The sequence below is a fragment of the Stegostoma tigrinum genome, chromosome 9 (genome assembly GCF_030684315.1).
Source record: "Stegostoma tigrinum isolate sSteTig4 chromosome 9, sSteTig4.hap1, whole genome shotgun sequence".
Classification (NCBI taxonomy): domain Eukaryota; kingdom Metazoa; phylum Chordata; class Chondrichthyes; order Orectolobiformes; family Stegostomatidae; genus Stegostoma; species Stegostoma tigrinum.
The window spans coordinates 61,334,491-61,406,579 of record NC_081362.1 but is presented as its reverse complement, the minus strand read 5'-3'; positions in this window follow the sequence as shown (position 1 = coordinate 61,406,579).

Below are 72,089 nucleotides of genomic sequence, written 5' to 3'. Positions count from 1 at the left end.
TGTCCAAATCATGAATGCATAATGTGAGTAGTTATAGTCACAGCACTCACCCTTGTGGAACTTCACGAGTGACTGGCTACCACCCTGAAAAAGATCAGTTTATCCATACACTCTGCCTTCTGCCATTTCTTGAAATTATGTGAAGTGAATTGAATTGGCTGAAGACTGACAGTTGTAACGCTGGCCACACTCAGAGGAGGCTGTGATGGATCATCAGCTTGGTACTTTTGGTTGAGGAATGTTGCAAATGCTTCCACTTTTTCTTTTGCATTTATATGTGGCGCTCTGCCATCATTTGTGGTCTATTTGAATGGTCTGTGAAACAGCTCTCACAATTTGGCACAAATTGATTCTGTTTTTCTTCCTTATTTGTTCTTGGGATGTAGGCTTCACAGGCTAGGCCAACATTTATTTTCCAGGCCTAGTTGACGAGAGAACAGTTAAGGGTCAATCACATTGCAGTGGGGCTGGAGTCAAATGTAGGCCAGCCATAGTCTGGATGGCAGATTTCCTTCCATAAAGGACATTAGTGAACCAGATGGGAGTTGAACTTATTCACTGAGCACATTAGCCTGAGGTTCTTGAATGATAGTCAGTGACTCTATGGCTGCACCATTGCTGCTGGTAAGGAGGACTTTGTAGGGTTGAAAGATCTGAGTTCACCATTGTTATATCTAGCATGTAGATTGTTGTCAAGTTTCATTCTTTTTTAGAGGCCTTTCAGTGGTTTGACATAACTGAATAGCTTGTGCGACCATTTAGGAGTCAACACATTGCTGTTGGTCTGGAGTCACATGTAGACCCTAATGACAGTCTTCCTTCCCTAAAGGGCATTAGAGAATCAGATAGATTTTGTTTTATTACAATTAATGATGGTTCCATAGTCATCAATAGACTTTATTCCAGAAATTTTAAAGATTCAAATCCCATCGTCTACCACGATTCAATTCAAGCTGGTTCTGTGAAAGATTACCTTGGGCCTCTGGACTACTCCAATGACCACATCACTAAACCATTTCCTTCCCATAATGCGTTGCTTTTAACCCACTTCATTGATTAGTTTAGCGATGTAATAAAACACATTATGTCATGAAGCAGGCATTTCTGTGCATTCAGCTTGTAAACACACAGAAAAGTAACAGGCAGTAAGAGTTGCAACATCATAAACACAGTGTAGAGTCTTTAAAGGTGCATTCTCTTAAAGACAACGTACACAGAATACACAGATCCATCTTGAAGTAGTTTGCTTTTCATGTTACACTTTTAGCAGGAAACAAAGGTGAATATTATATCATGTGATCTGGACAAAATGGCAAATCATCTTCCAAATAAGGCAGTGCAAGTAATGTAATTACAGTCTAAATTCAATATCACCTTGTGTGGTGGCTTTTTCACATTTTAAAGTCACTTATCAGTGAACATCTTTTGTGTTTGGAGGTAGACCATCAAAGTCAATGGCTTCTGTTTACATTTGTGAAGCATCCATTGAATTCTGTGATAATGGGAACTGCAGATGCTGGAGAATCCAAGATAACAAAGTGTGGGGCTGGATGAACACAGCAGGCCCAGCAGCATCTCAGGAGCACAAAAGTTGACGTTTCGGGCCTAGACCCTTCATAGTCTGGATGAAACAAAATCCATCTGATTCTCTAATGCCCTTTAGGGAAGGAAGACTGTCATTAGGGTCTACATGTGACTCCAGACCAACAGCAATGTGTTGACTCCTAAATGGTCGCACAAGCTATTCAGTTATGTCAAACCACTGAAAGGCCTCTAAAAAAGAATGAAACTTGACAGCAATCTACATGCTAGATATAACAACGGTGAACTCAGATCTTTCAACCCTACAAAGTCCTCCTTACCAGCAGCAATGGTGCAGCCATAGAGTCACTGACTATCATTCAAGAACCTCAGGCTAATGTGCTCAGTGAATAAGTTCAACTCCCATCTGGTTCACTAATGTCCTTTATGGAAGGAAATCTGCCATCCAGACTATGGCTGGCCTACATCAGATGAAGGGTCTAGGCCCGAAACGTCAGCTTTTGTGCTCCTGAGATGCTGCTTGGCCTGCTGTGTTCATCCAGCTCCATACTTTGTTATCCATTGAATTCTGATGTGTCTTTCATGCTTGGGAATGTCCTTTTGTCTCCTTATGAGATGAAGGAGCATGATTGAATCTACAAAAGAAGACAACTCCCTCAGTATGCATTTTGAATTGTCCATTTTTAAAAATGAAACCTGCAGAATATAGCTTTTATGTCTCAATGTTTCATGGCACATGTTACATAATCCATCTAGAGCGACTGACAGAACATGAGCCACATCAAACAATCTGTCATACTGTCATGTATCCAGCTATGCTTGCAAGTGGTAATATCTTCATTACGTTCCCTATGGAAAGGAGACATTAGCTGTGTTGATGCAGAATACACAAGCTGACAGATGGCATGTGCATGAGCACAGGGGTTACTTACATTAACCCCACAGCTTGTATGAACACAAAGGGTTTATATTAAATTAATGTACAGTGGCTATCTGACAAAGACCTAACGTTATACATAGGAATGGCTATTATCCAAGAACAGCAGTAATGATTTCAATCTGCACTAAGCCGCAGCATTTTCAGATGGAAAAGAAATTGTGATAGGATGATTGATGGAATTGAAGGCCAGCTTCTATATCCATGGTTGGCGATCCCACCTAGCAACAGAGAAACACCTCAAGTTGAAGCAGTTCTACAGATGCCATTTTCACCTCCATTGAAAAATGTGACAAACAGCTTTAGCACAATGGAATTGTGTGCACATTGTTACGCACAATGCTTGGAGTGTTGTATCCCAGCAGGAATTTTCTCTTCAAATCAGGCTTGAGAGAAAACAGAAAATGTGTTCTGGAGTGAGGAGTAATTACCTTCGACTGCCTTTCAATTTCAACAAAGTTCTTCCTCATTTGCAGCCTGCTGTAACAGTAATAGGCTACAGCCGCATTTTAAGAGCTGCTGCTCCCCACTTCAGGGGTTTAATCCAGGTCAAGTGTGCCACAGGTCAATGTTCCTAGGCAAACTTTTCATGTTTACAGTAATCCATTTCTATGGGGGACAGACATCCTTTGCAAATATTGAACTTCAATTATCTGAGAGGGAGTGGGTTGGTTTATAAGAGATTGAATCGACTGGAACTGTACTCATTGGAATTTAGAAGAATCATTGCAATTCACTTACTGACAGTGGATCGGTGAAACATTAAAACCACAGATGTAAATTATGGACAAAAGCAATCATTACAAAATGATTTTTCACCAATATAGATTTAAATACTTTTTATGAACATTTTCCTATTTCATTTCATTTCCCAACTCCAACCATCATAAACCATTCTCTCTGAACCTGGTGTAAGGTCCCTTGTAGCTCCCTGAGCTAGTGCAAATCTGAGGGTGAGATCAATAATGGGGTCATCTACACCATTTCTTCTGTTCTCAGGCTTCATCCATGTCTCCAGATAACATCTCTTCTGAGCAAACTCAATGAAATAAGCAAAACAAGGTGGAGTGACTCACATTCATCATCTCCTTTAATTTTGGGGCTCATTTATATTGCTGGTTTTATGACAGTAGGTAGATATTTTCCAATCAACCTGTGCAAAGATGTTATTGAACACCTCTGGAGTGAGTGGGACTTGGATCTGGGTTACCTGGTTAAGAGGTAGGGACAGTATCACTGCACCACATGAGCCTACTTATAATGCTGTACTGCTGATGAGGTCTCTAATTCACTACAATTATAATTATTGTCAGCATTTTACTACCTTGGTGGGGCTGTGCTCTGTGCAACATTAGAAATCTAGATTAATGTATTTGAGTTTTGCAACATTGTCCCTGTAGCTGCTTTTAAATAATTTATTGGCCGTCAAATTCACTATTTTTCATACTGAAGGGATACAGACCAATGATTGTCTCATATAGGCGTAATATTACAATAGAGATTGTGGTGTAAGCTGTTCCTTAAAACCTACGTGCAAAGCATGAGGAATCTGGTGGGCCAAACTTTTCCAAGACCTCTGCCATTCTGGTATCTGCAATGGACCTCCAAAAGCCAGACGAAAGCACCATCATATTTGTAATCTGTGCTCCTACAAACACACAATATTTTACATGAAGTATTTTGTGTTTAGCATCTCTGAACAACTATGAAGTATTGGTCCTTTACACAATCTAATGTTTAGTGTAGAAATTTAGTTGAAATTCAATATCCTTCAACTCTTCTTTTTAATTTCCTCACATGTGAACATTTCATATGAGTGTTGAAAATGAGATCTGCAATGGCACCTTAAAACATTAAAGTAAAAATCGCCAAGGGTGCAACTTATGTTAGTAATTGCATTCCAGGTAATAAACTAAGACAAAATAGAAACTGAAAGAACTGCAGATGCTGTAAATCAGAAATGAAAACAGAAATTGCTGGAAAAGCTCAGCAGGTCTGGCAGCATCTGTGAAGAGAAATCAACGTTAATGTTTCAGGGCGGGTAAACTTTTAAATTTAACTCTGAGTTCTCTTCATAGAAGCTGCCTGGCCTGCTGAGCCTGTCTGGCAATTTCTGTTTTTGCTGCTAATACACTAAGACAGCACCTTGGTTGTGGACAATTTGAAGCCGTTTAAAAAACATTGTCAAAAAAATATTGTTAAGTAGAACGTTGGTGTTAGCTGCATTTAGAGGGCAATAAAATACTTTGAAGCTGTTTCATCTGAGGGTCAGTTAATACTCCAGCGCTGCTACAGGTCTCACTCTGAGCAATCCAATCTAAGGGTGACTAATATATTGCACATTGCTTAGGGGAAGGTAGAAAAAATATTTATTCTCTTCGGGCATTTTAAAAAATGGTTCCTAAGCATATAACTTCAGTTTATAAAGTATATTCTACAAATCCATGCCATGACTAATGAACCAAAGGATACGAAGAACTATAAATAGCAGTAACCACTACACAAGCTGCAGTTGTCCTATAAGTACAGATGTAACCAATATACAAGCAATAGCATGTACTATAAATACTATAATGACTACATTACATTGCATTATGATAGCAGTCCACTACTATTATAGCTTTGCAAGGAATCTTCTCCACAAAGCAGTGGGTTAAGCAAACCAAAACCATATGATCATCATGTAACCAGTCGGCCTTGAATGAGAGATTATGGGTATATCCTACAAGCACGCCTATGACATGCTGCAAGTTTCAACTGTCAAACTAATGTGAACTTAAATTACAATGAGATCAGCAAATGTGATGGATCTCAAGGACACACTGTTTAATATGCTTTTAGGATCTCACATTCAGGTAGAACATTTTCTTCTGTCTCACAATCTAAATATGAAATGTTTGAATTTGGTGTATCCTTAATCCTGAAACCTCGCACATATAAATCAATCAAAATTACACTCTAACTTGAAGTTCAGCTAGCTGAGGCTGGGTCACAAGACTTTGTTTTGAATACATATCTAAAGATATTTCTGGAAAGTAAAGTTGTCAAACTAGATACTGTTTTATATTTGATATAATATAGAAACAGTTTTCTGCAAGCCTTTGATATTTTCGTAAACATCGTTTTCAAATTACTTCTGTTTTCGTTTCTTGAACTTTGCCAAAATTGGAATGTATTATAATAATGCAAAACACATCCCCAGAGCCCCCAAGAGAGCCATTTTGGAACTCCGGGGGTGCTCAAGAATGCAAATGTCAGGAAATGTTAAAGCAAAAGTCTGCAGTGTTCTGTGAAAACATTATAAATACAGTAACTGAAAATCATATTAGGTACGTCCCTTTTGAATACAGATAAAATGATTTTCATGTACAAGATTTTTGAAAAATGAATTGTTTCGACCGCAGCACAATTGAGTGTATAAAGCTACAATAATATTCTCTGTCAGTGATAGCTAGGAATGAAAGGATGCAACATTAAAATTGAAAAGACTCAATACCTGGGCATTCGTGGAGACAGACAACTAATGTACAACCTGCGTGATATTCTCCAAAGATATCTGCTATCAGGTGTGTTCCTGTACTGGCTCAATTGTGTCGGTGCCACCAAGACATTACATAGGCCAACCAGCAGTTCTGAAGTTGAAATTCGGTGTGTAGAAATGCAGATGCTGGCAATGTTTACTTCTCAACTCTTGACAAAATGAGGTATGAACAAAAAAGCTGAGCCCTGTGGCAGCAACATTTAAAGTACCAGGTACTCTGCCTAAAAATAAGCTCCATTTATGTTACCTTTTCAATTGGACCATGCCTAAAAGTAGTCTAGCAGGTCTTTGGGCGAGCCTTGGTGCATTTGCCTGAGCTATGCCACATCTTCCCATGGATAGCGAATAACTGGGTGATCTGTGTGCATAGAGATTGCTACAGCTAGGGGACGGCAGTGGCAATATCTCTGCTCTGCAGCATGGCAGGGAGATACAAGAAGGGCTGAGGCGAGAGAGACGTCCATGACATATCCTTTGTAAAGTTTAAGCCAGGCTCCCGTGTGCTTCTTGACATTAACAGGAGGCTGATTGACCAAACAGGCAGTGTACCCCGAATATTAGCAAACATGTGCTCTCCTGCATTCTGTCTTATTTCAGGGCCCCATTCACCAGCAATTCAAACCCTCCAGTGAGGTGGCAAATAAATCCTCCTTTATACTTGGTCTAGTTAAGTTCTACTTGTTTTCAATAACTCAATATGTTTTGATCCCAACGCTATATTTGTGTCCAAGGGCAATGTGCATTACCCTTCTCTGAGGAGATTATTGTGTATGGCAGATAACGTTAGAAATAAAAGCAAGATTAGGCCTTTAAACCCAGTCCATCATTCAAAAAAGATCACAGCTAGCCTACTTCAATACCATTTTCCAGCACTATCCTTATTATTTATAATGTTTTTAGTTTGTAGAAGTCCCTCAATCTCAGTCGTGAACTTACTTAACATTTGCACCTCTAGCAGCTGAGAATTTCAAAGACAGAGTAACAGGATGGTTTTGTCTGTGGTATTCTGTTGCTCTCTCTTTTCCTCCAAGGGTTCCTGTGCCTGAGCAGGCTGCAGTTCTTGGGTATCTAAAATCAGGGATCAGAAAGGGATGGTTGGAGGAGGGGAAGGGACTGAGTTGGGAAGCAAAGATGTTCATGGTCACACCATTAACAGCTTGCTTAAAATGCCAGATTACTGAGTGAGAATGCTCTTGAAGTTGGGAAGTAACACAAAGGAGGAACATATTGTCATCTGAGATAACAAGGTGTAGAGCTGGATGAACACAGCAGGCCAAGCAGCATCAAATGAGCAGGAAGGCTGACATTTTGGGCAGAGACCCTTCTTCTGAAGAAGAGCCTAGGCCCAAAATATCAGACTGCCTGCTCATCTGATGCTGCTTGGCCTGGTGTGTTCATCCAGCTCTACACCTTGTTATCTCAGATTCTCCAGCATCTGCAGCTCTTACTATGTCTAAAACATATTGTCATCTGCAATGTTCTCAATGATTTTGAAAAATATAGACCATATGATTTGGGGACATCTCCTCTGTGTGGTGTAGTAGATGTGAAATGTCTTAGTTCCCTGTTGGAACTGTTTACTTCTCCAGTCCCTCTCTCTGTCCTGCATGAGAGAGAGCAAATGTCAGTGACCATGCAGCACTGTGCTTGCGTGGTATCTTTCCACAATTGAATTGCCGTTGCTACGTGGAGACAATGAGAGGAGAGTGTGAGCTTGTCAGCTTTGGTAGGTATATGACAATGAGTGGGACTATTAAGATGATAGATATGAGCCTTGACTGCCAGAGAGTGCTGCTGGTTGGCTGACAGGGTGACATTGCATTGAACAGGGTGAGGGGCTTCTGTCTGGTGGGTAGGAGGTGTCATGTCATATCATTACATACATTGACGTTGATCTTCCAAATGTGATCACCAGGCCTCCTGAGCCTACTGCTTGCTAAATACAGACTCCACATTATTTTAAAATTCATTAACAGGATGCAGGATGAGAACATCACTGGTTAGGTACCATTTATTGTTTATTTCAAATTAGTCAGAGAGCAGTTCAGAGTCAACCATATTGTAATGGATCTGGAGTTACACGTAGGCCAGACCAGGTAAGGTTGGTTGACTGGCAGGGTGACATTACGTCGAACAGGGTGAGAGGCTGCTGTCTGGTGGATAGGAGGTGTCATGTCAGTTTGACCTTCCTAACCATTTCAGACTCAAAAGGGAATTTGTGTAATTTAGATAAATGCAATTTGATTGTGCAGGCAAAATTAAAATATGGAATATACCATTTGGCAAGGCTAAAATGCTGAGTTAATGAATAATATAAAGCTTTATTAAATATAATGAAACACGTATCTGGTAAGCAAAGATTACTTAAGTGCCAAACAAAATAAACACAGAAGTTATGCTTTCCAGAAATGCCAAACAGACTCACATTGAATCCAGATCCAAACTCAATGGACAGGAAAGCCCCTTCCCTCTTCAGCCAATACATCTCCAGGTTTTCACATATGTAGAGAAAATCCTTAACTGTCCTTGAAAATACTGTACCTGGACAGAAGTCCCTGTCTAATTGTCCCTGAAACCTAACCCTTGGCAGGAAATTTCTTCCTTCTTTGATATAAAAATCCTCAAAATTTACTCTCACAGAAAGGCTCTGATTATCTGCACTGCAAAAAAATTATATTGCTTTTATATTAATCTAGACTCCTGCTGATGTGGACCAGGCTGTCACTATCCTCAGTGATCCAGGCAATGTCCACCCATTTGCACTAAACATAGCATTTAAAATCCTTATTATGAAGTCCTTAATATAAATATATTGTTAAAATTCAATTTGTTAATAATGTGGTGATGGTTCGTTTAAGTGATCTTTCCTATCTCTGTAAATTGCCTTAAAACATAATAAAAGGGGCATCTTTGGGCTATCTGATCTCTGCACATTGATATATGTCTATATTTATTGATGCATGGGCAATGATTAGAACTTGTAGGTGTTTTGATGTGCTGCATTTCGGAAGTAGTTTGTCTCCAACAATGTAGATAAACTTCATTCTATAATATGGATATTAAGATGGATTAATACCAACTTAAAAACATTCAGCCTTTATTTAATACAGATTATTAACCACATATCATTTAATTATAGTATAATCAAAGTGCTTCTTTCAATTAATCATTGGATTTTGGTTGATAGCTCAGTGTCAGTTTTTGGAGGCTGTTAAGTTTGTCATAAGTATGGTCATACGAAATTGACGTTCATTCTTTTATTTTCACAAGACTAGAAGAATACACATGCTTATAAAAGCCTGTAACAGCGGCCAGCTAAATCAGATCTAGAATCAAAAAGACAGGCCCTCTTATTGTAGGTGGATGATGTAAAGAGCTTGCAGCAGACCATTGGAGTACGAGTAAGCTATAATGGTAGTGCATCAGGCGATGCCATAATCATTTAGCTGAAATGGGTACATGGATTTTGTGTATTAGCTACTTTCACCTGAACAGGCACATGCAGGATGTGATTGCAGTCTCAAGTCAGAAATGAAGTCTGTTGAATTTCTAATCCAACATGTTTGGATAACTCAGTGATCGGTCAAATGTTATGGGTCAAAGATGCTAATTTTAAATTACAGCAATTTATTTGTATATGATTGTCATTTTCTTCATTTAAGTAGAATACAGAACAAAGAGCCCACTGCACAGGAGTGGGCCCTTCAGCTCTCCATGTCTGCCCCAACTATAGTGCCATTCTAAACTAATCCCATCTATCTGCACACGGTTAGTCTCCCTCTATTCCCTGCCTGTTCACAAATCTGTCTAAATGCTACTGAAACAAAATAGCTATTCTATCTGCTTCTACCACCTCTCCAGGCAGTGTGTTCCAGGCACTCAGCATCTTCTGTGGAAAAAAAACTTGCCTTGTACATCTCCTTTAAACTTGCCCTCTCGCCTTAAACTTATGCTGCCTAGTATTTGACTTTTCCATCTTGGGGGAAAAAAGATTCCAATTATTCACCCTTCCTGCGCACTCATAACTTTACATCCTTCTATCCAGTCACCCCTCAGCTTCTGAAGCTCTCATGCAAACAATCCAAGTCTGTCCAACCTCTCCTGATAATAGGTAATACATTCCAATCCAGATGACATCCCAGTAAAAACACAGTGTGAAGTGCAGGAACACAGTAGGCCTGGCAGCATTAGAGAAGCTGCAAAGTTGACGTTTTGGAAAGAAGGGTCCATCCCGACCTGAAATGTCAACTTCCCTGCTCCTCTGATGCTGCCTGGCCTGCTATGTTCCTCCAGCTCCATGCTGTGTTATCTCTGACTCCAGCATCTGCAGTTCTTGCTATCTCAGAACATCCCAGTAAACCTCTTTATAACCCTTTCCAAAGCCTCCACATCATTCCTATAGTGTGGCAACCAGAAATGCACAGAATATGCCAAATATGGCCTAACTGAGGTTTTATGCAGCTGCAACATGCCTTGCTAAATTTTATACTCAATGCCCCAAACCAGTGAAGGCAAGCACGCTGTATGCCTTCTTTACCACCTTATTCACTTGTGTTGCCTCTTTCAGGGAGCTATTGACATGCATCCCAAGATCCCTGTGTATACAATGCTCCTCACAGTCCTTCATTTATTGTATACGTTCCTCTTCTAATTTATCTCCAAAAATCATCACCTCACATTTGTCCAGAATAAGCAGGTAAGGCAGCACAGTGGCTCAGTGGTGAACACTCCTACCTTACTAGGTGCTCGGGTTCGATCCCAGCCTCGAGCGACTGTCTATGTGAAATTCACACATTCTCCCCATGTCTGTGTGGGCTTCCCTCCCACTGTCCAAAAAAATGAATAGGTTAGGTGGATTGGCCATGCTAAATTGCTGATAGAATGTAAGGTGTGCAGGTAGATTAGCTCTGGTAAATGCGGGATTATGGGGATGGAGTGGGTCTGGGTAGGATGCTGTTCAGAGGGTTGGTGTTAAGTCAATGGGCCAAATAGCCTCTATCTGCCCTATAGGAATTTGATGAAACTGCATCTGCCAATACTCTGCCCAACTATCCACAACATTACCTATTTTTGAGTCATCTGCAAACTTACCATTCAGACTATCTAAATTTTCATCCAAGTCACTTATATAAATTACAAATGATAGGGGTTCTTTGCCAACCCCATGCACCATGATTTGTACCATAGGACAGGCAGGCCCTGCATCTGCCTTCATTGGAATGGGAATCGAACCCTGCGCTGGTGTCTCTAATCTGATCCACATCGGCATGCAGGGTACTTTTTTAACTAATCAATCTGCTCTCCAGGAGACCTCAACTGCCCGTTCTTGACACTGCTGCAGATACTGTCACCTCTCTGATCTCTCCCGGCGCCTTGGGAACATGCCCAGGCAGGGTCCACTTGCACACAGAGATGAGACGCTGCTGTGAGCCGAGAGACCAAGCTGACACACTGGCATGATCCTCTGAGAGACTAGGCTGAGAAACGCCACGAGCTGCTGAAAGGCCAGGCTGACAAACCGCCAAGAGACCAAACTAAGACCCTGCCATGAGCCACAGAGAGACCAGGCCAACATACTGCCGTGAGACCAGGCCGAGACCTGTCTCTGTAGATGGGCCTGGAGATCCACCTGGAGATCTCTGAGTTCCACTGTGGCCCTTTGCTGCAACCCAGCGACAGTAGTTTCTGCTAAACTGGCTCCTATCAGGGCTGCTGGCACCTCAAGTACTACTTTTGAGGAACCAGCATGTGCCCTGGATGCTTTTCCACAATGAGCTCAAGCAGTTCTCCTCCCCTGTGCTCATCATCTTCAACTTTGAGCTGCTGCAGCTCATGGATGGGGACCTCCTGATCGAGAACAGCAGCTGGGGCTTTGGCACCATTTAGCCCAACTGTGAGGTCCGCTTCAGATATCTATGATTGCTATTTTATAGCCATGGATAAAAATTACACAAGAAAACACAGGGCTACAAAACTCTCAATTATTTTAATCAACAAGAACTAGATGAAATAAAGCGTTATGTGCTGCTTTGCAGAGAAAATACTCATGTGGTGTTTTTAATGAGCAATAATTTGTTATTAAAATCGATATGCTTTTCATTCACTGTAAATATGGAAGTCAACATTCAACAGCACATTCAGTTGCGAAATGCTCTTATGAACTAACCAATAGGAGTACACTATGCCCATTGGTTGCCACGTTGTGAACTCTGAGATCAACAATGCTCAGTGGAATAAGGCACTCTTAATCACCACAGCAACTTACCAATTAGCCAAAGTGCACAGTGCCAATGGGATGTGAATGTCACTGGTTAGGGCAGCATCTGTTGCCCTTCCTGAGTTGCCGAGGGGGCATTTAAGGGTTAAACACATTATTGTGGTTCTGGAGTCACAGTAGCCTAGACCAAGTAAGGACAACAGATTTCTTTCCCTTTTCTCCTGAACCTGTTTTTGACTTGTCAATGGAGTTGGGCTGGTTGTGGAAGGGAGAGTCTCTTTGGAGCTGGCAATAGACCACGGAACCTTAGTTGCAGTTTATGTGCTTTTTTATACATGTTGTATCCTGAAGCTCTGCATAATCATGATATAAACTCTGATTGTTTGCTGTCAAGTGGCTGACAGGAATGTCTTAGGTACTAAAATACCCAGTTACAAAAAACTTACGTACAAAGTAGTAAGAGAAACAGATAAAAAGTTAAGCATTACTCCATAGAATAAGTAGAAAAATAAATAAGGTAATAGTTAATATTAAAGTTTTCCTTAATTTAAACTAGGAAAATAGAGGAATAATTTAAGTAGTTCAGCTGTCTTTGATGAGTTCTCCAATAGCCGGAGCAATACAATGGACACTTTGTTGGTCTGTTTTACATGAGGTAAGAATACATCAGTCAAAACTCTCCATCAGCTCAATGCATTTAGTTTCTGTGCTAGCTATGCATTCTTTGAAGGCATAACATTCAACTTCATTGTGAAGGACATGAGAACCCATGTGTGCCATTAAGGTCACTGTGTAATTGATTACTTCTCTTCAGCTTCACTGGAGAAAGGATGGTTGAGGTAAATCTGGTGGCTGTCCTGGCACAGCTGAAGAAACAGCTGCAAGAAGTAATGGAGGGAACTTCTCCTATAGGCCCGACACAAAAAGTAGGCAACAGCCTCCAGAGGGAGAAGAACCATAGAGTCATACAGCACAGAAACAGACCCTTCGGGCTAACACATCCATGCCAACCAAATATTCTACATGAATCTAGCATTTCGCCCATATCCCTCTAAATCTTTCCTATCTGTATAGCCATCCAGATCCCTTTTAAATGTGGTAATTGTACCAGCCTCCACCACTTTCCTGACAGCTTGTTCCATAAATGCACCACCCTCTGAGTGAAAAGGTTGCCCTTTAAATCCCTTTTAAATCTTTCCCCTCTTACCTTAAACCTATACACTCTAGTTTTGGACTCCCCTCCCCCAGGGAAAAGACTTTGACCCTTTCCATGCCCCTCATGGTTTTATAAACTTCTATAAGGTCACCCCTTCGATACTCCAGAGAATATAGCCCCAGTCTGTTCATCCTCTCCCTCTAGCTCCAACCTTCCATCCCTGGCAACACACTTGTAAAATCTTTTCTGAACCCTTTCAAGTTTCATAACATCTTTGTACTGCAGAGAGATCAAAATTGGACACAGTATTCAAAAAATGGCCTCACCAATGTCCTGTACTACTGCAACATAACCTCCTAACTCCTATACTCAATGCACTGACCAATAAAGGCAAGCTTACCAAATGCCCTTTTCACTATCCTATCCACCTGCAACTCCACCTTCAAGGAACTATGAATATCACCACTAGGTCACTTTGTTCAGCAACATTCCCCAGGACCTTACCATTATGTGTATAAGTCCTGCCCTGATGCACCTTACCAAAAAGCACCACCTCACATTTATCTAAATTAACCTCAATCTGCCATCCCTCAGTCCATTTGCCCATCTAATCAAGGTCCTGTTGTATTCTGAGATAATCTTCTTCACCTTCCACTACACCACCAATTTTGCTGTCATGTGCAAACATACTAACCATTTTATCTGTATTCACATTCAAATCATTTATATAAATGACAAAAAGCAGTGGACACAACACTGATTCTTGTGGTATATCGCTGGTCTCAGGATTCCAGTCCAAAATTCCAAAACTCCACCATTACCCTCTGTCACCTACCTTTGAACCAATTTTGAGAAGAAGCAGGAAAAAATACAAAGATACTTTTGCTGATAAAGTAGTAACCCTTGCCCAAGTGTCTAATTTGAAATTAATTGGATGATTAGTAACCTTTATGATCCCTGTTATATCTGGTCAACAAGTGATCGATTACCCATAAAAGAGGTTGATTCACACCTGTGTATATCATCATTTAAAGATATATGTTTCAAAGAAGGTATGTCTTGGTATTCAGGGATTTCTTTCAAAGATATTCGCTGTAAGGTGTTAACCTCATTTGTACAACGATTGTTGATTCTGTAGTTCAGCAGTTGTTTATGACTCTTGCATGTTCACTGAAAATGTTCCACTTACAAGAGTTACATTGGTGTAATAAAGTTGGTTAAAGCTGACATTTTATACATGTTCTAAAATTCACATCTGGAAGAGTGAGTTCTAGCATCAAGGAATTTAACACTATGTTGTTTTGGTCTGCTATGCGATGTTTGGGTGTTTTTGTCCCTTAGAACATTGACAAAGCCTGGTAATCTTCTTCATTATCAGATTGGCTAGCTTTTGGTTTTCATCATTTCCTTGTGCTGTTTTCAGATTTCAGCTGCTGGCACTTTGCGCACAATGTCTTTCCAGTGTGAGATGCCCTTTTGATTATAAGATATATAAGGCAAATGTATCGGAAATTATGTTGAAAATCCTATCTTAAATCAGTTCTATCATAAATGATCATTATCACAAAATTCTGACAACGTATAAGCATCATTGATAAAGTTATCAATATGCACTCCTAGAAGATGCAGCCTTATAATAAAATCTGCTCTCTCCATTATATACTTTTATGCTTAATTTAAAAAATTGTCAAATGCTCTAGCAATATTATCAAAGGTGTCTGTCTCTTCTCTTCCATTTTGTGGTTTCAAAACATGCTCTGCTACTTGTCTTACAGAATAGAGAAATATGATCATTTGTTCTTCCGTGTGTTTCTTCTGTAATTCTGAAGTAATTCTGTATTTTGTGTATTGCCTTTACCAGACAGCCCAACAGAATTCCTTTTGTAGTATTTGTAATCTGCAATCAGCCTGGAGATGTAGTACCAATCAGTTCGTAGCAGTGTCAGAAGGCTGTCAGTTGAAGTTCACTCTAAGGACTTGTGAACACACTTGGAGGCTGGCACTCCAGTGCAGCATCATGGGACATTTACACTGTTACAGCGGCTGGATTTTGGATGAGATAGTAACATGAGCCTCTATGCTCTCTTGGGTGGATATAAAAGACCTCACAACATGAGTTTGGAGGAAGGCAGGGTTTTAGCCCTGTGCCCTAGCCAAATACTTCAAACTTCAATTAACTTGATAGACAAAAGATTATATGCTCATTATCACATATTGGTCAGAGAGAGGTAGATTGCTGTGTGCAAATTGGCTACATGTTTCCAACATTCGAGTAGTGACTGCACTTCAATTGGCGGTAAAGTGTCCTGGAAGTTTCTGAGGTGCTGAAAGGCACGTGAAGATGAAAGTCTTGTGAAAATTATTCTTGCCCTCTATTTTGGGTATGTGCTGAGAAGCGCTATATTGCAATCCATAGAATTAAAATTAAAATTATCCTTTATTATCACATTTACTCAATGAGTGCAGTGAAAAGTTTATACATTGTCACTTACAGCGCCAACTTAGTTACAAAGTTTCTCGGAACAGCTTCTTTAGTAACATCTTAGACAAATGAAAAATAAAGTTCCTACTATCCTAGAGAAATAAAATATCCAGCATTGTGGAAATAAAAATTCAGAACAATAGACCACACTGGCACCTGGCTTCCAGTCCGCACCAGATCCTGGTTCCAGGCTGCACCAAGCTTCACCTTGAGGGTCATGAGGCTGGTGATCGCTTCAGACTGCCACTCTGGGCCAAGGATGCCACACTGGGCTGAGAGGACAACAGGCCGGATGCTGCTGTGCCAGGTTGGGTGGATGCTATAGGAGGACGCTGCGTCAGGCCAGGAGTCACCGGAGGCCGGGAATCATTGGAAGCTGTGGGAGAAGAAGTAAAAAAGCACCAAGAGGAAAAAAGGAGAATAACGGGAGGAATGGAGGAGCTTCAGCTGGAGCATCCTACTCTGCCGCCATTTTGTTATTTCAAGGCTGTATAACAGATAACACTATACATTAATGAAGTCTTTCAAAAATGCCAAGCCAGCAGCCAGGCTAATGTGGCACTACAAATAAACTAGTTATAAATGCTTCATAAAGGGATTAATCATGTCATTTGATGTAAACAAATAAAAGGAACGTCACAGGATTGTTACAGTGTGCAAGTAGGCCCTTCTGCCTAACAAGCCCATACTGACCCTCAGACATCCCAGCTAGACCCAACCCCCTATAACCCACCTAATCTAAACATTCCGCAACACTGTGGGCAATTTAGCATAGCCAATCCACCTAGCTCACATATCTTTGGACTGTAAGGAGGAAGCTGGAACATAAGGACGAAACCCACGCAGACATGGAGAACGTACAAACTCCACACATACAGTCACCCGAGGATGGAATTGAGCCCGTCTCCCTGGTGCTGTGAGGCAGCAGTACTATCCACTGAGCCACCATGCCAGCCTGATAAGTTCACGTACATTGGTGCATAGGAACAGGAGTAGGTCATTCAGCCCCTTGAACCTGTTATAGAGTCATTGAATCATCCAGCATGGAAACAGACCCTTTGGTCCACCTAGTCCACACCAGCCTAAACTAGCCCCACCTGCCTGTGCTTGGCCCTTATCCCTCCAAGACTTCAGAAATAATGGGAACTGCAGATGCTGGAGGATCCAAAATAACAAAGTGTGGAGCTGGATGAACACAGGCCAAGCAGCATCTCAGGAGCACAAAAGCTGATGTTTCAGGCCTAGACCCTTCATCAGAGAGAGCTGATGAAGGGACTAGGCCCGAAATGTCAGCTTTTGTGCTCCTCTGATGCTGCTTGGCCTGCTGTGTTCATCCAGCTCCACACTTTGTTATCTCCCTCCAAGCCTTTCCTATTTGTATACTTATCCACATGTCTTTTAAATATTGGAACTATACTTGCATCTTCCACTTTCTCTGGCAGTTCATTCCACAAACAAACCACTCTCTGTGCAAAACCGTTACCCCTAATGCCCTTTTTAAATCTTTCTCCTCTCACCTTAAAAAACGTCCTTCAGTTTTGAACTCCCCTACCTTAAGGAAAAGACCTCTGCTTTTCATCTTATCTATGTCTCTCATGCGTTTATAAGTCTCTATAAAGTCACCCCTCAACCCCATTAACTCCAGTTAAAAAATCCCTGCCTATCCAGCCTATTTTTATAGCTCAGATTGTCAATTCCTGGTGTCAACCTGGTAAGTCTTTTTTGAACACTCTCCAGTTTAATGACATCCTTCTTATAGCAGGGCAACTAGAACTGCTCACAATACCCCAGAAGAGGCTTCATCAATGTCCTGTACAGGTGCAACATGACGTACCAACTCCTATGCTCAAAGGTTTGAACAATGCAGGCAAGCATCTTCTTTGTCTTCTAAACATGTTCTTAACCGCTCTGTCTACCTGTGATGCAAATTTCAAGGTATTATGCACATGAACCCCTAGGTCTCTCGGTTCCACAACACCAGCCAGGAACCTAGCATTAGTTGTATAAGGCCTGCCTTGTTTGTTTTACCAAAATGCAATACCTCACATTTATCCAAATAAAACTCTGTCTGCCACTTCTCAGCCCATTGACGTAATTGATCACAATCTCTTTGTAAACTTAAAAACCTTCTTCACTGTCGACTGTACCACCGGTCTTATACCATCAAGCCAATTTTGTTTCCAGTTGGCAAGGTCACTTTGAATCACATGTGATCCACAATAAATAATTAGTCTATCATATGGAACCTTATCAAAAGCTTTACTAAAGTCCAAACGAACATGTCTACTGTACTGCCCTCATCAATCTTTTTGATTACTTCCTCAAAAAACTCAATCAAGTTTATGAGACATGCTTTCCTCCACACAAAACTGCACGGACTAGCCCTAAACATTTCTTGCCTCTCTAAATGCACGTAATTCTTATCTTTCAGGATCTCATCCAACAACTTACCCACCATCAAAGTCAGAATCACAGGTCTATAGTGCCCACATTTCTCCTTACAGCCGTTCTGAAATAAAAACATAACCTTAGTCACTGTCCAGTTCTCTGACACCTCATTTGTGGTTATTGATGGATTGGCTAGTTAATAGAAGACAGAGTGTTGGGATATGGGAACATTATTGGGAAGTAATCTGCAGCTCAGAGAGTGTCTCAGGGATCACTACTGTTACCACAATTATTTAGAATATATAGTAATGACTTTTTTGAGGACAATGAATATTCTGTAACCAAGTTTGCAGATGCCACAAAAGTAGGTAAGAAGAGAAATGGTGAGGATGGCACAACAAGTCTACAGAGGGATACAGACAGGTTCCGTGCGTGGACAAAATTTGGCAGATGGAATATAATGTGGCAAAGTGTAAGATTATGCATTTTGGCAGGAAGAGCAGAAGGTGTGAATATTATTTAAATGGAGAAAGTTAATAGAAAGCTACAGCACAGAGGGATTTGGGAATCTTTGTGCATAAATCACAAAAGCTAGCATCCAAGTTCAGAGATATTGGGGAAGGCAAATGTACTGTTACCCCGTTATTTCTCAGTGAATGGAGCATAGAAGTAGGGAAGTCTTGCTAAAACGAAACAAGGCACTAATTAAATTACAACTGGAATATTGTGAACAGTTTTGTGTCTCTTATCTAAAGAAAGATATACTGCCATCGGGGCAGTCTAAAGAAGGTTTAATAAGTTTACCTGGGTATGGAAGGACTGTTTTATGCAGAGGCATTAATAGGTGTACTCAGTTTAGAAGAATGAGAGGTAATGTTATTGAAACATACAAGATTCCTCGGGGATCTGACAGGGTAGATCTGACTGAATGGTACAGCAGACTTGATGGGAAGAATGGCCTACTTCTGCTCCTTTGACTTATAGTGTTATAGTCTGGAAGATGGTTTGTCTTGGAATTCCCCAGCGGCCAGTATTGGGCCCACTTGCTTTTCCTGTTTTGCATAAATAATTTCAATCTTAGTTAGGAGGGGACAACGTTGAAGTTTTCAGGTAACACAATGCCCAGGAGAATCTGCCATCTGTCATGACGTACATGGAATAGTGTAGGTTAGAGATAATGGGAACTGCAGATGCTGGAGATTCCAAGATAATAAAATGTGAGGCTGGATGAACACAGCAGGCCAAGCAGCATCTCAGGAGCACAAAAGCTGACGTTTCGGGCCTAGACCCTTCATCAGAGAGGGGGATGGGGGGAGGGAACTGGAATAAATAGGGAGAGAGGGGGAGGCGGACCGAAGATGGAGAGTAAAGAAGATAGGTGGAGAGAGTGTAGGTGGGGAGGTAGGGAGGGGATAGGTCAGTCCAGGGAAGACGGACAGGTCAAGGAGGTGGGATGAGGTTAGTAGGTAGCTGGGGGTGCGGCTTGGGGTGGGAGGAAGGGATGGGTGAGAGGAAGAACCGGTTAGGGAGGCAGAGACAGGTTGGACTGGTTTTGGGATGCAGTGGGTGGGGGGGAAGAGCTGGGCTGGTTGTGTGGTGCAGTGGGGGGAGGGGATGAACTGGGCTGGTTTAGGGATGCAGTAGGGGAAGGGGAGATTTTGAAACTGGTGAAGTCCACATTGATACCATATGGCTGCAGGGTTCCCAGGCGGAATATGAGTTGCTGTTCCTGCAACCTTCGGGTGGCATCATTGTGGCAGTGCAGGAGGCCCATGATGGACATGTCATCAAGAGAATGGGAGGGGGAGTGGAAATGGTTTGCGACTGGGAGGTGCAGTTGTTTGTTGCGAACTGAGCGGAGGTGTTCTGCAAAGCGGTCCCCAAGCCTCCGCTTGGTTTCCCCAATGTAGAGGAAGCCGCACCGGGTACAGTGGATGCAGTATACCACATTGGCAGATGTGCAGGTGAACCTCTGCTTAATGTGGAATGTCATCTTGGGGCCTGGGATGGGGGTGAGGGAGGAGGTGTGGGGACAAGTGTAGCATTTCCTGCGGTTGCAGGGGAAGGTGCCGGGTGTGGTGGGGTTGGAGGGCAGTGTGGAGCGAACAAGGGAGTCACGGAGAGAGTGGTCTCTCCGGAAAGCAGACAGGGGAGGGGATGGAAAAATGTCTTGGGTGGTGGGGTCGGATTGTAAATGGCGGAAGTGTCGGAGGATAATGCGTTGTATCCGGAGGTTGGTAGGGTGGTGTGTGAGAACGAGGGGGATCCTCTTGGGGTGGTTGTGGCGGGGGCGGGGTGTGAGGGATGTGTCGCGGGAAATGCGGGAGACGCGGTCAAGGGCGTTCTCGATCACCGTGGGGGGGAAGTTGCGGTCCTTGAAGAACTTGGACATCTGGGATGTGCGGGAGTGGAATGTCTTATCGTGGGAGCAGATGCAGCGGAGGCGGAGGAATTGGGAATAGGGGATGGAATTTTTGCAGGAGGGTGGGTGGGAGGAGGTGTATTCTAGGTAGCTGTGGGAGTCGGTGGGCTTGAAATGGACATCAGTTACAAGCTGGTTGCCTGAGATGGAGACTGAGAGGTCCAGGAAGGTGAGGGATGTGCTGGAGATGGCCCAGGTGAACTATAGTGTAGGTTAGATGGGCTTGAGATTGGTATGACCGGTCGGCACAACATCGAGGGCCGAAGGGCCTGTACTGTGCTGTAATGTTCTATATGTTCTATATATATATAAATATTTCTGGCAGGGGCTCCACACTTCCCTCCCTAACTTACCACAATGACCTGGGATACACTAGATCTGGTCCTAGAGATTTACCGTTACATTTTCTAAGATCTCCATCACTTCCCCTTCTGTTTTCAAAACATAAATATTCATTTCTGAGTTCTCTAGCCTGTATTTCTTTGTCCACAGTAAAAATTGACACAAAATATTCATTTAGTATCTTTCCCATCGCCTGAGCTTTGACACAAAGATAACCTCGTTGATCTTTAAGGGACCCTACTGTCTCTCTAGTTGCAGTTTTGCTCTTGATGTACTTGCAGAATCTCTTTGGATTATCCTGAACCTTATCTGCCAAGGCTATATCATATCTTCTCTTTGACTTCCTGATTTCCCTCCCCAGAATGCTCCTAGACTCTTTATACTCTTGAAGAGATTAATTTGATCCCAACTGTCTGTATTTAATATACGATTCTTTTTTATTCTTGACTAGAACCTCAATATCTTTATTCAGCCATTGTTCCCTAATCTTACCAGCCTTACCTTTCACTCTAGTAGAAACTTATGTCTCTGAGCTCTGGTTATCATACTTTTGAAAGCTTCCCACTTGTCAGTCGTCAGAGATTACTACTTTACCCTTCCCCTTAACCTCTTATATTCACTCTTAAACCTTAACCCTTTCCCTAATGATGTCATTCCTACCAATGTGTAGAACAACTTCCGGCTTTTCACTTTCCCTTTTGACAATATGTGCCAAATGTTTTGAGACCTGGCATCAGGAAGATTCATGCTCACTGCCACAGAATCTCCTGTCTGTGCCCCTGATGGGAGAGGCCCCTATAATAGTTATTCTTTTTAATCTTGAAAAACCCTGCTTAACATAAGTCTTGGTGACCAAGATCTGATTGCCACTTCTATTTTCCTCTGGGAGACTATCCCTTTCAACAGTACCCAAATGGATAATGTTTGAGAGAGGAATAGCTACAGGAGACTTCAGAACGACCCTCTTATTGTTCCTGATAGTTGCCCATTTACTTGATTGATCCCACTGTGTAACCACTTCTCTAAATCTGCTAACCATTACGCTCCTTTTCTCTTAAATGCCCTCTGTGACATTAAGCCTTAAAAGAAGAAGCTGTCAATAGCACTTTATAAATAAAAGTAACCTACGCTTCCTTAACCACAGATCTTAATTTTAATCATGCAAAAGACAAAAAATAACTGGTAAAAAACCAAGGTCTAAGCTGAAACAGTCAAGAAAATGCTCCTCCTCAGGACCTCCAGCCATCAGCTTTCAATCTCTGGATAAAAAAAAACTCTCCAGAGCTATCCAAATATTAGCCTCTCTAGAAACTACGTGCATAAAATAGTCCCTCCTTCTTCACTTTTTTTGCGTAATTTTTTTTGAAGTATGAAGTTTCAAACATAAAAAACATCTTTCTCCAGATTGAAACTTGACAAACACTTGGAGGTGTCTCCCACAGAAACTCTGTTTGAAAAAAGTCTCTCCTTCTTCATAGATAATGGGAACTGCAGATACTGGAGAATCCAAGATAACAAGTTGTGGAGCTGGATAAACACAGCAGGCCAAGCAGCATCTCAGGAGCACAAAAGATCTTGTGTATAGCTTTTGTGCTCCTGAGATGCTGCTTGGCCTGCTGTGTTCATCCAGCTCCACACTTTGTTATCTCCTTCTCCATGCATATTTTTTGATGTATTGAAGTTTGAAATTCTGCCTTTCAATGAGATCATGACTAATCTGTGGCCTAACCACATATACCTTTGCTTAACAAAAAAATTACCTGTCTCAGTTTTAAAATTAACGACTGAATTAAATGAAGTAAATTAAAATTATTTCTTCCAGAAGCACAAATGTGAATATTTATGTATAATTGAGTATGTATAACTGTGGATGGTTATTAAAAAATGGATAGCTGCATGTTATTGAGATCAATCATTTTTTACTTTTTATTTCTCCATGTGTCTGCTAGGTGTAGGACATTTTAAAGTTGTGCTACATCTACAACAGCTGACTTTACATTGCTGCTCGACCATCTCAACGCTCCTTCCAGGCAGTGGGTGAACATACAGAATAATGAGAGCGGGTAATTCTCAACACTGTCATTATCAGCATATTCCTTAGCTTGTTGCACTTCTTGAGGTTTTGAATCTGTTCCATTTTCCAATATTTGATCATCTGTCATTTTCTCATTGGTAATTTCTTGAGCACCTATATTTAGCAATGTCTTGATGATGTCAGGAGCTAATTCAACCCCAAGAACAGACTGAGTTTTATTCACATTAAGGGTATTGACTCCATCAAGTCCATAAATAATTCTTGCTTGAAGTATTTCTTCTTCAGTGAAACATTTGAAATCGCCCCCTCTGTTGCTTTTGGTTTCCATCTTGAATGCAGTGGTGCGATCATGTCTCCAAGTACTCTGAAGAAGGGTCACTGGATCCAAAACATTAACTCTCTTTTCTTTCCACAGATGCTGCCATACCTGCTGAGTTTTATTTTCCAGCATTTTCTGTTTTTCTTTCTGATTTCCAGCATCCACACTTTTTAAAAATTTCTCCTACAGTTATTGGCACACTTGATCATTACTTCTTGATCAGGCAGCCACACATGGCGAATTCCTTTTTTATGCTGAGTTTCGTCTGCTGAGTGTTCATGAACTTCTTACCATCCACTAGGGTCTTGATTGGTTCTCTTCTGTAGTAATGCCTGAGTGTTGCTCTGATGTTTTTGTTAAGGAATTGAAATTTTGATTTTTTTTTGACATGCACATATTTATTATTCCCATCTTGTGTTTTCAGGTTCTCTCAGGGTGACTGTATAGAGCTTGTCAAACAGCAAGGTGGTCTTCTTCAACAGTTCTGTCCAAGAGATCTTCTGATGTTTGGTGCAACTTCACGGTTAGAATCAACCTGTGAATATTAATAAAGTCATCTGGGTTTTGTAGTTACTTGTCTATTGGTCTGGCAAGGGTTTTAGATTTAGTCAATAGAAATGTGGATTGACAAATCTCTCCAGGACAAGCAGAGTCAGCTTATGCCCATCAGTTTTGTTGCAGTAAGAACTGTCAAATGTATCTTTATCTATTTACATGGGGCATTTGTTGCTGTTATTTCTTGTTTTTAGTGTGTTTTCAGGTAGTATAGAGCTGTTCCTTTGTGTATTCTCCTCTGGTAATGCAGCTGTTTTGATCATAGTTGTTTGTTCTGGCCTTAGAGTAATTTGTGTAACGAACAAGCTCGTTGCTGTCTATCTGCTGCTGGCTCCAAACTCTACTAGGCCACTGACATTACTATTCATTCAGTAGGAAGACCTCTTAGACTGAATCAGAATTCAGGTTCGGATGTGGATTAGGCCACATACATGCATCCTTATCGGGAAATGTAATGTTGGCATTTTGGATTTACCTTCCTACCTTCATCTATCTCCACAAACATTCTTTGCAACTTCAAAATGCCTCTGGAAGTTGATTCAATGATTGTCTTTCTTCATGGAACAAAAGCTTGTTTAATATGTTTCTTGATCTGGATGATGGTACAGAATTCCTCTTGTACGATTCTGTTCACATGGTTTTGTGCTGATTGGAGTATGGGTATCAGTGCTAGTTTAACCAGTATTTATACCAAGAAAAATGGACCTTAACGAGCTGCAAGTTCATCACCTCACTGACTTGTTCAAAATTATTTGTGCAGCATTTATACCTCAATTATCTTTTGAAATATGTTCTGAAATGACAGATTTCAATGAAAATTTTGAGCTCCGAAATAGATCCACATGATACTGCTCCGGCACGCTGTCATATTCTGGGGCTCAGTGGATATACAACATTTCAAAAATAACCTTCGTTATCGGAAAGTCAGTTATGGAAGATTTGATTCGAAGTCGATTATGTAGCCCAAGCTTCGATTTTTCTGTGATGCATTCTCTTCTACCAAACTGTTACGAAGATTGCTAAGTGAATATATTGACTAACAGCCTCAGTGAGTAACTTCATCTGCAGAATCTCTTTGGGTTAACAGCTACCTGCTGTTTTCTTTCAACAGTCAAATTGTTTTCTCATATTTTTATCCATGTGACTTTATTACATCACAGATTAGTGAGTCAGAACAGTAATTAATTAAAAACAAAGAAGTATAATTAAAAGGTGCTGGCATGGACTTATTATCAGTAACCTGAGCATATGTGACATCATCAGGCTGACTTCCAGGCTGAACAATTGTAAATAAACCAACTTGTCCCAGAGCGCTATAAATTTATGTTATTCGACATGTGTAGAATAACAAGAATTAATTCCATTGGCTCACATTTCTTACATTGAAAATAAATTGACAAAATTCAAATATTTACATTCTCTTCTGTAGGAGTTAAAAGGAACCAATAATTCTGAAAGATTAGCCTAGGCATTGAAATAAAATGCTGGCTACATGTTTATATTTCTTTTAATCAAAGAACAGTGTAGGATCTAATGTACTTCTGTGTTTACTTAGAGTAAATGCAGATGACGATAACTAAGGCAATTCATGGCATATATTTAAGAAAGTAGTGTGGCAGGTGAACTTTTTGTAACATTGCTTTCGGCACTTACATTTAACATTGAAAAAATCCTTCATTCTATAAATTAAATAGAGTGGTCCCTGACTTATGAAAGTCCAATTTACGAATGCTCATACTGAAGAATGAGATCTCCTATAGAGTGTAATGTTAAAGGCCCAATATTTCCTGTATGAATGAATGGCTCCTTTATATTGTCCTGCATTGTGCTCCAGCTTGCATACAGATAAACCTGTGAATGGACTCCAGAAAGGAATCTATTCAAAACCCAAGCATTGTAAAAGGATGGACTTAACAATGTTGCATATTGTGGGGAAATACGGCCAATCTTTTTGAGATGGGTAAATGTGTATTAGTCTCTCTTATTTTCATCTTGATCTTTCTTTATCCTACGCCATAGCCAGTGTAGGACTGGGGCGAACCCTTGGCAGACATCTATGATGTCATCTGGTCTCAGACACCTGAGATACAGGTGACTGCAGCTTTTGTTGTTATCCCAGCCACAGTGGGGAGCAAGAGTGAACTTGTGCTTACTGCTAGTCTGAATTAAGCATATATTACTTTCGGAAATAATCCTCACGAGAATAACGGATGCAGATTTATGTACTGAGTTTTCATACATGCCGTGCCAGCAAAAATCAAATCTAAAAAGAGAAATTAATATTTGAGCCATTCCACTATTGTTCTAGTGAAATGATTCAAGCAGTTTGGAAATGTAGTGTCTCATCAAAAGTCTTGACAGGAAAGATTACAGATTTTTTGTGGAGTCATTTAAACTGGAAGCAAGGAGCAGTTTGTAATTGTAATCCTCACATTCTATTGAACTGATATCATGATTATTTGTACATTCATTTAGACAGCCATGCCAAAATTATCCTTGTAACTGTATGTTAGATACAGAAGCTTTTGAGGATTTATTTCATTAGTTCATTTAACAGTGTATCTAAAGTATAATCATAGTGATACCATGAGTCGTGAACAAATACTTTTATGTTTTAAACCATGAGCCAAGTGAATATTTCACTGAATGTGGTCCAAGCTAGAGAACCAAGTGAAGCGTGCAAGCAGGGAAAATAACTAACAAGAACATCTGAAGCAATTAAACAGGACATAAACAAGATGTTGAATTCCAAACAAATTTATTGACGGTAAGAGAAAAGTGGGAAAACTTGAGGGACAAATCCTTTGCCTTTATTTTCAATAAGAAGGAACATCTTTCTCAAATGAGCTATGTATTTCATTGACTTCATTAATACTAAAGGTCTGCGATGGCTTTTATGGTAAACAAAAGGAATGCTGGAATATCATCACCAATAATCCAGTCAACATCCCAGAATCTCAAGCAATAGGAATGGAATTCTTGTTATTGTGAAGCAGTGTCCCACCAGTGACTTGATGGTTAATTATTCCCGAATAATTCAATAGCCAAAGTATATAAACTTAGCACCATTGTCAACGATTTTAACAGACTGCCATATATGGTTTCACCTCTGGAAAGGCAGCGATATATAAAAAGTCAGGCTATTTGTACTCCTGAAGCAGTTCCAGTTATCAATTTCCAGGCCTCGCCCCACAGCAATGGCATGCTGGAAGTGGCCATTTTATCTGCTGGGTGCTGGGAAATTATGACTGGTCTAGTGAGAATTGTGGAAAATGTATTTAAGTCTGAAGGAGTAGTGGTTAAATACGTTATTGAGAAAGTGGGGACATGATAGGATGAAAAGACACCACAGGATTATTTTAAAAACTGAAATGGTTTATGAAATTACAGATTGTAAGAAAATGGGATGATTCCCCAAGAAGAATGGCACCATCAAGGATGAATGCATAGGCCTTCACACCCATTACCACATCAAGAGACTGTCTGGGATATATCATTTAGTGTGTGAAGTTTATATTTGGATTGTTGATCTAAACATTCACCAGTTCAGATTATAATAGCATTTGTATTACTAACTTTGCACTTGGATCTACACAAGTTACTGAGAGAATGAATTAACTCTTTCCTGAAATTATCAAAAAAATTAGGTAAAACAGTCATTGGTTCAGGTACATAACTCTGAAGTTTGCATCACTAATAAACACAATGGTTAAGAAGATTTTTAGCATGATTGACTTCATTGCTCAGATCTTTGAATATAGGAGTTGGGACACCATGTTGAAGTGGTAGAGGACATTGATGAGGCCTCTTCTGGAGTACTGTGTCCAGTTCTAGTTGCCCTGTTATAGGAAGGATATTATTAAGCTGCAGAAAGTTCAGAAAAGATTTACCAGGATGTTTCTAGGAATGGAGGGTTTGAGTTATAAGGAGAGGCTGAATAGGCTGCAGCTTTTTTTAACTGAAGCATAGGAGGTTACGGGGTGACTGTATAGAGTTTTATAAAATCTTGAGGGGTATAGACAAAGTAAATGACAGGTGTCTTTTTCCCTCGAATGGTGGATTTCAAGTATAGGGGACATATTTTTACGATGACAGAAGAAAGATTTAAAAAAAGACACGAGGTCAGTTTTCCGTATTACACAGAGTAGTTCATGTGTGGAATCAACTTCCAGAGGACGTGGTGAATGTGGGTGCAATTATGATGTTTAAAACATATTTGGATAAGTACATGAATAAGAAATGTTTGGAGGGATATGGAAAAGCATAGGCAGGTGGGCATTTCAAAGTCAAAGGTGGGAAATGAATGGTCTTGTGGTGGGGTATATCTAAACATGGGCTTTGATAGTGGGAGGGTTAAGGATTAAAGTGGGTCTAAGGATGGTGATGTGTATGTTCTCAGTGGAAATGAGGATTGTAGCAAGTGAGAGGATTTACTATTGTGCTGTTAGTGTAAACCCATTTAATAATGAGCTGTCTACAGGAGACCCATCCTCAGATGTGTTCTCCTCTCTATGGAAAAGCCCACTGGGCAACACTTTTGCTCCATGACTCAGGGATCTTAAGATATCAAACTTGCTGTGAGTTCAAGAGTGCAGTGAACTTTCAGATGAAGAATATCAGGTGTTGTCCAAGCGAGAGACAGAGGGAGGGCTACAAAGAAAATGCTGATCATCTCTCCCATTTGTTTGCATCTGTCACATCATGCCTATGAGAGAGAGTGACAGTGAACCCTTCACCTTGAGCAGCTCTGGTGCCGTGAAATGTTGCAAGAGCATGGGATCACTTTCTATTCATCCTTGCACATTTCCATGGTCAGGGTGGTGGGAGTGGGGGGTAGGTGACCAACACAATGCCTGCCTGGGCCTCTTTTAAATATTGTACCTTGACATTTGATTGTGAGAGGTACTAGCAAAGGAGAGGACTTCCTGTCTGTCTCCACTGAAGGTGTTGCTGAGCTTGGGTTGCATGCATAGGCAATGAGTTGAGAAACATGCCATTGCATGAGAAAAGCCAACCTGCCACTGACACTAGCTTGCACACTCAGTGCCAGATGTGGATTACTGGAATATTCCACCCAGGGAGTTGCAGGCTGATGACTGTCAGGTTTCTGTCATTAATATAAAGCAAAAACACTGGAGATGTTCAGCTGGTTCGTCAGTGTCTCTGGACAGGGTCTAAGTTAACATTTCAAGTTTTTAATCAGAACCATTTTCTGTCAATCTCAGGGTTTCAGAAGGCTCTTGTACAGGTGATTAATGTCTTTTCTATGTATGCATCCCATCACAGTTCTCAAGTGTTAGTCCCATCAGGGCACTGGGATGCTCATCTAACAAAGTGCAAATCACATAACGGTTGGCAGGACTCCAAACATTAACTATTTGCTCCAAAGATGCTACCAGATCTTCTGAATTTCTCTCGGAATTTTTGTTTTTGTTTGTTTCACATAACTGTCACTGTGCACTCTACTGTTTGTACATTGAACACTAAATGCAGTGGCGTATTTAGCCCAAATATTTTGGTGAGTGATGTTGGTATGGTAGCAAAGACATTTTAGAATTAGAATTAGGTTTTATTGTCACATGTACTCACTTACAGGACTGCAGGAACATAGTGAAAAATGTAAAGTTGCCGTTCACCGGAGCCATCTTGGGTATGTAAACGTGAATTTAAAAATCAAATCTAAGATCCAAAAACCAGAATTTTAAAAAAGCAGAAATACGAAACAAAAACAGAGCCAAGAAGAAAGGAAGTTTCCAGATCTAAAACGCTTATCTCCATGATGTTGTATCATCTTAGTAAGTTACGCAAAGCCTCAGGTCTCAGTTCTGTCGCAGAACACGAACTCACACCCACTGCTGCTGCAGGCCCTCGGAAGTCATTCCTTGATTCCGTTACTGCTGCTGCTAAATCCCGGAACGTGTCGTTTCCAACTCGCTTCTGCCATTCAGCCCTGGTTCTCGCCGATGCGCCACTGAAGACCCCGCAGAATGCAAAAGCAAAGGAAAAGTAAAAGAATATAACAGAAAAAAAAAGAAAAGTAGATGGAAGCAGACAAACACGGGACTCAGCAGCCTAAAAGCTGCCCTGCTACTCCACTGCTATCTTGGAAAAGGATGTGCAAATTATGATTTCTTGTGAATTGCAATTTGCAATTTCAGAGTAAATAAGATTTGCAAAAATACACTGGGAGCTCGATGTTGGACGCACTCAGGAAAATAGGTCAAATATGTAACTGCCTGAGTTTTTATTGTTTACTCAAGGGACTTGGGTGTCCCTAGGTATGCCAGCATTTATTGCTCCTCCCTAGCTCCCCTTGAAAAGGGGCTGAGCTGCCTTCTTCCACTGATGCAATCATTCTGGTGTAGATAGACCCACAATGCCATTGAGATGGAGTTCTGTGTTTTTGACCTAGTGACACGAAAGGAATGGTGATATATTCCGAGTCAGGATGATATGTGTCTTGGACCGGAATTTGTAGGTAGTGGTGTTCCCAAATATTTGCTGCCCTTGTCCTCCGAGATGCTTGTAGTTGTGGTTTTAAGAGGTGCTATCCAAGGAGTCTTGATGAATTTCTGCTGTCCTCGTTGTCCTGTAAGTACTTGGTGTTCGAAGTTAAAAGTATTAATGACATCAACTTTGCAAAGTTGCCAGTTGAATGTTGAATCCTCATGTTGGGTAGAAGTCCCACAATCTCAGCAGCATAACCCAATGAAATTAGTGGTGGTGTTGGTGGGGTGGGGGTTGTTGGTAGGGGATGGCGTTAGAAAGGCTGGGTCATTTGATTAAAATGAAAGAGTGGAAACTAAGCCTTGTTTATTTTTTAGGGTGAGGTAAATTTAAATTGTTTACATTTTCTAAACTAAATGGTGTATGCTTCAGATGAGTTAGACTTACCACATCTGATTGGTATTCTTGAACCAATGATGTCTAACACCCTTTGATTGTTACTGATAATCAACTCATACATTTAAAAGTACCAGCCAGGGATTATGTAACCTTTTTAATTTGGCAAACAATGTATCCAATTTATATTGAATCTTTTAAAACTTATACTGATCTTTCTGTTATTACACAAGGCTTCCTGTGTTTTAGTCTGTTTTGATGACTGATTATCACCATTTTCACTCATAATTATGTCACTTATTGAAAGTTATAATTAGAATTTTAAACATGAACCAGAAATATTATGTTCAATGCTCATGACCTCATGTTTACGGCTCATTTCCTACGTTTGGAATTCCCTGATGTAACCTCCCTTGAGTCTTGTTCAAAGAGACAGACTATTAGGTCATACCAAATTAACATCACACATCTCATCAAGGCACAGAAGCAAATTCAGAAACATGGAGAAGGGCACATAAAATATGTTAAGGAGTTTATGAAATATCACCAAGGAAATCTGCTGTCTTACATTTATTTTATCTGGGTCCCTGGTGATGTAATGGGGATGCTTTGTGGAGTAATGGTTAATGTCCCTACGTCTGAATCAGTAGCTCCAGATTCAAGAAGCAGTCCAGGACATAATGGTCTGGAAACGTGCATTCTTAACTCATTTTCCAACCTGGAAATCCTTCCAATGTGGCTGTGGCAAGCAGTAAAGACAGGAGAGAAGCAAAGCTTGATGTGGATTGATGCCCCTCAACCTATGGCCCCTGGCTTCAGGCTAAAGGCCTGTTCTAAGAAAATAGAAGTGAGAGAAAAGAGGCAGATGTACTCCTTCTGCCTAATGCATCATTAGATACTGGAAGTCTTTTAAACTGAAGCCTTACTGATATTGTGGCAAAGGTTACACTAGGCAAGAGAGTAACGTAATTTAGTATTCTGCCTAAGGTAAACATGGTTGAACTTGTAAAGCAGAGAGTAACACCACAAATGCAATTAAACTGGTAGCTTCATAGCTTAGGTATAACATAAACCTAGACATGTACACTGGCTTAAAACAATCCATTTTCAAACTTGGAGGAAAGGAACATTTTGGGATGCTTTTTATTTTTGCTGGGAGCAAAACACGCATTGATGGATTAGTTGTCTGTATCATTTACTCTCTGAATGGCTTCAATGGGAAGATATGTTAGGTCAGTTGCTTAAAAGGCAATAAGCTGATTCCTTGCTGTTTATTTTCTTTCACTGTTGCTTAAAGTTAAAATCAGCCAGTCTAAAATTGAGATTGCAGTAATAAATCTACTCAGACTTTTCTTTTATATTCATTTATGGTATGGGTCACCATTTATTGCCCATCTGTAATTGCCCAGAGGCTGTGGGCCTGGAGTCACATGTAGGCCAGACCAGCAATTTTCCTCCCGACAGGGCATCAGTGAACCAGATGGGTTTGTCTAACAGCCAATTTATGGAGTCATCGTTAGACTCACTTTCAGATTTTTATCAAATGTAAGTTCCACAATCTGCCGTAGTGGGATTCAAACCCAGGTCCTCAGAACATTATCTGGGCCTTTGGATTAATGGACCAGTAATAATATCACAAGGCCATCTCCTCTTCTTATGAGACTGCATAGGATTTGATCCATTTTTCTGCATGAGCCTTAAACAAATAAACATCTACGACTTCAAATGCTCCATCAACAGAAATTCCATGCAGCAGAGCTTCCACTCGGATGCCTAGAAGCAGCTTCTGGCCTAAGTTTGGGAATTAAGGAAATCCTCAACATAAGAGCAGAGTGTTGGTGCCTTCAAAGGACCATTAGGAGAACCTCTGTCATTAAGATCCAGGAAATTGAAACAGATCTCAATCATATCTCTCTGACAACAGCCAAGGTCAAGTGTATGGCTAATTTCTAAGAGATACTAGGAACTGCCGATGCTAGAGAATCTGAGATAACACAGTGTGAAGTTGGATGAACTCAGCAGGCCAAGCAGCATCAGAGGAGCAGGAAAGTTGACGTTTCGGGCCAAGACACTTCTTCAGAAATGTATGGCTAATTTCATTTCTTTTTCACCTCGAAATAGAAGCAACTTGGTTAATGTAACAGTTTCTATTAACATTGATTACCATTGCCTGGTAAGAGTTTGGAGCCATTCTTCGGATCTCCCCAGGACTCCTGGCAGATTTTAGCTAACGATTATTCCTCTAATTTTTGTAAGAATGTAATGAGTTGAATTACTAGAGGAGCTTGCAGCTAATCTATGTCCGCATCTTTCATAGTGAATTCACCCTCATGTCTTCTGGCAGAATTTGGAAATCTTTGAAAATTGAGGGGAACCAGACTCTCTTACCAGACTCTCAGCTGGAGATACAACAGGGTTCTGCATTGCTCTTGATGGTATTTAAGTACCCAAGTGTCTAGCTTGGTAGTATGCTATAACTTATCATAATTTGGTATCAACTTTCTTCAACAGCATCTTCCTAATCAATGACCTCTACCACCTACAAGGACAAATGCAGTAGATATTTGGGAACGTCATCATCTATAAGTTGTCCTCCAAACCATGCACCATCCTGACTTAGAATAACACTGCCATTCTCTTTGTTGCTGGACTAAAATCTAGTAGGATGTACCTCCACTAGACAGATTACAACAGCTCAAGGTAATGGCTCATGGCCACCTTCTCAAGGGCCTGTAGGCATAGGCAATACTTCCCATAAAAGATTGTAAAAGAGACCACAGACTATGTAAATTCAGCAGTACAAGGAGAATGATCATCAAATCTAAAATTTAGTTAGCTAGCAATAAATGGATCCTTACTGAATTAACAATATTTTTAATCTTTACAAAGTAGCAAAGAAAATCAAACTGAAATTGTGTACTACTGAAATGCTATAGTCCTATAGATTATAGTAGATAGCTTTGCAGTTATAACTAAACTTTGCTTCCCTAAGAATTTTTCACTGCACTGTTATTTGGAAGTAGTTTGTAAGGGGACCTGATATCCAAATCTTCTATGAAATGGCAGCTTGAAGTTCCATATGGTGATAAGTGGGTGATCAATAGACATCAACAAAGAAATGAACACAGATACTTCTTTGGGATCTGGTATATGATCAGTACACCAGTTTACCGAAGGGTGAACACAGTGATCAACAGACAATTCAGGTTTGGATGAAAGCCAGGACCTCTGAAGAGGAAGCTAACATTTGCAAAAAAGAAATACATTTGCTTGTGGTCTCTTTGCCAAAGGATTCAACAACATTTTGAAACCACACCCACCTATTCCACTTCTGATCCCACCACACTTCCCATTTCGTAGCTTGTCAATCCACTTCAGCTGGGCTCTCCGCCTTGGATAAAAAGACTGATGGTGCACATGGTCCTCTGGTGATGCAGGTACCACCAATACTCTGATATGAAGGGGCCTGTGTAATCCTGAACATGATAGACACATCTGTAGGAGGGAATTTTGAGCCTGTCTTCTTTGCATCACGCTGCAGATATTTAGAGCCGTAATACCTTCCAGGAAAGTGTTTGGACACATAAACCGAGGTAAACAATTGTGTGTTAGAATGATGGCACCACTTCCTCAGTAAGAGATAATAGATGGAGCTCTTTCCAAACCTAGTAGAATTTAAATGATTTATGAAGCTTTGTTGTTGAAACCAAACCAGGTCATCTCTTCCACTCTGCTGTGCAAAGTTATCCCAGAGTACTGTAATTTTGCAAGATAAAGTTCTCTCACCTTTTACAAGAAACAGGTTATTTATAAATGAATACAAATCTGCAGTCTTCTCTGAGGACAAGATTATGAGAAACAAAAAACAGAAGCAAAATTGGCTTCAGTTTGGATTGCTGGATTTTGGTGCCCATGATTCTTGGTGTTTATGAGTTAAATCTAGTTTCTGTGGATTAGTGAAAGGCACTGCAATGCAGCACTGAATTAAAAAGCCAAAATAACTGCAGCTTGATAAAACACATCAACTGCCCATAAACGCAACAAAAATCTTTTATTTCCAATAACTTCTGTAAACCTATGGAGTAAATCTTCATTGCTAAATTCTGCAAAGCTGCTAAACTCATCTTTCAATGAAAAATGGGAAGTTGCTTGTTTTTCTCCAATACTGGTCTGTGACTGAAATCACAGGAATACACAGCTTACCAAGAACAGGCTTCTTTCTCCTTTTTGTAAAAGTAAAGTTTTACCCTGAATATAATTTTTGTTCTTAATAATGTAGTGAAGTTGAGTAGAACACTTGTGGATTGGAAGGCAGGACATTAGAGTTTGGTGTTTGTAAAATATAGGTGTTTATAAAATGATGGAGGGGGAGGGGGAAGGCAGTGCACGGTCCCTTTAAAAGATGATGTGCTTTTTCTAGGCTTCGAGAAAACAACTGTTTGGACAGCTAATGGTTTTGCAGGTGCGTATTTGTTGTAATATTGGTATCAAAAGCTGTACAGTTAGCAGTCCAAACTGTGATTTTGTTTTGTTACCAAGACAGCAGGTTTGAATTTAGCCAAGTAATTTAAATCAGGCGCTTAGATACTAAAAGCCAATTAAATTTTCATCTAATGGTTTTGACATTGTAGGACCACGTTGTAAGAAACTGATATGTCATGAAGGGTATAAAAGATGGGGCCAGTTGCAAAATCAGCAAGGAGTGAACTGCTATTTGCTAAGAGATCAGCTCTCTCAGCTCATAGAGAAAACATCTTCTCAATAAAGGTACCATGGCACTCTTAGTTAATATTCTCGACTGAAGATCCCTGGAAGAAATACAGAATATTCCAGAAGATATATCCTGGCTCGAGAGACTAAGTTCTAATCATCTTTATTATTTTGTTTTATATAAGTAGGACATATTTATTGGAGCAGTATACCATAAGAATTTTATTTTATTTGGGAATAGTTAGTAGTTAGAGGGGAATTGTTCAGATTGTGAATAGCTCAGTTAGTTGTTCACTGTCAGAGTTAGATAAATAAATTGTTACTTTTTGATTATGGAGCGAGTATCAGCAGTTTTTTTACATTTAATCTCTGCTTTACAATAGACTGGGGGTGGTGAAGGCTATACCACTTCTCACATTTCTTTTACTATAGGGTGAGCTGAGCCTCTCAGGGTGTTTTACTTCCAGTTGTTGGGGTAGGAGTGGTCATTAGCCTCCGCTTTATAACAATAAGCAGTATGAAATGACAATAAGTGAGAAATGCTGGCATTTGAAAATTTTCAGATACAAACATTTTAAAGTTCCAGTGAAGTTTGTAGGATGCAGTGCTGGAAGTTAATGGCAAAGTATGGTTTTGATTACTGTGTAATTATAGATAAGCAGAACTGAACAGTAGTCCACTAACCGCAAACTCAATCAATCAATTATAATCTACACGCAGCAGTAATAATTACTTCCTGGCATTTTCAAATGGCATAATAAAACAAGACAATATAAGTGACTATATATCAAGTTTGTCACCATTTTTATTGTCATATTTAGACAAGGAAATACCATTAATGTTTCATTTGCTCCAGAAATGTGAAAATTTTAAAAGAATTCTAAATTAACACCTTGACTCCTGAACATTCATTACTCCCTTAAGCATTTTCATTTAGAGGGCCATCCGTACGTTTATTGTGTCCCTGTTTGAAATTTGTTCTTTTGAATGTCATATGGTTTAACATGTTCTTTATGCTGAAGAATCCAAGACATGTGTTTGGAGATATTGAGTGAAAGCAAAATCAAGCCCCTTATGGTCAAATTATCTGCACACATTCAGTACTAAGGCAAAAAAAAGGCACTGCAATGAGCTACTACTGCTCAGTTAACAGGGACTACTGTGTGCTGAGAATGTAGCACTTCCATACAAAGAGGGCAGGAGAAATAATTTGCATTTATATGTCATATCTTATGCTCAACATGCTTCACCAGCCAAAACAGTACTTTTTTGAAGTTAAGTTGTGCTGCAGGAAAAATGGTGACCATTTTGTACTCCAAAGGGCAGAGAGATAATAACCAGATAATATGTTATTAGTGATATTGGTTGAAGGATGAATGGTCGGAGACTGAGAGAAATTGTATTGTTTCCTTTGAATTAGTGCTGTGAGATCTTTTATATCCATCTAAGAAAATAAACAGGGCCCCAATTATATTTCTCATCAAAAAGGAGGTGTCTCTGACATTTTACCACCCCCTCAGTTCTGCACTGAAGTGTTGGAGTAGGTTATGTATTCATGTCTTTGTAGTGGGTCAATAACCTACAACCTACTGTCTTGGACTAGAGCCACCATGAAGCCAACTTGTTATGTTATGTCATAACTGGATGAAAAAGAAACATGCCATAGCTAATGACAAATGATTGTTTTTCACAAAAAGGAATTAAAAAAAACTACTTCAGTTATGGTCCCTCAGAAACAGATGGCCTCTGAGATTTTGCCTAAGTCGTTATTGTCGGTTGAGAGTGAATTCAAATAAATGGCACGTCCATTGATGATTAACTTACCTTATCCAGCTGACTCTTAAATGTTTTCCTCACCTTTCAGTGAATAGTTGGCAATTATGTAGTTAAAGGGCTTTGCTTGTAATGAGGAAGTTCATGAATCAAATTCATTGATAAAAAGCCGTATAAAATCCGAATGGCTTCCTGTTGCCAGTATCAGGAGAAAGAGGAGGTGGTGAAATCTGGGAGGGTGTTTGAGGCTCATTAGTTTGCTTCCACAGCTGGACACAAGCAGTTGGAGCCCTGTTGGTTCTTGCTGAAACAGGAAACTCCGGGTAACATCTCGTAAAAAGAGTCAAATACAAATAACAACAGAGTAGCTTTGTTCAGTTGTACAATGAATGAAAAGTCAGCTTGCTGTGGTTATGCCCTGCCTTATCACAGGATAGCGAAAATAACATCTTTTTTAAAATATTTCCTGCACTCTATCGCAGCCAGTAAATTCAATCTGAAATGAACTGGCTGTGCACCATCACTCTAGGCAATGATTATCACAGGAACTAAAGAGAATAAAGACTTACATTTCTATAGAGCATTACATGACATCAGGACATCGCAAAGCACTTTAAAACCTCCAAATGCTTTTAAAACAGTGCTATAAAGCAACAATGTGTGATTTGGGGATAAAAAAAATTCCAGGATTTGATGTTCATATTTGGAATGGTTTACAAAAAGCTTTGTTGGGCTTTGAAAAGGAATGAGCATAAATCGTGCACAAGAATATAAAACTATGAGTGGATTAGACTAATTCTGATAATTATTTCAAGAACAATAATCAATGCAGAAGAAGGACCAGGGTACAAAACAGGAAAAGATAACTTCATAACTGTTGTCAGGCAGTTGTTCTTTGCACAAAGAGGTGATTGTAGGAGGCAAGCATCTGAAGTCGCTTAAGGGGCAGCTGGATTTTGTGATGGGACAAATCATAATTCACAACTGAATAAGGAGCTGGTCAAACCCATCTTTATCTGCAAGCTTCAGTGCAACAAAATATACTGGTTGAGAGCTTTGAATATCTGTATAAAAACTCTCACGTCCAAACATTTGTGAAACTGCTAAACAATAGATTATTTTAAGAGTGTAGAGCTTCCCAAAAAAAAGCCACATTCTTCAGATAATGCCTTCTTGATCACCTGACATAGTGGTGACTTTTGCAAGATTTTGCATTTTATGCTGCTGTTGGCTGTCCCTCTTGTGATTTTCGATTGTTTTAACTCTTAAAATTGACTTCAAATTGGTTCATTAATGAATCAATTAATCACAAAGCTCAATTACTCCTTAACATTTTGCATGAATAAACATAATTTTTTTAATCAAGTTAAACATGGCTGGAGATTATTTACTTGGATAAATATATTAAAAGGAAGGTCCATCAATTGTTATTGTTTATTTCTCTCTTTATATAATTTAAAAAGTATTTGCAGCCTTTTTCTATTAGTTGATGCAGGTGACCAAGTAAGGATTATAGCTTTTCATAAATTCTCCAGGGAAATCTTTGGGTGAAAAAGGGTGGAGATGCAAGATATGTAAATCTCTTCATACCTCAACAGTTCATTGTTTTAAAAAGCAAACTGAATTCTGACTTTCTGAAATTTCAGTGTATAGCAATATATTGAAGTTTTAGACTAACTTATTCAACATCAAATTTTCAAATGTTTTTCTTAATGCTTAAGGATAAACAAGAGATGTTTCTTTCTCCGTGCAAACCTGGAACCCGCTCTGCCATAACAGCTCACTAAACATACTCTAACTCTGTTTCTGATTTTGCTGGTTCACTTTATCAACTCATCCCAATTTCAATCCTGTGAGTCCTCATGCCACTAAGCACATTGATATCCAATTTAATGTGCTTATTTTAAAAGTGAATGCATGTTCCTTCAATGTAATAATTGTGCTTTAATTAAACAACGCAAATTTGTGTTCAATCAAACCAACAAAGAGCCATGGTATTAGTTTATTGAAAAGAGCGATGCTTTACAGCACAGTCTTTGTTATGCTATAATCATTTAGTTAGCATGTGATCTTCTGTTGACAGGCAAATCGAGTGTTTCTGGAGTGTTGAGATTATAATAACAACCCCTCATCAATCATTTCTGCTACATTTCTGGTAGTAAAGCATACACAATTAGAAGGTCAGGCTTAACAAAAACAAGAAAATATACAAGTCAAGGCATAGTTGACTGCAAAATGTAATCATGAGTATATGAAATGTTTATAACTATTACTACGCGCTGTACTTCATACATTGGTTACAAGCTAAATGAGTTGTGGCAGCCATGAGCATTTAAGAAAAAAATCTCAGTTTCATACCCAAGGGTATTGTATTGAAATATTGATGGAAAGATCATTGATCTACTTAGCTCTATTTCTCTTACTCTGTAGATGCTGCTGGACACATTGAACATTTCTAGTATTTTCCATTTTTACTGTTGCCTCTCACAATGTTTTAATAATAGCTACAGGTACCTCCCCTTACGAATTCTGATATAATGTTCAAAACTGCCAAGTACTTTTGACCGTTGCGGCATTGCAAATTATTTCACATTATCTAATTTATACTATAATATACCTCCCATGATAATGTCCCTTTGTGGCCTAAATTGTACATTGGTACTGCAAAATTTATTTCATCTATTTTTTTCAGAAGTGAGATGTATCCAGAACCCTTTCATTTACTGACATATGCAAGTGAAGAATACTATTTATATATTGGTCACTGTACTGGTTAGAGTGTCCATTGGTTATCTCAGGTGCCTGTCTGAGTGAGATGGACCTCAATTTACTGTTACACCAAAAGTCATCACTTCTGACAATGTAGCACCCTCACAGCATTGCATTTCTAATGAGTCTATATTGTGCCAAGTTGATCATTAAAGACATAAATAAGCCCTTGGACTTGGCCCGCCATCATTCTTCAACCATTGTTTTGTTAAATGCAAAACAAATGCCAGAAGAATTTAGAAAAGTTGCATCAATTCTCTAACTAAACTAAATAGAATATATCTAATAATTTCCATTCGGACAGTATTGTGCAATTTGAAATGTTCACTCTGTTTCCCTCTTACCAGGTGGAATTTTGTCTATTTTGATAAGAAGTGTGTTGGCATAAAATCAGGACATGCTTTGCTTTGAAGTGGAACTGATTTTCTCTCCCTTAAGATCTTTTAAGCTTATTTCAGATTGCACATGCATTTGTGAGCAAATGGACATATGAGCAGGAGGTTCTGACTCCCCTTCCCTCAACAGGGACCTTCAGAGTCAAACTTGGAAAGCACATATAAAAAGCAGAGATAATGGGAACTGCAGATGCTGGAGAATCCAAGATTGAAGGGCCTAGGCCGAAAACGTCAGCTTTTGTGCTCCTGAGATGCTGCTTGGCCTGCTGTGTTCATCCAGCTTCACACTTTGTTACATATAAAAAGCACCAAGGTTTCATTTTCTGAAAACCATGACCATCGCTCAATCACCACTCAGCATCTCACCTCAGCCCTGGAGATGCCAGAGACCTGGCAAAAACCAGCATGTGGTTCAGTGACACCTCCTTAGATGGTCCTCTGAAAGCTGGCCGGGAAAGAAGGCAAGATATTTTCCCTAATTATGGCAACAAAAGTCCATTTTGACTGTGAAGCCAACCTTGACAGAGGTGATTAGGGAGATCAATGCCTGGGGATGATTCAAGAGAAGCTGGATCCAGTGCTGCAAAAGGATGAATGTTTTGTTGTGTTCTGCCAGGGTATGTGATCTGTCTACACAATGCTCCACGTGGTTATGAGAATGCAGTAACATTGCAAGATTATCGCTGCAGAGGGCTGTCACACATGAGGCTAGGTGCCAGACATTAGCTGCCTCATATACATTGCGTGCCTATCACTTAATTGCAGCTACTAATGTAACACTCCTGGCACTGCAGTGGTATTGTCCGTCGCACGTCTGCTAGGGTTCACACTTAAGACATAAAAGCTAGCAAAAGCTGTCAGCAGCTGTTAGCTTACTGACATTTTCTTATAACCAGGACACCATGTCCATCTGATAGATTTTCACAAAAGAGTTTCACCAAAGAGGGGAAAAGATAAAACTACCGTTGGGATGAACATTTCATAGGCATCTCAGGCACATGCGTCATATGACGATTTATTGCTTTCCAGTAACTAGCTTTTTGACTTCACGCCTATCATTGAGAACTCTTTAACCCCTAACTTCCACCATCCCATATTCTTATTGATAAAGCATGTGGACATTTACAGCCCTGGGATTTGCATATATATCTGTATCTATAAAGGCTGGCAAAGTGCTCATAGCAATGTCGCTCAAGACATCTGCAGAAGGGGAAGGTGTACTATAAGGGTGAATGTGTCCAGATGCAGGGAAGTCTTATGGGAGGCTCCTGAATCCCCTCGGGAAGCAGAAGACTTAGCTGGCAAGAGGGGAAGGACAGTATGCCTCTGCTCAAGTGAAGACTGGACATCTATGACCACCTCATGAGAAACTTTATGATCTGCTATTCCCAGCTGTACATGAAGCAACATCATTTTCATGAAGCCTTAGTTAAGGTTTCTGGCTCACAACAAGAACAAATCTATATGTTTTACTGAGCAACCATGGAACCCCACTCCAAAGCCTGGAGAAAAGAAAAGAAACCCAGTCTCCAAGCCCACCCCTCCCACCCTCAGAACCATAACTCTGAGCCTCAGAAGACACACTTTTCTTTCCACTCTCCACCAGTACAGAGATACTCACTTCAGTGGGTCATCTGTCCACGGTAGGCACGGGGCCACTTCCTGGTGTACAGCTCATGTACTAGCCTCATGTGTGACAGCCCTCTGCAGCGATAATCTTGCAATGTTACTGCATTCTCATAACCACGTGGAGCATTGTGTAGACAGATCACATACCCAGCTGTACAGAGTACAGCTCTGGCTTGGGCCTGAAACTAGAGGAGGAAGTAATAGCCATTGTCTCTGACCCTTAGAGGAACATGGGGGAACAGGTCCCTACTGAACTCAGTATAGATGATGAACCTTTGGGTCTTGGCTTTGAATGAGCGGTAAGAGATCCAGGAGCAAGCATTTGAATATCTGGCCGAGATCACTCTCAGTCTTGAGTAAAGGGCTGAGGACCCTGCTCAAGATGTCATGGCTCTCGCATACAAGAACATGGTTGCCTCCACAGGGACAGCAAGATTTAACAGAACAGTCAGTATCTGCAGGATACATGTGGCGACTTGCTCTCCATTGTTTAAGCCATGGATGCATTCATTTGTTGGATAGGCAAGATGGGGCCAAGGGACCTTGAACTTGCTTTCAGTGTTTCATCAAGTTTTCACCCAATAAATCCAAGATGGTGAAGGGTAGGATGCGTCACTGGCTCATCCACTCTGTCCATTTCTTTTTCTTTATTTTTCGCATTTTTTTCAGTCTTTCACATTTTTTTTCCGTTTCTTCTTCTTGCTGTCACACTGCCGGCCTCAGACACCTGCCTCGGCACAGACCCGGCAAGCTGTCCTCTCAGCTTGGCATAGCAGCCTCTCAGCCTGGTGTGGTAGTCTCCCAGGCCAACATCGCGGTGTTTCGGCCAGGTGTGGTGTTCTCTTAGTGGCCCTGTGTGGCAGCCCCTTGGCCTGGTGCAGTGGTCTCTCATTCCAGTTTGTTGGCCTTTTGGCCAGGTGGGGCTTCAGCTTAAATTTCTGGCCTCGAGGTGATTCCAGAGCCATCTCCCAGTCTCAAGAGCCTTGAGGTGAAGCCTGGTGCAGTCTGGAGACAAGGTGTGGCACAGACTGGAGGCAAGGAACCAGCATGGGCTGGATTGGAACGACTGCTGTTCTAACTTATTATTTCTCTGTTTTCTAATTTATTCCTAAGATCTGCAATTCTAGAATTTTTGTTCCTTTATTTTTCTAATTTTCTTCCCTAAGAATTTGTACTGAAGAATCTATACCTAGGTATCTTGTACCTAAGATTGAGCTGTAAGTGGCGATGTGAGTTTGCTCGATGAGCTGGAAGGTTAGTTTTCAGACGTTTCATCACCATTCTAGGTAACATCATCAGTGAGCCTCCGATGAAGCGCTGGAGTTATGTCCCGCTTTCTATTTATCTGTTTAGGCTTCCTTGGGTTGGTGATGTCATTTCCTGTGTTGGTCATGTCAGGAAATGACATCACCAACCCAAGGAAACCTAAACAGATAAATAGAAAGCGGGACATAACACCAGCGCTTCATCGGAGGCTCACTGTTGATGTTACCTAGAATGGTGACAAAACATCTGGGGACAAACCTTACAGCTCAGTGAACCAGCTCACATCTCGAACACAATAAAGACCCACTCTCTTGTGGACTGAGAGGACGAGAGTGCAGTCTTGGAGGTGAAAGGAGGACGTCGGGTTGGCTGTGCACCCTTGCGACCAGTGGATCTTAATGCTGGCTTCGGCCTAACGCTGGTTCAGGGGAGCAGCCAACCTGCAACGATGGCTGCGGCAAGTGCTCGTGCCCCAGGTCAGGGGGTCCGGAACACCATCCGTGTTTCCGTAAAGAAGGTGGATGAAGGTGCACCTGTGGACGGCACCTTCTTCGTGAAGAGGGTCCTGTTGGACTGTTGTGGGTTCGCTGCTGCGGACATTTACTGCCTGCAGGATTTCCCCGGAGGGGGTTTTTACGATGTGACCTTCCGGAGTGCCAAGCTTTGCGAGCGCTTCCTGGAGGTTTTCAAGGAGAAAGGAGGTGAGGGCCCCCTCTCTGTATTGACCGCTGTCCCACTGTTTGTGATGCCAGCGCAGAGGAGCCGTATAGTGACTGTACACACGTACAACCCGCATGTGCCAGCAGTTGATGTCCTGACCTTCCTCGGAAGGTATGTGAAGGTGGAAGGGGACCTAACTGACATGGTGGACCCCTTTGGCATCTGGACGAGTAAGAGGCAGGTCAAGGTGACGCTGAGGATGGGCGCAGACGGGAATGTCGCACACCCACCGTCCAGCTTCGCGATCGGCGGGAGCAGGGGCTACCTGACCTATGCAGGGCAACCTAAAGTCTGCCATGCCTGTGGTAGGTCAGGTCACATGGCGGCCGACTGCAAAGTCGCCATCTGCAGGGAGGAGGGACACCTTGCAAAGGATTGCCCACGAGAGAGAAGCTGCAACCTTTGCGGGGAAGCGGGCCACTTCTATAGGGCATGCCCGCGGCGGGGTACCACCTACGCCCAGGTTGCCGGCAGGGGAAATGCGGGGCCAGCCCCCCCGGAGGAGAGGAAGGCACCAGGGCCCAGCAAGGACCCCACTAATGTGCAGGAGGGCCAGGCCGTGCAGGAGGGCCCAGCCCTGCAGGATGGGCCCGAGGCCAGCAAAGCACCCCTGCAGGCTCCGATCCCCCCCGACAACCCGGAGCCAATGGAGGCGGCGACAGGCGACCCAGGGGAGTGGACTACAGTCCGGAAAGCGAGGAGGAAGGTGCGTCGACGGGCCCAGGAACCGCAACAATCAGGAGGGAAGAGACAGCTACAGGGGGGCTATAAGAGCTCCTCTGACGAGGAGGATTCGGAGAGGGCCCACCCGAAGCAGAAGTTAAAGGTCTCGAGGGGGAAGGAAAGCAGCACCTCGCTTCCAGGTGACGGGAGGCGTCCTGAGGCTCACTCCGACACCCAGTCAAGTGCCGCTGGAGCACTGGAGGGCCCCCCGGAACTTCCAGGCGGGAAGGAGGAAACAGCACGTCCCCAGCCTGATCCGGAGCCGGACCCTCCTGCCTCCGCACCCCTGACGGGAGGATGCCACCCGGAAGGCAGCACAGACGGTTTCCTGAGCCCAGAGAGCGTCCAGCAGTTAGCCCGGGCAATGGGCATGAAGGGACAGATGGAGGGGCTGGACCTTGGACTTGGGGAGGGTACTGCAGTCACTGCCCACAATGGGGGTACGAATTGCGAGCATTAATGTGCGCAGCGTCAAGTCAACCGCGAGATGTGTGTCCACGTTGGCCTACCTGACCACCATCAAGGCGGACCTCCTGTTTCTGCAGGAGTGCGGGATACCGCACCTCGGCAGGTACGGGAAATGGTCCGGCGCCTGGACCTGTGGGCCTTCGATCTGGTCGGGGGGTAACGACTGTCGCTCCTCGGGCCTGGCTATTCTGCTGCGGGGGCACAACTTCACCATCTCTCAAGTTCAGGAGGTGGTGGGGGGGCGCCTCCTAGTGGCTGACATCACCTACAGGAATGCTCCCCTGAGGCTGATCAACGTGTACGCCCCAGTGGTACGGAGTGAGCGGTTGGACGTCCTGCAGCGGCTTCCACCCCTGCTGGCTACGTCCAGGCTGGTCATCCTAGGCGGAGACTTCAACTGCATCATTGATGCAGATGGAAGATCCGGCGTGGGGACAGCGGGTGGGGGGAGTCAACTGGACGTCACGTCCAGATTCCTGATGGGCACGGTGAAGGACGCCAAGCTGCTCGACGTCTTCAGCACCCCTGCAGACGGAGCGCAGCAGAGGTACACCTGGTCGCGGCCAGACGGGTCTATCCGCTCAAGGATAGACTTCCTGTTTGTGTCACGGACGTTCTCGGTCAGATCCACTGGTGTCGAGCCGGTGTTCTTCTCTGACCACTGCCTCCTGTTGGCCGACTGTCACTTACAGGACGACCAGCTGGCCGGCAAGGGGACGTGGAAGCTCAACACGACTCTGTTGACCCCAGAGAACGTCGAGGAGCTTAAGAGGGAGTACACCGGTTGGAGAACCGTGAAACCCCTCTTTGAGTCTCCAGGCGACTGGTGGGAGACGGTGAAGGAGAACATCAAGAGGTTCTTTGTCCTCAAGGGTGTTCAGAAGGCAAGAGAGAGGCGGGGAAAGCTGTCGCGACTCCAGAAAAGGGTGCAGAACCTGCTCCTTCTGCAGTTGATGGGGGTCAATGTCACGGAGGACCTCCGCGAGGTGAGGGGCCAGCAAGCCTCGCTCTTCGCCGCGGAGACCTCCAGGATAATCTTCCGGTCCAGGGTCCGCTCTGTCGAGCAGGACGAGACGTGCTCGCGTTTCTTCTTTCAGAAGGTGCACAAAGAGAGCTCTGTGCTTAGCCGGCTGAAGGAGGACGACGGCTCGGTGACGTCGTCTCGGCCCGACGTTTTGAGGATCAGCAGATCCTTCTATGCCGGACTGTACGACACGAAGCCCACGGACAGCACGGCCTCCGAGTCGTTCCTGTCGTCTATCACGGAGGTCTTAGACGACGGCACGAGGGAGTGGCTGGACCGGCCGATATCCCTGGACGAGCTGGCCAGAGCCCTCATGTCCTTGCAGAGGAATAGGACTCCCGGAAGCGATGGCTTACCGGTCGAGCTGTATTCTGCTCTGTGGGGCCTGGTCGGCCACGACCTGCTGGAGGTGTACGATAGTGCGCTTCGGGCAGGGGAAATGTGCAAGTCCATGAGGAAGGGCATCATCACCCTCATTTACAAGAGGAAGGGGGAGAGGGAAGAAATTAAGAATTGGCGTCCCATTTCACTTTTGAACGTGGACTACAAAATCCTGGCCAAGGTCATTGCCAACCGGGTCAGGTCTGTCCTGGAGTCGGTGATTCACCCTGACCAAACCTGTGCTGTGCCGGGCAGGAAGATCGCTGAGAGCCTCGCGCTCATCAGGGATACGATTGCCTACGTACAGGACAGGCGGGTGGACACCTGCCTCGTCAGCCTGGACCAGGAGAAGGCCTTCGATAGGGTCTCTCATGCTTACATGAGGGACGTCCTCTCCAAATTGGGGTTCGGGGAGGGCATCTGCAATTGGATCCGGCTGCTCTACGCCAACATCGTTAGCGCAGTCTCGATCAACGGGCGGGAATCAGACAGTTTTCCTGTTAGATCTGGAGTCAGGCAGGGCTGCCCGCTCTCTCCTGCCTTGTTCGTGTGCTGTGTGGAGCCCTTCGCCGCCTCCATCAGGAAGGACGTGAGCCTGAAGGGCGTGACTATCCCAGGCAGCGGAGGCCTTCAGGTCAAGACCTCCCTGTACATGGATGATGTCGCCGTCTTCTGCACCGATCGTCGGTCGGTGAGTAGGCTGTTGGACATCTGCGGCCAGTTTGAACTGGCCTCGGGTGCCAAAGTCAATAGGGGTAAGAGCGAGGTCATGTTCTTCGGGAACTGGGACGACCGCTCCTTCATCCCCTTCACCGTCAGGACAGACTACCTGAAGGTGCTGGGTGTTTGGTTTGGTGGAGCTGGGGCATGCACTAAGACTTGGGAGGAGCGTATCTCCAAATTTAAGCAGAAGCTGGGCAGGTGGACGCTCCGGTCCCTCTCCATCGCGGGTAAGAACCTGGTTGTCAGGTGCGAGGGGCTTTCGGTACTGTTGTATGTGGCGCAGGCCTGGCCTATTACCTGGACCTGCGCCGCTGCGGTCACCCGGGCCATCTTCCACTTCATTTGGGGGTCGAGGATGGACCGGGTCCGCAGAGATACCATGTACAAAGACCTGGGAAATGGGGGAAAGGGCGTACCGAACGCCACCCTCACCCTGACGGCTACCTTTGTGTGTGGCTGCATCAAGCTGTGCGTAGATCCTCAGTACGCAAACACCAAGTGTCACTACTTACTGAGGTTCTACCTGTCACCGGTGTTGCGAAGGATGGGCCTGGCCTCGTTGCCGCGGAACGCTCCAAGTAGTTGGACCGTTCCGTACCACCTGTCCTTCGTGGAGAAATTTTTGAAAGGAAACACCTTTGACCACAAGGCCGTCAGGCAGTGGTCAGCATGTAGTATCCTCAGGACCCTTTGGGAAAAGGAGAGGGTGGATCCCGTCGTGTGGTTCCCCACGCAGACTGCCAAAGTCGTTTGGCAGAATGCCTCATCGCCAGAACTTTCAAACAAGCACAAGGACATTGCTTGGCTGGCGGTGAGAGGGGCTCTGCCAGTGAGATCCTTTATGCATGCCCGGAATCTCTGCACCACTGCACGCTGCCCTCGAGGTGGCTGCGGGGGGGATGAGACTGTCGATCACCTCCTACTGGAGTGTGCCTATGCGCAGGAGGTCTGGAGGGGGATGCAGTGGTATTTGTCGAGGTTCGTCCCGAGCAGCTCCGTGACGCGGGACTCCGTGCTCTACGGGCTGTTTCCGGGGACGCACACCGAGACCAACATCAACTGCGCCTGGAGGACCATCAATGCGGTGAAAGACGCTCTTTGGTCTGCCCGCAACTTGCTGGTCTGCCAGCTGAAAGAACTGACCCCGACCGAGTGTTGCAGACTGGCGCACTCCAAGGTCCAGGGCTACGTGCTGAGGGACGCGCTAAAGCTTGGGGCAGCTGCCGCCAAGGCGCGGTGGGGAAAGACCACCGTATGAGTCCCCTCGTCCAGAAAAGGGAAAAGAATCCTATCTGGTAACTGTGCCCAGCTGGCGCCTTCCCCAACTGGTCAGGGGGCAAACTGGGACTGTGCGGGGTGACGACTGCCGGGGCGGTTTCTTTGCTTGGTTTCTTTTTTTCTCTGTTTTGTTTTTTTTTTTCCCTTTAGTTGGTGTACGTACCCCCAGGTAACCTGGAGTGGCTTGCATGACTGGGTAGGTGTATAAATGTTTTATTTTTTGTACATTCTGTGAATAAAGTATATTTTTTCAAATAAATTAAAAAAAAAAGGTGACAAAACATCTGGGAACAAACCGGCAAGCTCAGTGAACTAGCTTACATCTCGAACACAATAAAGACCCACTCTCTTGTGGACCGAGAGGAGGAGAGTGCAGTCTTGGAGGTGAAAGGAGGACGTCGGGTTGGCTGTGCACCCTTGCAACCAGTGGATCTTAATGCTGGCTTCGGCCTAACGCTGGTTCAGGGGAGCAGCCAACCTGCAACGATGGCTGCGGCAAGTGCTCGTGCCCCAGGTCAGGGGGTCTGGAACACCATCCGTGTTTCTGTAAAGAAGGTGGATGAAGGTGCACCTGTGGACCGCACCTTCTTCGTGAAGAGGGTCCTGTTGGACTGTTGTGGGTTCGCTGCTGCGGACATTTACTGCCTGCAGGATTTCCCCGGAGGAGGTTTTTACGACGTGACCTTCCGGAGTGCCAAGCTTTGCGAGTGCTTCCTGGAGGTTTTCAAGGAGAAAGGAGGTGAGGGCCCCCTCTCTGTATTGACTGCTGTCCCGCTGTTTGTGATGCCAGCACAGAGGAGCCGTATAGTGACTGTACACATGTACAACCCGCATGTGCCAGCAGTTGATGTCCTGACCTTCCTCGGAAGGTATGTGAAGGTGGAAGGGGGCCTAACTGACATGGTGGACCCCTTTGGCATCTGGACGAGTAAGAGGCAGGTCAAGGTGACGCTGAGGATGGGCGCAGACGGGAATGTCGCACACCCACCGTCCAGCTTCGCGATCGGCGGGAGCAGGGGCTACCTGACCTATGCAGGGCAACTTAAAGTCTGCCATGCCTGTGGTAGGTCAGGTCACGTGGCGGCCGATTGCAAAGCCACCATCTGCAGGAACTGCAGGGAGGAGGGACACCTTGCAAAGGATTGCCCACGAGTGAGAAGCTGCAACCTTTGCGGGGAAGCGGGCCACTTCTATAGGGCCTGCCCGTGGCGGGGTACCACCTACGCCCAGGTTGCCGGCAGGGGAAATGCGGGGCCAGCCCCCCCGGAGGAGAGGAAGGCACCAGGGCCCAGCAAGGACCCCACTAATGTGCAGGAGGGCCAGGCTGTGCAGGAGGGCCCAGCCCTGCAGGATGGGCCCGAGGCCAGCAAAGCTCCCCTGCAGGCTCCGATCCCCACGGACAACCCGGAGCCAATGGAGGCGGCGACAGGCGACGCAGGGGAGTGGACAACAGTCCGGAAGGCGAGGAGGAAGGTGCATCGAAGGGCCCAGGAACCGCAACCATCCGGCGGGAAGAGGCAGCTACAGGGGGGCTATAAGAGCTCCTCTGACGAGGAGGATTCGGAGAGGGCCCGCCCGAAGCAGAAGTTAAAGGTCTCGAGGGGGAAGGAAAGCAGCACCCCGCTTCCAGGTGACGGGAGGCGTCCTGAGGCTCCCTCCGACACCCAGTCAAGTGCCGCTGGAGCACTGGAGGGCCCCCCGGAACTTCCAGGCGGGAAGGAGGAAACAGCGCGTCCCCAGCCTCACCTGGAGCCGGACCCTCCTGCCTCCGCACCCTTGACGGGGGGATGCCACCCGGAAGGCAGCACGGACGGTTTCCTGAGCCCGGAGAGCGTCCATCAGTCAGCCCCAGCAATGGGCATGAAGGAACAGATGGAGGGGCTGGACCTTGGACTTGGGGAGGGTACTGCGGTCACTGCCCACAATGGGGGTACGAGTTGCGAGCATTAATGTACGCAGCGTCAAGTCAACCGCGAGATTTGTGTCCACGTTGGCCTACCTGACCGCCATCAAGGCGGACCTCCTGTTTCTGCAGGAGTGCGGGATACCGCACCTCGGCAGGTACGGGAAATGGTCCGGCGCCTGGACCTGTGGGCCTTCGATCTGGTCGGGGGGTCACGACTGTCGCTCCTCGGGCCTGGCTATTCTGCTGCGAGGGCGCAACTTCGCCATCTCTCAAGTTCAGGAGGTGGTGGGGGGGCGCCTCCTAGTGGCTGACATCACCTACAGGAACGCTCCCCTGAGGCTGATCAACGTGTACGCCCCAACGGTACGGAGTGAGCGGTTGGCCGTCCTGCAGCGGCTTCCACCCCTGCTGGCTACGTCCAGGCCGGTCATCCTAGGCGGAGACTTCAACTGCATCATTGATGCAGATGGAAGATCCGGCGTGGGGACAGTGGGTCGGGGGAGTCAACTGGACGTCACGTCCAGATTCCTGATGGGCACGGTGAAGGACGCCAAGCTGCTCGACGTCTTCAGCACCCCTGCAGACGGAGCGCAGCAGAGGTACACCTGGTCGCGGCCAGACGGGTCTATCCGCTCAAGGATAGACTTCCTGTTTGTGTCACGGACATTCTCGGTCAGGTCCACCGGTGTCGAGCCGGTGTTCTTCTCTGACCACTGCCTCCTGCTGGCCGACTGTCACTTACAGGACGACCAGCCCGCCGGCAAGGGGACGTGGAAGCTCAACACGACTCTGTTGACCCCAGAGAATGTTGAGGACCTTAAGAGGGAGTACGCCGGTTGGAGAACCGTGAAACCCCTCTTTGAGTCTCCAGGCGACTGGTGGGAGACGGTGAAGGAGAACATCAGGAGGTTCTTTGTCCTCAAGGGTGTTCAGAAGGCAAGAGAGAGGCGGGGAAAGCTGTCGCGACTCCAGAAAAGGGTGCAGAACCTGCTCCTTCTGCAGTTGATGGGGGCCGATGTCACGGAGGACCTCCGCGAGGTGAGGGGCCAGCAAGCCTCGCTCTTCGCCGCAGAGGCCTCCCGGATAATCTTCCGGTCCAGGGTCCGCTCCGTGGAGCAGGACGAGACATGCTTGCGTTTCTTCTTTCAGAAGGTGCACAAAGAGAGCTCTGTGCTTAGCCGGCTGAAGGAGGACGACGGCTCGGTGACGTCGTCTCGGCCCGACATTTTGAGGATCAGCAGATCCTTCTATGCCGGACTGTACGACACGAAGCCCACGGACAGCACGGCCTCCGAGTCGTTCCTGTCGTCTATCACGGAGGTCTTAGACGACGGCACGAGGGAGTGGCTGGACCGGCCGATATCCCTGGACGAGCTGGCCAGAGCCCTCAAGTCCTTGCAGAGGAATAGGACTCCCGGAAGCGACGGCTTACCGGTCGAGCTGTATTCCGCTCTGTGGGGCCTGGTCGGCCAGGACCTGCTGGAGGTGTACGATAGTGCGCTTCGGGCAGGGGAAATGTGCAAGTCCATGAGGAAGGGCATCATCACCCTCATTTACAAGAGGAAGGGGGAGAGGGAAGAAATTAAGAATTGACGTCCCATTTCACTTTTGAACGTGGACTACAAAATCCTGGCCAAGGTCATTGCCAACCGGGTCAGGTCTGTCCTGGAGTCAGTGATTCACCCTGACCAAACCTGTGCTGTGCCTTGCAGGAAGATCGCTGAGAGCCTCGCGCTCATCAGGGATACGATCGCCTACATACAGGACAGGCGGGTGGACACCTGCCTCGTCAGCCTGGACCAGGAGAAGGCCTTCGACAGGGTCTCTCATGCTTACATGAGGGACGTCCTCTCCAAATTGGGGTTCGGGGAGGGCATCTGCAATTGGATCCGGCTGCTCTACGCCAACATCGTTAGCGCAGTCTCGATCAACGGGTGGGAATCAGACAGTTTTCCTGTTAGATTTGGAGTCAGGCAGGGCTGCCCGCTCTCTCTTGCCTTGTTCGTGTGCTGTGTGGAGCCCTTCGCCTCCTCCATCAGGAAGGATGTGAGCCTGAAGGGCGTGACTATCCCAGGCAGCGGAGGCCTTCAGGTCAAGACCTCCCTGTACATGGACGATGTCGCCGTCTTCTGCACCGATCGTCGGTCGGTGAGTAGACTATTGGACATCTGCGGCCAGTTTGAACTGGTCTCGATGCCAAAGTCAATAGGGGTAAGAGCGAGGTCATGTTCTTCGGGAACTGGGACGACCGCTCCTTCATCCCCTTCACCGTCAGGACAGACTACCTGAAGGTGCTGGGTGTTTGGTTTGGTGGAGCTGGGGCATGCACTAAGACTTGGGAGGAGCGTATCTCCAAATTGAAGCAGAAGCTGGGCAGGTGGAGCTCCGCTCCCTCTCCATCGCGGGTAAGAACCTGGTTGTCTGGTGCAAGGGTCTTTCGGTACTGTTGAATGTGGCGCAGGCCTGGCCTATTCCCTGGACCTGCGCCGCTGCGGTCACCCGGGCCATGTTCCACTTCATTTGGGGGTCGAGGATGGACCGGGTCCGCAGAGACACCATGTACAAAGACCTGGGAAATGGGGGAAAGGACGTACCGAACGCCACCCTCGCCCTGACGGCTACCTTTGTGTGCGGCTGCATCAAGCTGTGCGTAGATCCTCAGTATGCAAACACCAAGTGTCACTACTTACTGAGGTTCTACCTGTCCCCGGTGTTGCGAAGGATGTGCCTGGCCTCGTTGCCGCGGAACGCTCCGAGTAGTTGGACCGTTCCGTACCACCTGTCCTTCGTGGAGAAATTTTTGAAAGGAAACACCTTTGACCACAAGGCCGTCAGGCAGTGGTCAGCACGTAGTATCCTCGGGACCCTTCCGGAAAAGGAGAGGGTGGATCCCGTCGTGTGGTTCCCCACGCAGACTGCCAAAGTCGTTTGGCAGAATGCCTCATCGCCAGAACTTTCAAACAAGCACAAGGACATTGCTTGGCTGGCGGTGAGAGGGGCTCTGCCAGTGAGATCCTTTATGCATGCCCGGAATCTCTGCACCACCGCACGCTGCCCTCGAGGTGGCTGCGGGGGCGACGAGACTGTCGACCACCTCCTTCTGGAGTGTGCCTATGCGCAGGAGGTCTGGAGGGGGATGCAGTGGTATTTGTCGAGGTTCATCCCGAGCAGCTCCGTGACGCGGGACTCCGTGCTGTACGGGCTGTTTCCGGGGACGCACACCAAGACCAACATCAACTGCGCCTGGAGGACCATCAATGCGGTGAAAGACGCTCTTTGGTCTGCCCGCAACTTGCTGGTCTGCCAGCTGAAAGAACTGACCCCGACCGAGTGTTGCAGACTGGCGCACTCCAAGGTCCAGGACTACGTGCTGAGGGACGCGCTAAAGCTTGGGGCAGCCGCCGCCAGGGCACGGTGGGGAAAGACCACCGTATGAGGCCCCTCGTCCAGAAAAGGGAAAAGAACCCTATCTGGTAACTGGGCCCAGCTGGCGCCTTCCCCAACTGGTCAGGGGGCCAACTGGGACTGTGCGGGGTGACGACTGCCGGGGCGGTTTCTTTGCTTTGTTTTTTTTTCTCTCTTTTGTTTTTTCCTTTAGTTGGTGTACGTACCCCCTGGGTAACCCGGAGTGGCTTGCATGACTGGGTAGGTGTATAAATGTTTTATTTTTTTGTACATTCTATGAATAAAGTATATTTTTTCAAATAAAAAAAAGGTGATGAAACGTCTGAAAACTAACCTTCCAGCTCAGCGAGCAAACTCACGTCCAGAAACTCAACCTGAGCTACAAATCTTCTCAAAACTCGCTGTATGTGGCGACTTGAGTACACGTGACCAAAAAGCTAATTCAATTCAATTCAATTCAATTCATTCCTTCAAAGTGTGAGGGAGGTGCCATTGAACACAATAGACAGGTACCCAGGGATTGCCAAGACACTGCAGAGGATCTCTGCTGCATTAGCCCTTCTTAGTCAGGGACTCAAATGCTTCCATCAAGTTAGGCTCAGGAGGTTCAACCTATATCCATGTGGGTCAGACCCAGGCACTGAAAATTTACACCAAATTCAACAGCTGCAAAACAGTCAGTGGGTTTCCTCAAGCTCAGGTGTAGCTTCCAAATTAACAGCCAAATGTTTGAGTAGCAAAAGAAGGATTAAGCATTATTAAAGTCATGCTTGGTGTTGTGTGATAACTTTGTATAAAATCTGACGCTTTGTACAAATATGACACTTTGTGCAGCAGCTCTGTGGTATTTTTCAACCAGTAAAAGATCCTGACTGTTTATGATTTCCATGTGCCCTACCTCGAGGGCTGATGTTCAACCCAGACCTCACTGGCCAATCTTGTTGGCAGTTCAAAGAGCACTGTGGATCTCACTCCCTGCTACCCTCTGGATGGAACATAACCCCGAGAGCAAAGATCCAAGTCTGATGTTAGAAAGCTGAAAGCCAGTCAGTATAATTAGCTCATCTACATCCTTTGGAAGATAAATTACTCTTGAAATCTGAGGATTGAGTCATTTAATTGTACCCCTTATGTAATCCTGTTTAACTCCATACTGATGCTTACCCAGAGACTAACATGAGATTATTGGTACAGAAGGAACAAAGTAATTTATAATTATAATTAATGGCAAACAAAGTAATTTAGGATTTTAAAGTTATGAATAAAACATTCCCTTGAAGGCAGGAGAGCCTTTCTGCCATAATTAGCTCATAGATCTGATTGTCCACATGTGTTAATGCAAACTCACTCATCCTCAAATCCAATTGCTAACCAGTTATTGTAGGCCAGTTTGCCTCATCTCAGTACTAGCCAATGTTCTTCAATATCCTCATCATCAACAATGGCTTCCTCAGTATTTTCATTAGAATCCCCTTCTCCTCACCTGAGCGACAAGGCAGCTGGTCCATTTCCCCTTCTGCTAAGTTCTCAGCCCACCATTGAGCTAGACTGGCAGGGTACAAACAAATAATTACATTTCCCAAAATTAAGTCCGGCGGCGCAGTGGCTCAGTGGTTAGCACTGCAGTCTCACAGCGCCAGGGACCTGGGTTTGATTCCAGCCTCGGATGACTGTCTGTGTGGAGTTTGCACATTCTCCCCATGTCTGCGTGGGTTTCCTCCAGGTGCTCCAGTTTCCTTCCACAGTCCAAAGATGTGCAAGCTCGGTGGATCGGCCATGCTAAATTGCCCATAGTGTTCAGGGGTGTGTAGGTTATGGGGGGATGGGTCTGGGTGGGATGCTACAAGGGGTGGTGTGGACTTGTTGGGCCAAAGGACCTGTTTCCACACTGTAGGGAATCTAATCTAATCTAATTAAATACTGGAATGTTCCTCCTGTGAGGTTCAGGCAATGGGTGTGCATCCTCAGAGACCAATTGTCTGTTTAATGATGGTCCTGCAGAAAGTGTAGATTGCATTGTAATGCTGTTTTCAGGAGGGTTTTGTATTGGGAGCACGCACAATGCCTTTCGTAATATCCTTTGTCACCCTTTGTACCTGCCGCAGAGTTGATGAAGCTAAGAAAATATTCAAGGAACCTGGAAATTGTGCAGAATGTAAATGACTTGCTTGCTCCCTGGTTAGCAGGCACACAATTTCAGGAAGTGTTGTCTACACCCACAAACAAGATAGCCATTGAGAAAATGAAATCGCTTCCTTTTCCAGAATTGAACTAGATGATACCTTGAAGCTCTGAACATCACAGAAGAACAGTTGAGAGCCAGTTTAGCCTGAGCGAGCACAACGACGGCAGCCAATTTGACAGCTCAGGCACTTTGACTGTCTACTCCATGTTGAAAAGGACAAGCCTTATTGGTTTCCTTTAAAGGGCATCAGTGAACTCATAATTGCCTCGGTCACTTGCTAATTCGGAGATGTCGCATATTATCTCGCCACACTAAACATGCAAAGATGTCTCCAGCATGAGTTTTCACTAATCTGCATGCTGCTGTCATAACTTTCAGTAGACCCTCTCGCAGTAAACTGCTCAACAGTGCTGCAGAGCTGGTTCCCCTCTTGTTTGTCCACAGTTATAGCCTTATATTTCTGGTTCTGTTGGTGGTAGGTAATCTGAATGTTTTTACCTTTGCCAAAATGAGTACAGGTGCTGGGTTAAGTTGGACAAACATCTGGTATGGAAGTACTCATCTGTGCAAAGTTATCAAGAATGAGATGCTCGTATTCTGTTTGAGACGTTGATGCAGTCAAGCTATGCTTTTGGCTCTTGTCAGACTGCCGATTGCTAAGTTGAGAAGCTGCTGCCCAGCTACCTCTACATGGGTAAGTTGCATCTTCCATAATCCGTGGTTGGTTTTCATCTTCATTCTGCCATGTGCAAGATCTTGGTAGCTTTGATCTTGACGTTGCTTTCCATGCATGTGACAATTAGCTCAATTTGACTCACTGTGGCCTCTGTGAAACAGCCTTACAACCTTGGAATTTACAGCTGATAACAGATTCATTCCCATATCCTTAACTTGCATAGACGTTGAACTGTGAATACTCCTGCATGGCTGCACGTGGAATAACACAGCATCCTCCCTTACCACTGACCACTGTCAGTGAACCTCAAGTGACCTTCTTATCTGAGTGAAATGTATCATAGGACGTGGCCGAAAGGTTGGTGTAAGGTGTAGATAAAGCTTATTTGCCTTTATGTGACTGTGAATGCTTCTTTCACTGCAAGTCATTAACTGTAGCTTGTGCAATAATCTTTAAGCCTCTGTTTTGCTCCTCTCAACTTGGTGTGTTTGCATTATGCAGGAACATGCTCAAATTGATCTCAGGCTTTTTCTATCTGTGCTGTGTTTTATTTGTGAGGCTTTCTTTTGTGACCCAATTTAGGAGAAAGATGGTCCCTGTTAATTTTTCATTCAAATTCTTCATCTTGTGCCTTCCCCCTTTAGGTTACCCCTTTCCTCCATCACTGCAGATGGGCTTCTCATTCTGTCTGGCATCTCCTCTGTCCTGCTTGAATTTCCCCTGTGACTATCAGCCCTTTCATTTCTATCCTTGATATTCCTGGTCTTCCCTCTTTCATCCCATTTGAATTTATATGCCAACAATACCCATGTAGCCACACCTCAGTCCTACATCACCCCTTATTCAATTCACTTGCTCTTTCTCCCTCTCCAGGACACCTAACCACCTGCAAATACACAGCTCCAAACCTTCCTGTGAACTCTTGCCCCAATCATGTGCCTGTCCCATCTGAACCAAAGTTTCATCCCTCCTCTCACTGGTCTCCTTCCAGTGTCCCCACCAGCCATTCCCTTTAAATCGTTTCCTACCTTTACATTCTACCTGACTCATCAGTATCTGAGCCTTTTCTTTTCAGCCCCTTTTTGACTTCAGACCCATTTTGACTTCAGCCCTGCTAGCTTGTCCTGGTCAGGGTTGGCTTACATCAGCCTGTATGTGTCTCTAGCTTGGCCAGGTTAGTTTGTTTCGATGGGCTTCACTTGTTACATTGTAAGAGTTTCGTAACAACAAGCAGGACTGCATATTGCAGAGATTCCCCAGAGCTGGCTGACCCAGTCAGGCTTCACCTCTTACATTGTCTATGTTTGTGCAAGGAAACACCTTTGCTCCAAAGAAGCCAAGTTAGTGAGCAAGTTTGGGCTCTTCGGAACTTGGAAGAAGAAATTGGCCTCGCCGGGTATAAACCACATTCACATAGTTGGATTTGTAAGCACACATGTTTGCCAGACAGTATTGAGACCTTGGACCTAATTCCTGTGGGCTGGGGTATATTGAGCATTCATTTCATGCTAATAGATGCAAAAGAGATTCCTGATTGTTAAGGTGAAGAACACTAACCTGCCTGTAAGGGTCTGAGAATTTATAACCCAAAATTGGGGAACTGAATTTCAGCTTCCTGTCCAATTAAGTACCACTGCAGCCAATTTTCATCCATTACTTTGTTAATATTGTATACACAACAATGCTGGGAAATGGAACAACAGGCGCAATCCTCTGGGTCTACATGAAGCAGGGGTGCAGATGATAGATCTGGTAAATGAAACGTTGCCCTGGAGATTGGAACCCTATGTCTTTGTACCTCTTCCCAAGCAAATTCCAGGCAAGAAGGCTGAAGAGCAACCATTTTGCATCACCTCAATGTAGTCCCCCTAAGGGCCCAAGAAAAAATCAATTAAAGACAAAGCGCGGGCAGATTCCCATCTGGGTTGTAATCATCTCAAAGTAAGAGTTGATGTCAGTTGATGGTTAATTTGTGCATGATCAAGCGACTGAACATGTGGAGGGGGAATGGCCATTCAAAGCCAGCCCCTGCATCCTTTCTTCTGGCCACCCAACAATTTCTTCCCACAAATCCAAACTATAGAAGCCCCACAAAGCGTTTGCATTTCACCTTGGTCCCTATAATCACGGCTGTCAAACTGGCAGTGGCACAGTGCCCTTGGTATCCATGCTGAGTGGGAGAGCTGTGATGGGCTGGCAGCCGTCATTAGGCAGAACCTCAAACCCCAAAGGTCTTGATTTTAGAGCAAATTCTGATGCTGACCTCCAAACTGCCTAATTGGAGGAAGATATGGCAAGTTATCCTTTGAAGAGTCATCATAGATGTTAAGCAATCTTTGAGCAAGTGAGTAAGTATGGCACCCAACAAAAATGGAGGATTTCCCCCATCAACAAGCAAGCATTATCTGGGTAATTTTCACATTACATACAGATTCAAGCTTTCTATGTGGTGTCTCCGTTCCAACTTGGAAAGAATTCATAATATAAAATGAATGACGTTTTTCTTTCTAGCACTGACCATTTTTGGAGAAAGAATCTCAGTATTTTAGGGGTAACTCTGCAGTTTGTTTTGGAGATCTGATCTATAAGTCTTGTGAAGAAACTAATGATAAGAAATATTTAATCTTCTCAGAGTATCTCAGAACTATGTTGCGTCCTATTGTCAACGTATCAGTAATCCTTTAAGAGCCACTGTTTTGTCAGTATACCTTTAAAAGACATGCTCATAATATTATCACTGTATAATACCATGTGACCTAGTGGGAGAAATGTCTCAGACTCCATCCTAACACAGGCCACTTGAAGCATGGCACGCTGATAGATGCATGCTATTGATTGTAACTGAAAACGCCAATGTTAGTCCAGGCACTAATGTGCCTCTGAACATAATACTTGAATATGTTAATGAGATACAAAAAATGTCTTTTAGATTTTTAACATGATGTTATCCACACTCATGTTTCTATGTTACAAGGAAAACGTAAACATTGCTGCTTCAGGTAATGATATTCTGCTGGATGCAAAGCATGAAGCACAATGTAATGCAAACCATAACAGAAGATTTGTACACATGTAGACGATACATATTTCCAACTGATAAAAATTGGTAAAGTGATAATGTACTTTGAAGTCTCAATACAAGTGACATAATGAAGCACAGTGAGCAAGATGGGGTACAATAGTAGTATAACTTGACTTCAGTGGTAACTGCTTACATGACAAAAACTGAATCGACCGCAGTGTAACATACATATTGCATATGATAGAAAGAACAATGCAAGAGAACAAGAAGGGTTAATACATTTCTACTGTAAGATTTTAAGAAATTGCAGAGCTCACTGGACTTTACACCATTTCTGTAAAATTTTAAAGTGCAGGGCTTGTTTATTTTGTTATTCCTGCTTCCAAAGTTAAGACTTCAACCTCACTAATGGCTATTTCAGAGACAAAACGTGCTATCTGGAAAGGAAACATTAGCAGATGTTGCGCTCAATTGTTGACAGATACCAATAAAAATTGAAGATTTCAAAAATGTAAGTTGTTTCTTTATAAGGAAATTATACGTGATTAGAATGCAAGCTGTGTGTTTTATCAAAAGAAGAAAAAACTTCTATCAGTAGGGCACCATTTTTGTGCACAGAATGCCTCAAAGGAAGTTGATTAGTCATGAAAAATTGAGTTTGAAGTGCAGTCACAGTTGTAAAGTATGCAACACGGCAGCCACAGCAAGTTTCTCTTAATGATCAGATAATCTTCCTGTGTGGTGTTGGTTGAAGAATAAAGTAAAGTTGCCATGGCCTTATCAGACCATTGGACTCTCTTACATTAGAGAGTGACAACTGCTAGTGGTTTAACCTGAGGATGAGGGGAGAGGTTGAGAAGGAAAGCCCTTCATGGTAACCTCAGCCTATGCATCAATTAAGCCCATGATGTTGGCATCACTCTGCATCTCAAACCAGATATCTAGCCAACTGATCGAGCCAACCTTGAGAGATCAATGTTACTGGATTAGCCTCTTCCTCCTGTTTTACATCAAAGTACTCCCGTTGGATATTTTACACCCACCTCAGAGGGCAGCCACCAAGAGACCAACACTTCCCCTTTCTCTACAGTGCTGCTATTTGTATTTAAAATACTCCCTGAGTACCACACTAGGATGTGAGTGGGAGGCTCTGAGACACTTGGAGAGATAACCCTGTTGCCAAAGGCTGCAGCCACAGTGCTCATGCCATCCCGGGAGGAGATTCTCCTACAATTGCTAGAGCCTGCCCGCTTGTCATGGGACTGAAGCAATATTTGTACTTCCCTTGTAGGGGTGCCTCAAACTAACAGGGCCTTCTTTGTTACCTGTTACCTGTCTGGGAGACATTGCAGAGTTGCTGACCCTCTGGTCAGAACCATGGAGATCCAGCCTATTGTCCTAATTGGGTAAAAAGCTTACAACAGCCAGGGAAGATGCTGCTGTTGAGATGATTGCTGCTGTGGTACTGCAAGTGAGCAGCAGTAACTCAGGTCTTGTCTGAAATTAGACATTAGTCTGATTTAATTTCATAAACAAATTGTGAGCCACTGCAGAGCCTGTGTCTCACCAGCAGAGTTCAGTTAATTCCAATTCAGGATAGTAAGCTTTATCATGAATCAGCCAGAAAGTAGTTAAGAGCCAAACACATTGCTGGTGTCACATGAAGACCAGACCCCAATTTCCTTCCCTAAAGGATGTTTGTGAACCAGATGGGTTTTAGAATCGACATCAGGTTTTTATTTTAGATTGAATTGGGATTCCACCAACTGCCATGGAAGGATTTGTACCCAGATCCCCAGTGTACATCACCATCTCTGGTTTGATAGTCCACAGCAATATCATGAGGCCATTATCTTCCCATTCTTTCTGTGCTGCGATTTGTATTCAAATGATCCATCTTCCATCACACTTCATTTAACCCTCTCAAAATATCTTTTATTTTCATTCTTTTATTTCTTTCACCTAAACTCAAATGCATTTATTTTATTCATCTCACCTACTGCATGTAAAAACTAGTTCCACATTCTAACTGCTCTGGCAAAAGAAGTTTCTCCTGAATTCCTTCCTAGATTTATTTGGGACTAACATATATTTATTACCTCTAGCTTTGGACTCGTTACAATTGGAAACATCTCTAAATCCACAACCCCTTCATAAATTTAAAGACCTCTATCAGGTCACTCTCACCCTGCACTTTTTTGGAGAACATTTGCAATCCAGTTCAACCTTCGCAGTTAATTACAATTTGGCAGTTATGGAGTCATTCTTGTAAATATTTTTCTTTACCTTTTCAAAGGAACTGTGCAATTATGGAAAATAAAAAGTGTAGGACTAGGGGTGGAGATCTGGTCCATTCTTGGCATGTGCTTGTCAACTCTACATCTGTAAAATGTTGAATTGAAAATGGGTGGGTTGAGTACTCAGCTACCTCCATTTCAAACCTGACAGCACAGTTGATTGTGAGGACCCTATTAGGAATCACAAACTCGTCAACAACTACAATAAGAAAAGATAATGAAACGTGTTGACTTTTCTTTATATTTTTCCTGATTGGTTAGTTTATTTTGTACACTCTTACATAAGTATGATTCTTTAATGTAGAAGGATCCTCAGATCCAAATATTTTTTAATAGTACTCATTGCTACATTACTGACAAAATGGCTGCATTCACTTCCATCTTTGTACTTTGTAAAGTTGAAGATCAAGATGTCAGAAGAGGGGATTCAGACCAGCTGCATAATGAAATCTTAAACACCATATTTGTTTTAAAATTAGAGCAGCTTGAGAATGGTAAAAGTAAAAATAATAGAATCTTGTTGAAATGTTAGGTTGACATGGACTCAGCTGACTTGAATGAACAGTTGTGTTTCTGTACACTCATAGCTTAAGATATTATGAAATGATTGTGAGCCATTAATCTTAAGAAAACTTTAATAATAATGGTGAAAAAACATTTTAATAAAAGTTTATCTATTAGCATTTGTCATTTATTTTGTAAAGATCATAGTTTCGTGCAAGGTGAAAATGTTTTGAAATGACTTCATTCTCAAGTGCTGATTGACTTAGAATGTAAATAATGATTTTTACAGACTTTGCATTTCAAAACTTTTATAAACTATTGGTTTTGGTATGGTAAACTACTGTAGTACGACTGGAGTTGAGTATTTTGTTGCTTTAGTTTTAACCTTAAAATGGATTTAATATAATATGACCTTTTGACTTATCAAATTAAGCAGTTCAAAAGGATGCCATTTCATCATCCTGTCCATTGGAAAACCAATCTAATTGTTTCTACCTCATCTCTCATCAAATTGGAAAAGACAAGGATACAAAAATATTGAGCTAAGTGAAGACCTGGAAATAAAAGCTAACAAAAGAAATGTGTATTCAATATTTCCATTCTACAATAACCAGGACAATTTTCTGAAATGAATTACAGTCTGCATGACCAAGTAACTAATTGTAAATTTTTAAACTTTTTCAACCAGCAGGGTGTTTATTTGACTTCAGAAACATCCTGTGGTTTGGAGACATTTGACTTTGCTGTGTTAGGTTTTGCCAAGTCTCAGACTGTTTGATTGTTCTCGTGTGGGATATGTAAGTGCAGTGACAACAGTTTGGGGATACTGAAAACAGAAAGAAATGGAATCTTCCGGCCTTTGAACCAAATGTGGACTTTGAATGAAAGTCGCTTCAAGCTAAGGTTGGATGTCAGGTAGTGACCAATCTAACAGTGGAGAAAACTACTTTTAAAGCGAACAAGATTCCATTTCAAGCATGTCAGTAAGATGAATCAATGCAATGGCAAAATCATTGTGTGCTACATGCATTTTTGGATATCTCGTGCTTATTTTTAATTCATTTAGAGGATATGGGCCTCAGTGCCTAGGAAATGTGAGCTGTCTTTTTCAACTACCGCAGGCCATGACATTAGGTGAATTGGGTGTTCCTAGAGTTTGATCCAGGGACAGTGAAGTGATACAGTTCCATGGATGGTGTATGGCTTGGAGTGGAACTTGGAGCTAGCGGTACTTCTCTGCATTTGCTGCTCGCTGTCTTTCTAGGAGTCAGAGGCCATGGGTTTGGAAAGTGATGCCTAAGGAACTTTGGTGTGTTACTGCTATGCATCTTGTAAATGGTACAAACTGCTGCCACTCTGCATTGGTGGTGAAGCGAGTAAATGTTTAAGGTAGCTGATGGAGTGCCAGTCAAGTGAGTTGCTTTTTCCTGGATCACGTTGAGCTTCTTCAGTATTACAAAGGCACTCATCCAGGCAAACAGCAACTCCTCTATCACCCAAAAACAGAAATTGCTGGTGAAACTCAGCATTTAGCCAAAAAAGCACAGGATTCAGCCTCTGTCTTTTTTTAAGCTACATTTCTGGAAACAAAGTATAGCTGGAATCCAGGAGTACCTACAACTTTACCAGCACACAATGGTGCTGGCTACAATACTGGCAGATATCTGGGAAATGAAATATCAACATCAGCAGGTCTGGTAGCATCTGTGGGAGAAAGCAAAGTTAATTATCTGAGTCTGGTGACTCGTCAACAGAAGAGCTCATTTGATCTCCGGCAATTTCTGTTTTTGTTTCAGATCTCCAATATCTGCAGTTTTTCTTTAAAATTCATATGACACCACACTCCTGACTTGTGATTGCAAATGGTTGATTGCCTTTGGAGAGACAGGAGGTGAGTTAGCCTCCACAGAATTCCTAGTCTCTGTACTGGTCTTGAAGCTGCTGTATGTATATATCTGGCCCAGTTCAGTTATTAGTTAATGGTAACCCCCCAGGACACTCTAGAGGCAGCTAGGCCCTCTGCCTCCACCTTACCTGCCACCCTTCCTACGCCTGAAAGTTCAAACCAGATGGGTCACCTTGTGTCTGCAAAGAAGGCCCTCATTATGTCTGGCCAATTGGACACAAATGCCACCACGGCAGTCCAAACAAAACTTCAAGGCCAATGGGCTCCACTGCCAAGCTGTCTCCCTCACACCAGCTGAGGAACTGGAGAGTGATGTAGTGGGATGGAGAGGAAGAAAAAACACACAGAGGGTACTTTGGAGGCATGGGGGACAATGCACTGCACATTATTTGGTATCTTTCTATAAACTGCATTGTTCAGACTTTGCATTCAATATTTCATCTCTCTGTGTGGCCCTGAATGTAACAGGGCCAGCATGATGTCTAACTTCGTGTCCACACAGGATGCACCATGGATCAATGACTGTGCTGAGAGTATATTGCAGTATCTGCAAGCAAAGGAACAATGCAATGTGTCCCCTGCTGACTATATTGCCCCTCATCCTACAGCATCCTTCTTCTTTCTCTGACCCTGTGTACAAGAAAGCTACTGTTAATGAGAAGATCAGTAATGTCTGGTGCAGGTAGGTGCATAGCACAAAAGGAGACAATGCATTGGGATGACCAGAGATTAGGACCAGAGATAACTCTTTCTATGAATGCCATACGCTATGAACTTTCCCAGGGTCCGACGCAAGGTATTTATGTGAGACTTCACCCACCTGTCTTTCCCCCACCCAGACCTTGGTTATATGAAGTGTTTATGCCAGGGGTCATCATACATTATCTCCCTCTTCAAACCAGGGTGCTTCTCACCAGCCATTATTTTCTGCATCCCTACTTGCTGAAACCATTGCTCTCTTCCCAGTTAAAGAGTTGGTTGCAGAGTCAACCTCCCACAGCTGCAGTCCCTCTTATTCCTTCTTCACCCCTTTTTTCCTTTTATTTTCCTCAGGTGGGCCAAATGGATTCACTGCAACCCAATTCTTGACTGATCCAACCTGCAAGCCCTGTGCTAAAAGAAGTCCAGATTCCTGACTGGTGGCTGTTCATTTCCTGGCCTATGTTAACTCTAAACTTGAATTAGTTGTTAGGGAACCCTAGGACTGACTGTGACCCACTCTCTGGACTACAGAGAAACAGATCTCGTGAGTGAGAACAGCCAACCAGACTCCTAACTATGGCCAATCCCCTGGGCTGGTATTAGAGGCTGTCCTTGACTGATGGAGCCACTACTCCCTGACTGATGTGGGCTTCTGTGGACTCCAGTGAGGACGACTCCTTATAACTTTAAGGAATGGGTACCTGCTAGTTGCCACTTGTGTTTGCCATGTAAGCTGCTGGCACACGGACATGGTGTGAGATTGACATAGCACATTGCCACAGAGAAAGATGTTGACTTGTAGACTTGAGACTGAGGACTGTTGACCTGCAAAGCAAGCTGCCTAGTTGTGTGGCTGCACTGGACTGGCAAGGTGAGGCATGGATGCAGTGAGCATGCAAATAGGTGCTAAGTGAGTAAACAAACAGAACAAGTGAGCAGCTCGGAGATGCAGCCTTGTCTAATTTGTGTGCTTCATTCCTGTTACTGTTTGCATGGTGCCCCTTCTGCAGCCTTTCATTGCTGTTACCAGTGCACATTTTCTGTACATTTTAAATAGTCTATAATTGGGCAGCACAGTGACTTAGTGGTTGGCACTGCTGCCTCAGGGACCTGGGTTCAATTCCAAACTTGGGCAATTGTCTGTGTGAAGTTTGTACATTGTCCCCGAGCCTACATGCTCAGGTTTGCTCCCATAGTCCAAAGATGTGCAGAATAGGTGAATTAGCCATGGTAAATGCAGGGTTACAGGGATAAGGTAGGGAATGCAGTCTGAGTGAGATACTCTTCAGAGGGTTGGGTGGACTCAATGGGCCAAATGGCCTGCTTCCACACTGTGGGAACTCTGTGATTCTAAGAGGATCAGAGAGGTGCCATGATGGTTGTGAGGAGTTGACAAATGCCAGATGTCAATCTCTGCGGACAAGGGGTACTTATGGCTGCTTTCTGTGGATTGTGCTCTGAGGTGCGTTTTGGTCGTCAGCAACAGAAAAGCTTTTCACAGACAGCAGTGAGAAGTTACCAGGCCCCCCACTCTGACTTCCCTGTCAAGAATTCTTCATGTCTAGCCAGTTTAGTGCATTTGTTAAGGTAGGAAGCTACAAATTAATCAGGCCAGTTGGGTTATTATTAAGTTGTCTGACAATCCAAAATCCCCCTTTATAGGTAACCGGCTGCTGCCTTGTGAGAAACTCACCTTGCCACTTAGTCAATGCGTAAAAGATATAGGGAGATTCTCATGATGTCTTGTCCAATTCTGCCACAAATATCACCAGGGCCTACATTGTTTAGACTCCTGCCAGATTTCTCGAGGTTATTGATGAAAATGTGTTTTTTTTCAAAGTTGTTATAACTTTCTCAATTTCTAACAGTATTGCATATGAGAAACATAATTATGTTAGTGATCTGGATTCCACAATTTTAATAACCTAAACTGAGTATCTTTGAGATTAATAATTAGCAAACATAGCTGGTAAAATAATTGAAAGATGGGTATGTTAGCAAACTTTTTTCATAGCACCATTTCAGCAGAAGTAATGTGAACAGATAACAGAATCAGGAAGTGTAAGGTACATGCCAACTTTTATTAAAAGTGAGTGTTCTGGTCCCTGCAGCTATGATGTGTGTTCGACCATTAGTCAGGTGTATGGTTTCCCAAAGGGGTAGGCAGGCACAGTGAGGCTTTTGTCAAAGCCTGATGTAAGCAGAACAATCCAGCTACTGTGCACAGATCAACACTCATCTCAGAATTATTGAGCATTTCCATCTCCTGGGACAATGTGCTTGTGACTGCTTGTAAGACTGTGGAAAATACTAATGAAATCTGTCATGACAGTCAGTCTATATTTTAAATAGTGTCACTAAATCCAACAGATGTTGAATACTTAGTCTTCCATGCCTGTCAAGAAAACACAATGTAATCCCATGTTCTGTCATTAAAAAGGTACTTTTACCTGAACTTTTCAAAGTTCTTGCATAGTTCCTTTGAAATGCAGTTCATCTCATGTTTTTGATATCTAAATCAATGAATGATTGTAGTTATACCCTCTTCAACTTTGCTTTAAAACTTCACTTTTTTCCTGTCAGAATTTATGTTTTGTATTTCATCATTTCATATTCATTACTTTACATATGCCACAGAAATATGTGTTAAAAGTCCAGGTCAGGAGGAAGTTTGATTCCTTTGATTATTTCTCCCTAGTGTTTTAAGCTTCAACTTGCAGAGTTCATGGACATGACAAATCGCTGAAAGTAAATCACATCAATGCCTCCACGATGAGCAGCTGGTGATCCACTTACTACTTTATGTAATTTAAAAGTCTTTCAGTTTACATGTTAGTATAGAGCATAGGTTTATTACACTTCTCAGATAAGATTACTTTGTTTTGGCACTGATGATTGCACTCAGTGTTTTAATCATTCCCTGATATTCTGCAGTATCTTTAAATTTAGCCTTGTGTTTTTTTTTAAAAAAAGAACATTAATTTCTTTGTTGGTGCCTTTGTTAGAGTATGAGATGGGTATGTTTTTTATGCCCAAATCCAGGCCGTTGGTCAGCAGCTTATTCTAAGTGGCTTTTCTCAGTGTGGTTTCTCATTATCTCCAATGTCAACAGATAGGATGAGGAATTAGGTCCCAGGTTTCCTTCAGCCAGAATAGCACATGGACATATGCTACTGGTGTTATTCTGAACTGCATACTAGCTATTTAATTTAACCATCCTCTCTTTGTTATAAGCCAATATGAAATTCATTTTGTGAGAACGTCCTGTGCTCGGGCACTGCAAAAAAAAGCCTTAATTAACATGATTTCCCACCTTGCAACTCAATTTATAACGCACTTATCTGTATTGAGGAACTCATCAACGGTGCTTGTGAGGTAGAGAGCTCAACATGTAGGCGATAGCATATGTGACCCCTTGTCTTTTCACATCCGTAGCAAAATGTGTTACTGCAGTTAGAAGAGAGGCACAGGCCCACTTTCCTTTAAATCTGCCATCATTATCCCATTTCTAAAACTTTCGACTTGAAGGAGATATCTTTGGGCCCCTCTTATGTCTCATCAAGAAGTTGCCCCATCTTTTTCAACTGAAAGCGCAATGTTACTTTGCATGCGCTCCACTTCACCACATTTTTTTTGGCAATACAACACAAAAAAATTAATAATCTTTTACTGAATCTCCAAGTTCATCCAGAGTTTAAACTAGGGATCATTCTTGAATCTTCAACAGCTACATATCCCTTTAAAATTGCGGTGGCCAGAATTGCACACTGTGTTCTACGTCTGGCCTGACAAGTGCATTGTAAATTCTCAGTCGAATAATACTCTATTTCACTGGTTACATATTCCAACATTTTATTTTTCTTCTTAAATTACTTCTCCATATTTTCTTGACATTGTAGGGAAGCTACTGTGGTTTCAATTTCTCCTTGTGCTAATTCTATTCCCTTTATTGAATCCCTGCACTATGTAATAATTGCATGTTCCAAAGTTACATTTAATTTTCCACTAGTCTGTCCAGCTGCACAATGGGTTTAAAACCCTTTTGTATTTAAACTTACCGAATTGATACTAATTCATCAATAAAACATTAGATTCTGACTTCTCTATTCTCAATTTTAAGATCAGATGCAAAAGTCATAATTGTGTTGCTAAATGAATCTTCTTCAGGCATCTCACCTAATGTTTCTGCTAATGTACCAAACTCATCCTGCTGTGTCCCACCAGCAAAGCAACAGTAACAACCAAATTGTAGTCCATTGTAGTACAAATTGTAGAATTGTAGTCCATGATGTGATTATGGCCTCAATAGGATGTTTCACCTGATGCAGCAATATTTATGCTATCTCCTGTAATGTAAGAAACTGATTGTGGATATCATGGTATTGAAGAGTCCAACATACGTTTATTACAACTAACTATAATGAACAGACATTACATTCCCAAGGTACAGAGGAGCCTTGGCTAATATTGAGCTATTAACATACAACTGAGCAGGATATATCCAGTAGACTGTCATGCTTCAAGTGATTTGAGTTCAGATGGAGTATGACATCTTAATATCCTCAGACCAACATGGTGTGGAGCTAGAGGAACTCAGCAGGCCAGGGAGCTTCAGAGGAGCAGGAAAGCTGACGTTTCAGGTTGGGACCCTTCTTCAAAAATTCAGAAATTTCTGATGCTGCCTGGCCTGTTATGTTCTTCCAGCTCCATAACGTATTATCTCTGACTCCAGCATCAGCAGTTCTTACTGTCTCCAATATCCTCGGGTCAGTTGTAATGATGGCATCAAGTCCTAACTATGAGAATTAAACATCAACCCCCTTCTTCCAAAGATAAGAACTCATCTCAAGCTGATAAACATGTTTGGATGTAGACACTTGTCAATTTGATAATGATACAAACAGGGAAGATAGACCTTACATATTTCAAACTTACGGTCTGGGCCAGTTGCACATTCTAGAAATCTTTGCTGGTATCCAAGTATTTTTATTTGCATTCCTAATTCTGACTGCCCAGTGTGCAGTTTATACATTCCATACCTGTTCACTTACAGTGTATCTCTTACATTCCACTCTGTCTATGAAGTAGAATGTCCTGCATCACAGAATGTTTAGATAATTGGCTGCTAGGGGAAAGTCATTTCCATTTACCTTCAAGCATGAGTTGTGCTGGGGATAGTAATCCTTTCTTACGGGGAACAATGCAGCCATCGTAGTTCAAGGCTACCACAGACATGCACGGGAATTTCCAGAGGCCTGGTTTTCAACCTGTAATGCAACAACAAACATGTGGAATTAGAACCACATACAAACCCATGCAGAACAGAACGGTAATGACACAGCCCAGCTTATCAGGCCGGATCATATAAATTCCAAGCAGAATAGAACCACTTTGCTTCATCAGAAGCCATGCTGTTGATGTTACCTAGCATGGTTACAAAACATCTGTACAATAACCAGCTAGCTCAGCGAGTAAGCCAACAACCTCAGAGGTGTTAATGTTTTGAGACTTTTGTATGAGCTTTTGTATGAACTTTTTTTCAGACTGAAAGAGACTGGACAGTGATATTTTTAAGCTTATGACTGAGGCGGAGGAGATGTGTGTGGAACTGATGGTGAAGGTGACAAGCACAAATGGAATGCTAATGGTAGTAAAGGAGGAATAGGGATGTAAATCGAGTGTAAGTGATCGTCGTGAAGAAGAGAAAACAGGTCCATCCTGCTGAGAGCAAAAGCTGACAAGACATAAACAAGACATGGTTAGGCAGGGGGAAGGGGGGAGGTGTTGTAATCAAAGTGGAGCTTTGAGGACATGCTCAGAAATTGTTGAATTCAATTTGTTGATTCTTAGGGGCTGAGGTGCCTTAGCAGAAAATAAGGTTTCGTTCCTCCAGCTTGGTTTGAGCTTTGTTGACAGACTATAGCGGGTCAAAGGTGAAAATGTTAGAATAGGATCAAGATGGTTTATTAAAATGGTAAGCAACTGGGAGATCAGAGTCATTCTTAAGGACAGACTGGGGTGTTCCAAAAAGCAGTCTCCCAAACTGCATTTGGTCTGGCCAGTGTAAAAGGGGCCACTTTGTGAACAGCCAATGACGTAGACTAGATTAACAGTAGTGCAAGTAAAATGTTACTTCACCCAGAAGGTGTGCCTGGGGCCTTGGGCAGAAAAGGCATCAATGGAGAGCGAGGAAGTATTTGGAACAATGGAGGAGTTGACCAGTGTGTCACAAAGGGAGCAGGTCCCTGTGAAATTCTGACAGTGGCGGGAAGGGAAAATGTGTTTGGTGGTGGTATTGTGCTACAGGTGGCAGAAACCAGAGATGGACCCTTTGAATACAGGGAGGGATTATGATAACCTTTTGAACCATGCACTACCGTGATAGTAACTGACAACCATTTTTGATGCTTGGGAGGACATGCTTTCCTGTTCTTTCACCACCCTTACATACGGTAACTCTGTTTATAGAGCTGTACTCTAACAACAGATACTGAAGAAGCTGATATCTCATCCAGCAAGACCTGGACAACATTCTGTCTTGGCTTGATAAGTTGTAAGTATGTTCCATCGCACAAGTTCTAGATAGTAGCCCATAAAGCCATAGAGGAATATAACATGAAAACAGGCCTTTCGGCCCAAACTGGTCCATGCTGACCATGTTGTCTACTCAGCTAGTTCCAATTGCCTGCATTTGGTCTATATCCCTGTAAACCCCTCCCATCCATGTATATATCTAAATGTTTTTTAAATGTTGCTATTGTACCTACCTCAATCATTTTCTCTGGCAGCCCATTTCACATATGCACCACTCTCTGCATGAAGAAGTTGCTCCTCATGTCCTTCTTAAA